Here is a 72,089-nt window from a genome sequence, read left to right as displayed (position 1 = left end):
ATAACACAATCAAAGGTATTCTGAAATCTCAAACACCGTAGCATGTAGGGTAACTGAAATAAAGTAAATGTAAAAGTCAATAAGTAATGAGCTAAAACTAACATGCTCAGCTCCAAAATAAGAACCTACACAAAGCACTGCGGGCTAAAGCAATGGCCAAACATATACACTCACCCGGTATTCAGTAATTCATTATCAAAGGCCGCGTTCAAATCCTCGCGCGGTGCTTCTCAATTCCAAATAAATATATTGAAACCGGCAGCCCGGGGGAGACCATACTTACAGCGTCCACAAGGACGCTCCTCTATTGAAACAGAAAACAGCACTCTACCCCCGCGCCGGCGCCATCTTTAAATAATTTATCGACATCCTAAGCGGATGCGATAAAATTAAAATCACTTAAATAGGTTAGAAATAACCTGTTTTCACAGCTCATGTTAAGAAATCATAATTTGGGTCAAAACAAAATCGGCAGCTAAGGGGGAAATCTAATGATGGCTTCCACTCCGATTCTTCTAACATAGTTGAGACCAATTGACGGATAGCGCGGACGCCATCTTGAAATGTAAACTAACCCAAAATACAATATATAAACTATGATTCATAAAGAGCTGAGCAGAAAATACTGACTGACAATAACCATAATCAAGTCAAAGACATAACTAAGTCTATAATCGCAGGAGAATATACCTGAATAATAATAAAAGAAAACCCATTCAAAAAAAAATATAGCCACATCATAATCAAAAGAAGACATGCAACATTTATGCCATGCACAACTCCTATCCACTTAAGCTAAAACATAGAATCAATGTAAAGTGTACAGGCAAAAGGTTTATACCATATTTACATACCATAAAGCAGGATAAGAATGAGAATAATCAGACAATACAAGAATATGGAACAGCACGGCAAAATGATTCAAGTGAGGAAATAAACATTCATAGATCAAAGTATCATGACACCAAGGGAACAGGGGTTATTAAGATGAAACAGAGTATCTAAATGTGTCACTACAGAACACATAACATATGATTATATCAATCCATAACATCACATATTATACAGTTATTGCTTTAGTCTCCTAAGTAATATTCCATCTCAAAGTTAGTATTGAGACCCTCCTCCACCGCTCTAAGTTTTAGGATCCAGTAACACTCTTTTTTCCTTAGGGCTAGTTCTCTATTGCCCCCTCTGGGATCCTTAACAATACGATCAAATCCAAAGAATTTAAACCCACGCATTGGACCCTGTTTAGGACACTGTCTCATGTGACTCACTATAGGGTATTGTTCATCATCCTGTCTTAAAGCCCTAAAGTGTTCACCTGCCGTTACCCTAAGTGACCTAGTGGTGCTACCTACATAGTAGAGACCACATTCACAAGTAATCATATAGATGACAAAATTACTGTCACATGTGATATTGTGGTTAATGTCAAATTATACACCGGTAGAGCTCCTGAACGTAGAAATACCTGATTTGGCCCATCTGCACATGCCGCAATGTCCACATTTAAAAAAAACTTTGTTGCGACATGTCAGCCAATTTTCCTGATGATGCTGAATGCGATAGCTGGGGCACAACATATTTTTGAGAGTTTTACCTTTCCTAAACGTAAAGACCAGAGCATCTGGGAGCATCTTCTTAAGTGTGGAATCTGCTATTAGTATATGCCAATGTCTGTTCATGCATTTACGAAGTAGAGTAGCTGTTGCAGTGTAGTTAACTATGCAACGGATGTTATTGTCCCTAGGTCTAGATTTATGATTTAGCGTGTCGGTTCTTTTTAGGCACAATACTCTCTTGCGAGCACTATCAATTATTTGAGAAGGATAACCCCGTGATTTGAACCTACTACTCATATTATCAATACATTGAACAAAATCTCTCTCAAGGCTACAATTCCTCCTTGCCCGTACCATTTCGCCATATGGTATTGAATTGATTTGATGTATCGGATGGGCACTCTGTGCATGTAGAAGAGAGTTACATGACGTGCTTTTTCTGAACAACCGGATTTCTACTTTATTGTCTTGAATAAACAGTTCCACATCCAGGAAGGCAATATTGGTCGCACTGTGTTCCGAGGTGAAATAAATATTGAAATCATTGGTGTTTAAATAAGTTATAAAGTCATTGAGTTTTAGTGAATCACCCGTCCAAATCATAATGCAATCATCTATGAATCTACCCCAAAAAAGGATGTCCTAATTCTACTCACTACCCTCCTTACTCCAAATCATTTTTTGTTCAAACAATCCCATAAATAGGTTAGCATAGGCTGGTGAGAATCTAGATCCCATTGCTACGCCCTGCTTCTGGTGGTACCAATCCTTTTTGAATAAGAGGACATTGTTATTCAAAATGAATTTCACCATATTCAGTAACATTTCAGTATGACCATAGAGACTCGCAGGTCTCCTGTGAAGGAAGTGACGCAAGGCATTCATACCTAGTTCATGGTTAATGCTCGTATACAAAGAAGTAACATCTAATGTTACCAGGGTCATCCCTGCTTCCCAAGTGATGTCTGCCAATATGCTTAGGATATGTTTAGTATCTTTTATGTAGGAAGGTAAATTAACCACAAATGGCTGCAAACAAAGGTCCACATATTCCGAAAGTCTCTCTGTAGGACCACTCATACCTGAAACAATAGGCTTGCCTTGTGGAGAACTAGGATTTTTATGTACCTTCGGTAATATATAGATACAAGGGTTCCTAGGTCTAAGGACATGGAGATACATGTATTCATCTTCTCTTAAGATTGCAGCATCTAAGCATTCCTGTAAAAATCTTATTTGCAAGAACAGGAATAGGATCCGTAGAGATCTTCTCATAACATGTGGCATCCTCAAGTTGTCTATAAATCTCCTGATCGTAGTCCAGGGTATTCAAAATCACGATATTACCTCCTTTATCCGCTCCCTGATCGTAATATCAGTCCTTGTACGCAATTGCCTCCTAGTTAGTTAACTCATCCTGGCTTAAATTGTGATGCCTACGGTGTTGTCGAACACCCTTCGTCAGCTCTAATTTGTTTAAATCATGCCAGACTAACTTAAAGAATGTATCAGTACAGTTACCACTCATAAGGGTTGGTGTCCAACTTGATTTTCTCCTCAGACCACTATAGAGTGTATCTGATGGGATATCAAGATCTGATAACATTTGTGATATAGTAGTAGGGTCTTGTTCACAGTCCGTAATCGACAATAGGCTAGCTGTATCGTAAATGTCCTTGATGGACAACGATTGGTAATCAATACTACTATCAGAGAGGATAGCACCCTCTCTGTTGTCATTATGATGAGCAAAATGTTTTCTCAGTTTTAAACGTCTAATGAATTTTAAAAAATCAATCTTTGTCTTCTGAAAATCACTGAAATTCCCTGGACAAAATCCTCGGCCTCTGCTTAGCAATGTAAAGTCATGAGTTGTCAGTACCATATCAGAGAGGTTAATAATACTGATAGAACCATCATTTAAGTTACCTATTTCTCCTTGTTCCATGATCTGGTCTTCATTCCCTTTCTTGCCTCTATGTGCTCCTCCTCTCCTACCGCGCCTTGTTTTCCTGGGTCTACCTTGCGTCGATTCGTTTCCCATTGTCCTTGTCTCATTCTTTGTACCTCCGCTAAAAAACAGGGAGTACCTTGTTGTACCGTCACATCCTGTCTGGATAAGTTAGATATCCCACTTGTATCACTATTGTTAGTAGACACACTATTTAATGAAGATGAAGAGCCCACTTCCTGAGTCTGAATATGTTCGTTCCTTTTGACTAGATGATCATATTTATGGGAAAATGTGAAAATCCTGCCATTCTTATATTCTAACCTATCTCGTCTAAGTTTGCACGTTTTCCTCTGTGTGATATTCTGATGTTGATCAATAATCTCATTCAGAATCTTATAGTTCTTAGTAGTTGGCTCTTCTAAGTTCATATTCTTAATATCTGTCTCTAATTCAGATATTTCTGATTGTAATCTGGTCACCTTCCTTTCAGAGTTCTCAATCAAGATATTCATTAATCTCAATGAGCTAGAAATTAATTCCTGCTCCCAGCTATCTAAAAGATCAGGATCAAGATCATCAAAAGTTGGAAAGATTTGTGATCTTAGCCCCCTCGGTATCCTGTTAAGTTTCACATATTGTTTTAACATGGCTCCATCCCACCATTTGGAGACCTCCTGTTTTTTCAGTTTTTCCAATTTAAGAAATTTATCACGTAAACCCCCTCTGGAATGTTGGGCGCCAGATGTCTGGGGTTTCACTGCGTATCCTGTCCGTTCTAAGTTACCAAAAATATCTGCTGCTAATTTATCCCGGTCCATGATTAGACAACAATTTAATAAAGAAAGAACACTATGTAAACTACACAAATAGCGATGTCTGTAGCAGCCCTCCTATTAATAACCTAAATGACACAACAGAAAACATATGGGAAGACAGTCATAGGACAAAGCGCTCACAGTAAATCATCAAATCAGGAATGAACAAAAAATAAAGCACGGTGCTCCTGGCAAGAGGATCTTCCTCACTCCTCTAATGTTTCCAAAAGGAAACCAAATATCTAGATGACCAGCCCGGCCCATCTGGGACCTCTGGACAGTCGGTTCCCCTCACACTGGCACAGGCTACCACAGAGCCTCCCCCTCAGAAAACACCAACACAGCACCCACCCAGCGGGGCCATACCTCTGTCCCCAGGACACATCAAGCAGCAGTGTGTCCACCACTACAGGGAACCCAGGCTAACCCACCACCCCTAGAACAGCAGGGACCTGGGGAGGTGGTAGTGGGCACACCATTCAGGGGACAGAGGCCCAGGAAAACCGGGGAACTGGGAGGGCTGCTGTGCGACAGGGGGAGGACAGGCCCATGGAACCCACTCTCCACGAGGCTCTCTCCAACATCTTGGGAGCCTACCATCATTCCCAGGAGATGATGGCAACAATACTGGCCAAGTTTCAGGAGACCCAGCGGCTGCAGGAGGAACAGTATTTGGGATTCAGGGAGGAACTCAAATCCATCAATACCACCCTGGGCACCATTGTAGGGGTGCTGAGGAACTCGTGTGCACCAGGAGGGACACTGTGGCATAACAAGTGGCCCCTGACACTAGCCTGGACGGTGAACTGCCCACCACCTCCGCGGGCGCTAGTGGACAGGAGGCACCGCCACAGGACCACAACACCAGCACCTCACCCCCTGCAGATGGAGAACTGCAAGCGGTCCCTGAGATCCAGGACAAAGACAGAGAACAATGCCAAGACCCCCGCCAAGAGATGAGACCACCCTGATTCTCATCCTTCTGTCCCACTTTGTCACCATGTCCATCCATAAACTGCCCCAGCTCCACTTCCTATGTCCCTTTGGACAATGCACCTGTGAGACTAATAGACTAGACTCTGCCATGGAAATTCCTCCACCATCACCCCTGACCATTTTACAACACCCTCCACTATTTACCACTTAAATAAACACCTTTAAATCACAAAACAATCTAGAGTCAGTCTGTGCTTTCACCAATGTGTATTTCCAATAACTGAGGGAAATAGCAATTTACATTCTATTGTCAACATACCTATGTCACACAGCTCTAGTCCATGAGGAAACATAGCAGAGGTAACACAGTGGAATTCATATCTGTGAAATCGAAAGGGAAAGTGGCAAATCAGGGTCCATACACTGGGTGAAAGTGACAGAGAGATGAGAGGTAGAACAAGTGTATCAGATGTAGGAGGCAGTGATGTCTTCTTACCTGTGTCTCACTGGAAGTATTGTTGGATCATGGTGTTCCTGTTGTCTATGTCCTCTTTTTCTGCCTCCTCTTCTTCACTGTCCACAGGCTCCACAGCTGCCACAACACCTCCTTAAGGACCATCCTCCCGCAGAAAAGGCACCTGTTGTCGCAAAGTCAAGTTGTGCAGCATACAGCAGGCCACGATGATCTGGCACACCCTCTTTGGTGAGTAGTATAGGGAACCACCTGTCATATGGCAGTACCTGAACCTGGCCTTCAGGAGGCCGAAGGTCTTCTCTATAATCCTCCTAGTTCACACATGTGCCTCATTGTAGTGTTCCACTGCAGTTGTCCTGGGATTCCTCACTGGGGTCAGTAGCCAGAGTCACCTGCAAATGTCAAGGGACAACTGTTAGACACACACTAACCCTTAGGGACAACCCCAGACCCAGACAACTATTCACACTGTATAGGGTCCATGTCCTCACCTAATAGCCACACACGGTGCCTCTGGAGTTGCCCCATAACATAAGGGATGCTGCTATTTGTCAGAATGTAAGCATCATGCACTGAGCCAGGAAACTTGGCGTTCACATGGGAGATGTACTGGTCGGCCAAACACACCATCTGAACATTCATAGAATGGTAACTCTTCTGGTTTCTGTACACCTGTTCACTCCTGTGGGGGGTACCAAGGCCACATGTGTCCCATCAATGGCACCTATGATGCTGGGGATATATCCCAGAGCATAGAACTCACCTTTCACTGTAGGCAAATCCTCCACCTGAGGGAAAACGATGTAGCTGCGCATGTGTTTCCGCAGGGCAGACAACACTTTGGACAACACGTTTGAGAACATTGGCTGGGACATCCCTGATGCTATGGCCACTGTAGTTTGAAAAGACCCACTTGCCAGGAAATGGAGTACTGACAGGACCTGCACTAGAGGGGGGATACCTGTGGGATGGTGGATAGCTGACATCAGGTCTGGCTCCAACTGGGCACTCAGTTCATGGATTGTGGCACGATCAAGTCTGTAGGTGACTATTACGTGTTGCTCGCTCTTCCATTTTCGACAGGTCCAACAGCGGTTTGTACACCGGAGGATGCCGCCATCTCCTCACCTGCCCCAGCGGACGTGCCCTATGGATGAGAACAGCGAGCAGAGGGTCAGCCAACACTGAGGTACGAAAATACAACATTATTGCACACATTTGTCAATCCCCCATGTGCCTGTCTTAGTGTGTATGCAAGGCCTAGATATGTGTGATGCATTTAAAATTAATGCCATGTGACCTGTAAGGTGGGACAATGGCATATGAGGTAACTGCGCTGGCGTTGTACACCGTCGCGGTTGGCGGTCGAAGACCGCGGCGCAATCCTGCATTGGTTAAGATTGTACCCTATGGGTCCCAGGAGCCAATGACGATGTATGCCGCCGGTGACGGTAAGCACCGCCGCGGACGAGACCGCCATTTTCTGTCTGTTCACTCATTTGATACCTGATCTTCGACAGGAGAGGACCTACACTGCAAGTGCTGCTGTGACCTCAGTCTGGAAGCGACAATGGCTACAGTGTCTGAGGAAAGGGCCCCTGCCTTCACATCGGAGGAGTTGGACAAACTAGTGGATGGGGTCCTCCCCCAGTATACGCTACTCTACGGTCCGCCAGACAAACAGGTGAGTACACTGTGAGCATGCTGTATGGGCAATGCCTGTTTAGAGTGGTGTGGATAGGAGATTGGGGGGGGGGGAATGAGGTGTGCATGAAACGATGGTGAGTGTATGTGCCTCAGGCCATGGGTGGGAACGTGGGCCAATGACTGTGACGGTCCGGATGGTTATATTTTCTCCTTTTCCCATGTACTATTCCTGTAGGTCAGCGCCCACCAGAAGAAGAATATTTGGCATGCCATCGCCAAGGAAGTCCACACCCTGGGGGTCCACCACAGATGGAGCACCCACTGCCGTAAAAGATGGGAAGACATTCGCCGCTGGAGCAAGAAGACGGCGGAGGCTCAGCTGGGGATGGCCTCCCAACGAGGGAGGGGTGCCCGTCGCACCATGACCTCCCTGATGTACCGGATTCTGGCGGTGGCGTATCCGGAATTGGATGGGTGAGTACACTCTCATTCAGCTGATTTAATGCGCATGGGAGGTGTCTGGGTGGGGGAGGTGGGCAGTGGGTTACCCTAGGCCAGGGCTAGTTTTGCAGGCAAGGTCCCTTCGTGAGGCAGGCTATGTTGCACCCCACCCCACCAGTGTCAAGATCCATCTACCCCTAGTCAGGCTCCTGTGACTTCCATGTGTGCAGCAATCGGGCATAGGCCTTGTACCCCATGTCCCTGTGATTAAATAGGGAACTCTAAGTGCATGGCGTAGTGCAGAGGGCTGCTGTGTCTGTAGTGTCCGCCAACGGTAGCGGTATTGCATGCTCTGAACATGTCTTTCTACTTTCTTTCCCCCCCTTTTTGTGGTCTCCCTGTTCTTGTGTGCGTTAGCATCATCACGCGGAGGAGCAGTGCCACCGGAGCAGGAGGGAGCTGTATCCCACATGGCCCTGGAGGGCAAGACTACGGACTCCGAATTCACCAGTCCACGGCGGGGACAGGAGCTGAGACCAGCGACACCGACTCCTCCTCTGACAGGAGCTCCCTTGCAGTGGCGGGCCCCTCTGTGCCCACCACATCTACAGGTAGAGCCGCCACCCCCCCTACCAGCACCGCCCTCCCAGCAGCCCCTCAGCGTGTGTCCCGTGGCCGCTCAGCCCCTGCCCCTGCCCCTGTCAGCTCTGCGGCCCTCAGTGAGGAGGCCATTGACCTCCTCAGATCCCTCACTGTTGGGCAGTCTACCATTCTGAATGGCATCCAGGGTGTAGAGAGGCAGTTGCAACAGACAAATGCATACCCAGAGGGCATTCATTCTGGTCAGCCAGCCCAACAGCGGGCTTTTCAGACTCTGGCCTCAGCACTGATGGCAGCCATTGTCCCTGTGTCCAGCCTCCCCCCTCCAACTTCCTCCACCCAGACCCAATCCCCAGTACCTCAGCCTATCCCAAGCACACCTTCAGACCAGCATGCACAAACCTCAACACACAAGGGTAGCTCTGGCAAACATAAGCACCACACATCCCACAGGCACTCACACAAGCATCACACCCATGCAGACATACCAACAGCCACTGCCTCCACTGTGTCCCCCTCCTCCACGTCTCCCTCTTCCCTCCCTGTCACGTCTCCACTCACACCTGCATGCACTACATCTTCAGCCACTACCTCCATCACCAGCACGCCCATCGCCACACACCACTCACATGCACTCACCACCCCAATACCATTCACACATCCCCTGTGTCCTCTCCCAGTGTGTCTGTGAGCCCACCTCCCAAACTACACAAACGCAGTCACAGAGCCACCCAACAGCCTCCAGCCCATGCACCTTCACCCAAAGACAGCAAACAAACACCTCCTACAACCACTACCTCTTCCTCCACTCCCAAACCCCCTCCATCTACCCGTCCCAATGTTGACCTCTTCCCTACACCTCCCCCACCCCTTCCGTCCCCTATGGTCCGCCTTTCCAGGTCCCAACCCAGCACTTCAGCCACCACATCACAAGGAACAGTGGTGCCAGCAGTAACTGGCTTCTGGAGTGCGCCAAGCAGCAGGGCAGCCAGTGTGCCAAGGAGCCAGGAAAAGGACATTCCCCCACCTCAAAAACTCAAGAAGTTGGCCACAGCCCGGAGGGAGAAGGCCAAAACACCTGCTACCAAGGGCTCTCCCAGGACTGCAGTTGTGAGTGGTAGGACAGCTGCGCCACCATCCAAGGTGGGGAAGGGCCAGAAAAAGAAAGGGAAGTCGCCGCCAACCTGTACGGCGGACAAGACCGCCACATGCACCGCCGCCACCGGCACCGCTGCCCAGGACAACGCCGTCAGTAGCACGCTCACTGAGCCACCCACCAGCACCGCTGCCCAGGACACCGCCGCCAGCAGCACACTCACTGAGCCACCCACCAGCACCTCTGCCCAGGACACCGCCGCCAGCAGCACGCTCACTGAGCCACCCGCCAGCACAGCTGCCCAATGACCGCCGCAAGCACCGCCGCAACTGAGGCCACCGTCAGCACTGCCAGCAGCCACGCCACATCCTGTGCCAGTGGCACCATCGCAGACATGGCTGCCATCCCCAGTGGTCAGTAGTACGTGGCTGGTGGTCAGTTCCAGGGGTCTGGACAGCTTACATGGTGGCCCACAGTCAGTGGAGTATCACATCCACTACCTCAGTCCTTGCCAAGATGAAGTACTCTGGGCACAAAGCCCCCTCCAGAACCAGTGGAGAAAGGCATCCACTACCTCAGTCCTTGGCAGGATGAAGCACTCTGGGCACCAAGCCCCCTCCAGAACCAGTGGAGACTGTTATCCACATGAGAGACTGTGGCTTTGCACTCCCCAGGATACAGCAGTGGGCAAACCACCCACTGGAGTGACTTGTGAGACTGTGGCTTTGCACTCCGCAGTATACAGCAGTGGGCAAACCACCCACTGTAAAGACTTGAGAGACTGGCTTTGCACTCCCCAGGATAAATCAGCGGGCAAACCACCCACTGGAGTGACTTGAGAGATTGTGGCTTTGCACTCCCATAGGATAAAGCAGTGGGCAACCCACCCACTAGAGAGACTTAAGAGACTGTGGCTTTGCACTCCCCAGGATACAGCAGTGGGTAACCCACCCACTGGAGAGACTTGAGAGACTGTGGCTTTACACTCCCCAGTATACCTCAATGGGCATGGATCACCCTCGTGGAGCTGGCGTCGTGCACTCATCTGGCTGAGGTGCCCCCCCTTCCCTTCCCCCTGAGGTGCCTGTTTTATTTTGATCTGATGCCCCTGCAGTGTTCTCTCCGTTTGGGTCGGGTATCTTGTGTGGGTCTCACCCATGCATTTTGGGCTCAGTGGTCCACGGACTATGTAGGTGCAGTAAATGGACTTGAAATCTTGGTGTACATATTTGTTAATAGTGTGTATATATTTTTGACTAATGGATTTTTCCTGATTACAATCGTTCTTCGGGGGGGGGGGAGTAGGCGGGTGTAAATGTAATGTTTCAACATGTGTTTGTGTGTATGTTGTTGTGGGTGAGGGTGGGGATGTGGGTGTTGTGTGTTGCATGTGTGTGTGTCACTCTCTTTTCCCTCCCCCTTCCCTGTGTCAAAGGTGCAGTACTCACCGTGGTGGTTGCTGCCGTCGGTTGTGCTCCTGGTAGAGGAGCAGGAAGAGAATGGCAGGTAGAATTTGGAGTTCCGGCTCCATGGCGTTCTGGTTCCTCATGGGGTGTGTAGAGGTGAGCGTTTTCCCTTCCAAGTCCAGTTTCCGCTGTGTTCTTGTTTGCGTTGAATCTTCCCCGGAAAAGGTGGTGGATTGGCCTCTCATAATGGTGTGGTGGTACATTGTCTTCCGCCATGCCGGTGACCGCCATGCTGTTTGTTTGTACTGCTGTGGCGGTCTGAGTGTTAAAGTGTCTGTCTCTGTTGGCGGTTTCCTCCATGGTCGTGATTCCATTTTGTTTTCACCGGCCTGTTGGCGGTCTTACCGCCGCTTTACCACCGACTGCCAGGGTTGTAATGAGGGCCAAAGTCTATCCGGTGGGAGTACGCACCCGTCCGCTGCTTCAGCTGCAACAAAATCACTTGTTGCTGTTGCATCCAGATGATCTTTCAGACTCTGGCGACATATCGCTGTCTAGCCGTGTCAACGCCCACGTCTTGTTCTTCAGAAATGTTCTCAAGTTTATTGGCATTTTTGACTGACAGTGCTGCCTCTTTTTTCTTATTAAACTGTGGCTTTTGTTGCGAAGTCTTCTCTTCTTTTTTGACTGTAAACTGTGGTGAGTCTTTCTTTTGTTTCACGTATTCTGGACCTCGGTCAGGACAGCCCCCTCTCTTGCTACGCCTATCCACAGCATCCTGAAAGGAACAAGCGGGACGTGAATCAGTATATCTATCAGGAGTTCTAATATTCTCCCTATTTCTGATAGTATATCTCCTTTCGGAGTTCTCCGAATGCAGAAATTCTGCTCTCTACTTCTGTCTGTTCTTAAATTGTTTTGGCTTTTCCCAGCGCTTTTTCGAACCCTCCTGTGTCTGTTTCGTACCTTCCTTTAAGGTTGGTACTCTGTACTTACAATTTCTTCGGCTTGCCTCCCAGACTGTCCGTTCCTATACTAGTATAGGTATCGAAAATAATTTTCGGTAGCTGTCTCTCTTGATCCAAATGTGGAGTTTCTCAGAGGAGCTGGCGTATAGCCAGTGCTACAGCTTTCTCTTTTGTGTTACTGAGTATTATCGAGGATACTGCGTCAAAATTACACATTAATTTCATCCCCAAATCTATGGCAGGTGCTGCCCGTGCTCATTCTGTATTTGTTTTAACACCTCCGGTAAATTGGCAAGTGTCGGGGTACCATGTGTGGTAGTATATATTGCAGCGAAGACTGTACCCCATGTGGCACAGTCATCCACCGAGGGAACCATCCCAAAGGGCAAGCACATTGTTAGAATTCTACGTTTCTCCTGTGGTCCCGTATGAGGAAACACAGCTTCCAGCTGATTTGTTTTCTGGGCTATCAAATAAGGTATTTTCTTCCGCTCTGTGGGTACTTTACGCATAATAGTATGCACTGTTTGTGGATTAATCCCAGTAGCCAATTGGTATCCAGCAGATGCTGGTGGTGCTGGATACACTGGTGAGGTGTTCAAAGTCCGCATTACGAACTGAACAAGCCTTTTATAGTGTTACAATCTCATTATATTAGTTTCGCAGATCTGCTGCTTGCAAATTTTGTATACCCGGGTGAGGTGTATATGTGGCAAACATAGGCCACGTAGGTCTGTCATTCCCTAAAGGACCTAATCTCACGCATTGTATTGCATGTGGTAGGGTGCCTTCAAATCAGTTCTGATGCTCTTGATAGGTGAGTGGTATTTCATGGTACTGGTATGCCTCGTACCATTGAGGTACATTAGCAATTCGATAGGTGTGAAATGTGACTGACCTGCGGTTTTCCTGAGGAAAGGTTGCCCAGCAGTAGAATATTTCTGTTTGGTAAGCCTTATTAGCTTCTACTATAAAAGTGACATCCCCTCCTCTTCTTTTAAGCTGTGTGATACTAGATGTAATGTTAATGCTTGTCTAGCATTCTCAGGAATGTCTATGTCTATAGTTGAAAAAGAAAAATGGGTGAAGTGATGGAACACCAAGTGGGGAGTATGTTCCTCTTTATGAGTTCGAGCTCGAACAACTTACAGCCTAATTAGGTGTTCCCTATTCAGCTGAAGAGGATTGTCCCAAAGACCACAGACGTCTCCGTAAAATGGTACTTAGGGTACCTGATGTCTGTGAGACAGTGATAGTCGGGGTAACCGTAAATTAGTGCCTAAACACCATTGTTGGTGGCGCCATGTTGTAGTTTGGACTCTTGCTCTGGGAAAGACTGCTGGTTTGAGGATGATAGTACTTAAATTTGTAGGTGACTATGCCTATCCTACAAGTCCAAAATGTAGTCCCAACCCTTCCGGCTAACTAGCAGTACCTCATCAAAAACCCAAACAGTTAAAGGTGATTAGTGGCAACCTTTACCCATGGATTCAGAAGTATGACCTCTCAGGGAATGTTGTGGTTAAACCAAGATTACCCCTTTCTCTCAGATATATCACGTCTCAACCAAACACAGGCAATTACAAAGATGCAGTAATGGTTCAATAGTTTTTATTTAATACAATCTGCAATCTGCTGTAAATCGCATGGGCTGCAATGATTAGGATAATAAACAGTGCAAGAAACAGAATTGTAAAGACAAGGATCATGATTATAAAGACCCCCACCATGTTGCAATGGCATAAAGAGACATTGAGTGTGTAATATGTCCTAATACCCTACCATAAGAGGCCTCACCTTCTTCCTAGAAGAGAGCTGGGTATATTAAACCTAATCTGCCAATGCCATGTCCCTGGAAGGAGCCCCCAACCCTTATTACCTTGGAATGAGGTCTCGTGCTCAGACTCCGAAGGAACACGAAAGTCCGGGTTAGTGTCAAGGTGACGTGCAGCATCGATGGCAGCGATGGTATCTGGTCAGAATCCCTCTGATTACCTGTCTAAAGTGTGATGTATTTATACAGATCTACTTGGACCCCTGACGTAGGTTGTTCCAAAACAATAGATAAAACAGCATGCTTGGGAAGGTAATTTCTAATGTGAGCACCTACAGTTTGTTTGTCTTTGTCGCATGAGTTGATGCCTTAGCCCGGTGACACTGATAACATAAATCTAAACAAAATGGCCTAACTATAAAAAAGGCAGCCATCTTAGAAGAATTGACTAACTAAATGGTCTAAGGCAGAGCAAGCTAAGTAGGTTAAAAGTCACTAGGTGACGGGGGCACGAGTCTGCAAGCCAAAAGGCTAAGCTAACTCGTATTATTCCACTAAAACAAACTAGGATTCACTACACTACTGCTAGATATTATAGAGCATTATATGAAACACCACAAAATGATGGCAATCTATGACATAATGTGTCATTGATCTAATTTTGAAAAATGAGAAAAGAAAGTGGTGTGACATGACAACTACGGAAAATAGTTTGTGAACAAGAATTACAAATGGACTTTACAATAATGAAGGACTGTATAAGCACTTATAAACTATGAACACTACAACAATACAAAAAATATTCTTGATACTCATACATGATTAAAATATGTAAACCAGAACACTGCTCATGGAAAAAATATTGGAGTCTACACGGATAGATTGAACCCAACCAGTAGTGTTTACCTGGTACATGTTAATGTTGAAAATATATTGGAATAAAAAAAAAATAAGCAGAGTATGATAACAATATAACAACTATGATACCATAAAGTCCAGAATGCATAAAACAAATAAGAAAAAACGTGACTAGAGAAAAGTTCAGAAAATTGCAGAATCTCTTCGAATAAGAGACAAGAAAGGGAATTGCATGATATCAACAGCTCACACTGTGCTAGAGAAATAGCTGAAAATATCCCAATCTATAATTGGCTCAGGAAAGTGTGTTTTTAAAGGACACTGAGATTGTCAACGTGAAAATATATACACATCTGCCAAGACCAGAATTTGGTCAACATGACAGAATGGAATTGATATCACAAGAGATCACAAATGAAATATAGATCAATTAGGATATGCGTAAACCGCATATCCACAAAAAAGGGTGCTATACAACTTTTGCCAATAATTTATAAAGGATGGCAATTATTTATGTGAAGATGAGATGCAAAATCAGATATAATAACAGGATATAATGACAGAACATAATAACAGGATATATGATAAGAAAGACACTTTGTAAACCGCACCACGAGGTACAGGTACAGTCTTTAGAAAGAACTTCAACTCCCAAAATGCCATCTTTAAGGTGTGATGCGAAGAGTGTAGGTATGGACACAAAAAAATACTTGCCAGCCACAATCAAGACCCAGGATACATTCAAACACTTTGGCGTTTTTATTTCTTTTGACCACCATGTAATATTACTAAAAAGATTTGTTTCAAAGCATAAACTCCGAAAGCGCTGCATCACTAAAATGTAGCAGTTATGGTTATGGATACACACAAAACATCCCATATCTTGTGCCGTTTGCCATGTTGTCTTCATAGCTCTTTTGTTTGCTTCTGTTTTAAGCATGGCAGACAGCATGCTTTATGGAGTGTGTTGAATGGCCATGATTATAGCTGGCATGTAATGACCTATGATTTTGTAGCAGACAATCTTCATGTTAAGGGTTTGCTTGGCCTGTGTGCAATGAAACAGATTGTGGGACACACTGCAATCATAGCTTGATGATTTAAAGGTTTGTTGAGATATTGGTGGGGCTACCTATCCTGTGCCTCTTTGTCGGCCATCCTCATAGCTTCATTAAAGTTGGTTGCTTTATGGTTGGTTTACTATCCAAAGCCAGGTAGCCCTGCTTCAGAGTTACGGTTTGTAGTGCTGTATTGCTTGACATTAAGAGATGCCATTAAACCCCTGTATGTCTCACCTGTGTACTTGTTTGAGGCCTCAAGAGCTTCTCTTCGTCATTTCTTTTTTATGCCCGCACTCTAAGTGGCTGATGGTGAAGACCAATTCAAGAGATTCAGTAATACCACTGGACTGCTACCCAGAAGTCAGTTCCAGTTCCAGTACTGTATAATGGCACTTCTGTTAGAAATAGCACATTTCAAGAGTATTCAGTAGTTTAATTCTCAAATTTCTTCTGCTAGCAGGCTGGGAGGGAGATTAGCAAATTACAAATTCTGACTTTTAACACCTTTTATTTTGCACTGCAGATATGTGATCCCTCACTATCCCACACCCTGGTGGAGGTAGGTTTTGTTTCATTAGAAGTTGTAGAGAAAACAATTTAAGTAGTTTTAGATATTTTTTTAATTAACTTGTTCTTAAATATTTTAATGCAAGTTTACATTTGATAATTATTGATTTAGTTAAGACTGTTTAAATTGGTATTATTTGATGTTAAGTATTGGTCTAGCTCATACATTGGGTCAAAGAATGTGTCATAAAGCTGAACAATGTTCATTTGACAATGAATAGGTCAATGACCAAAACAAAGATACTTAATTGCAGAATGGTGTAATATGTGAGGTCATAAGCAGTGCATTTTAGGGGTGTAAGTTATAGTTAGCTGAGGTAAATATAACTGCTGAATTTCACTGGTTTTGTACGAGTGAAATGTGAGCCTAACTATAACGCCCCTGTAACCGTTGGATTTATCAGTGAATTTCGAAGTTTTTTTCTTAATTTTGTGTCCTAACTATAATGTCCCTGTCACCTTTGTTTTTTAACTGTCATTTCTAAGGTTTTTAAAAAAAATTTATTTCCTAAGTGTAACCACTAACCTCTGACAGTGAGTGTTTGAGTGAGTGCATAAGTGTCACAGTAGGTGTGTGAGTGGATGTGAGAGTAGCTGAGTGGTCCTTTCAGTGGGTGTGTGAGGGTCTGAGTAGGTCTGTGAGTGGGTGCATCAGTGAAAAACTGTGGACTCTTGTTGGAAAAATTGGCAGGTGCGGTTCCAGACATACAGTCTGTGAATGAGTGCGTGAATGTCTAAGTGGGTCTGTGAGTGAGTGTGTGAATGAGTAGGTCTGTGCGTGGGTACATACGTCTGTGAGTGCGTCTGTGAGTGAGTACATGAGTTTCGGAGTAGGAATGTTGAGTGAGTGCATGAGTCTCTGAGTGGGTCTATGAGTGGTGCATGAGCCTGAGTGGTTCTGTGAGTGGGTGCATGAATGTCTAACAGAGTCTGTGAGTGGGTGCCTGAATATCTGAGTGGGTCTGTGAGTGGGTGCATGCATGTCTAACTGAGTCTATGAATAGGTGCATGAGTGTCTGAGTGGGTCTGAGTTTGAGTACATGAGTCTCTGAATAGGTCTGTGAGTGGATGCATGTGTGTCTGTGTGACTGTCTGAGTGTGTCTGTGTGACTGTCTGAGTGTGTCTGTGAGTGGGTGTCTGAGTGTCAGTGTGGGTGTGTCAGTAGCTGCAGTAGTGACTCAGCCACAAAGGAACGGCACTTGCTAATTTATCCAACAACAGTCCGCAGTTTTTCACAAAATGTCTACCCAACTGAAGTACTTTCTACTGGTTAGTTGGTATGTTCTTCCTTGTTGCATACATGTCCAGTGTGTATTCTACACTACAGCTGTGTAATGGACCACGAGGAAATGTCTTCAGCGACCTTGTGTGCGTTTGGCAATGTGATTGTTTGTTGCACATTTTTCTCCAGAATTATGTGATAACATGAATCCTCCTATAGAGAGGCCAATAAGACTACAAAGACGTAAATCTCTACTAAAGCATGTGCCTTCCTCTTAGCTGTTTGACTTAAGTGCTTCTTTGGTTGGTGGGGATATCCTTATATTCCTCTGCATCAAGAATGTGCCACTAAAATACACCGGGGGGGCCTTTGATAAGCTGTCCATCATCCTGGCAAAAAGCAGGAAGACTTTGCATACTACTAAGGTGGACAGGGTGGCGCCAAGTGGGTGTAGCTTTCAGGTGATTTAAAGGGAGAACCATGAACCCTGCTCTCACTAGGAGAGGACAAGAAAGAACTTACTCGTCATAGTCACATACAGATTGCTTTCCAATAGACAGAAGATGCATTCACCTCCACAAAGGATTTCAGACCATTTTTCAATATGGAATCACCGAGTAAACACGGTTTATTGCCAGGCCCAGGAGTTAGGATCATTTGTCCTTTCCAGAAGTGGAGCTTCAACTGGGTGACCTGGTACGTTTATACTTGTAAGTGCTTCCTGTTGGGATTTAATTTCTGTGAAATGAGCCTCATGGTCAGAACTGAAGCTCTCCTGCTCATTTATCCAACAAGACTCCACAGTTTTGCTAAAAGTGTCTACCTAATTGGAGCACTTTCTACTGGTTAGTTAGTAGGAGCTACCTCGCTGGGTAAATGTCCAGCGTCCAGGAGGGGGGCCATGTGGGCCCACTACAGTTTAATGAGGAGGGCCACATGGCCTCCCTAGCTTGACTCATCTTGACCCCTGGTGCCCCATCCCCCGGGGCCCGGCCATCTGTCCTGGGTGCAAAGGGACTGCAGGGGAACCCTGAATGCCCATGCTTCTGAAGGATTTGCTCTTGCACAGAAGAAGTTGCTAAACATGCAGATTCCTGTGTTCAAGAGCAATTGTTTCATTTCTTTCCCTGCCTTCATCTCTGGACAGAAAAAGGTATGGAAATCCGCTGCCAGCGAGCAAGAGCACTTTGACAGCTCTCGCCTACTGGAAGCAGAGTGTTTACTCTGGCTTGGCAGGAGCTGTCAAAGCTCCCACCGAGTCTAAGCAAACAGCCATGTCCCGGGGGAGAGCGGCAACCCGGGACATAGCAGGATCCGGCCCAGGGGGGTGGCGCTCCCCAGGGCCATTACTGGCTCCAGGAGGGGGTCTGCGCAGCGTCCCTCCAATGTTTCACTTTAGCCCTGTGGAGGTGGTGATCCCCAGGCCGTGGGTTCCACGCAGACCTCCTTCATCATTTAATTTAGTAGCCCTCGAGGGGTGGTGGTTCCCCTAGGCCTCGCAGTACCCCCCTTTTATAGTTATACTATTTTGGCCCAGGAAGGGGGTGGTCCGCGGGGTAGTGGGTGCTGCGCATCCACCCGCATACTGTTATCTTTAAACCAAGAGGAGCTGGCGCTCCCCAGGGTACAGGCAGTCCCCAGAACCCCCTTTTACAATTAACCATTTCTTTCCCAGGAAAGTGGTGTCCCTAGGTTGCGGAGCCTGCGAAGCCCTTCGCATACTATTTACTTCAAGCTCCTGGTAGGTGGTGGGCCCCTCAGTTTGTTTAAAAAGCACAGCATGCCCCGGGACCTGGCGCACCCAAGGGCTTAATTAAAAACAAGCAAAGGAGAGTGTGCTTGTTTTATTATTTTTTTTCCTTGAATTTGCAAATATACATCTATATCTACATATCCAGGTAGTACCTCTAGAGCAGACACACAACAAATTAGTGAAAAATCAGAAGCTTCACAATGATATGACAGCCTGAATAAGTAGATTAAATATTGTAGAGCATGGACAAAGTCCCACAGAGGAGATGGGGATTTAAAGGAAAGAAAACACAAACACCATCAGAGAAAGGGGAAAAAGAGACAAAAACAGAGGAAAGGAGATGACAATTGCAATATAATAATACACCACAGCATTGCTAGCTATGGTCCAATTCTTTATCAGGCTTTTAATACCCTCTATAATGTCACCTCACATGAATTTCCTGTTGGAATGACATCCTTCACATTCGTCAATTGGGAAAAATTCAAATGAAAGCACCATCTTGGAATGGGAGCAGTTTGGAAGGAAGTACCTCATCCTCTTTGGCTTCCATATTGGCAGGCTTTGTAATTACAATGCTTTTATTGCAATGGCATGCACTGTGAGGAGAGGAAGACCTACTCTGAGGACTGGATGAGTAGGTTCACAATCATCCACCCAGGAAATTAACAGCCATTTGTGTACATAAATTGATGAAGACTGATACTACTCATGATCTTAGACAAAAGGCCGAGACGCGATACTGCATTTGTTTAACTTCTGCTGTTCCGGAGTTGGTAGGTGAAGCATATTCCATGTAAAATCCTTTGTATTCTTTTGTAACTTGAATGTTATCCCTTCTGTTGCTATAATAATTATATAGACACAGTTTAGACAGTTCTCAAATAATTTTCAAAAGGTTTATATTTTGAAAAGAGAAAAATAGCTCCTTTCACTACTTTTCCTAATTACTTTAAGTGTAAAGGAAATAAATATACAGGTCAAGGCAATAAGATAGCTGCCCAGTGTCAGCCTTAGAAGGTGGTGCAGGTCTCCCGGATATCACCATTATGATGCAGGATCTCAGATCTAATGCTGGCTATCTGAAGGTCACATAGCTGTTGGAAATTGGTTTAACTGACGGACAAAGCCCATGCATGAAAGCCAGTAGCAACTGGTTGCCATAACAGCAGTAAACACAACCTCTCTAAGTTGCAGGAGCTCTACTAGAGAGGTGAGCTCCTCCAATTCACCATCCAACTGATGCACAGGGAAAACAATGACATTTGTCTGTCTATTTATGATCTGACTTGAGAGCGCCGCTATCACCAGACAATTATATGAAAACCGCCATGAGAGGGGCTTTGGCTTCGCCTACATGTTGGGAGTCAGGAGTACATGTTTTGATTAAGCAGATGTGTGCATCCACAAGGAAAGTGCTTGCCCTCCACTCAGCTCTGTTCATTTTGTTTATTTATCCAGATGCTGGAAGTTGAACTTTCAGGGGAACACACATGATCTCTCCACACATACTTGCACATGTCCTTACGTTTGTGAAGGGAACCGCCAAATCAACCACCTCTGTTTTGTAGCCCCAGTTTCTCTGAGCCCTAAACAGTTCAGTGAGCAAAGACGAAGGAAGTTGATAAGAACACAAACATTTTGTTGTGTTTTTGTAACTCTAAAACTGTTCTTTTCTTCTACCCAAGACTGCTTAAATTTATCTCATGGTTTCAATGCAATTTACACCTTTAACACAGCTGTTTTCTTCAACCCGTAACTGTTTACATATTTCTCATAGTTTTCCCCTAAACTGTGCTAATGTGATTACATGCAATTACAAATGGACCATTCCTGGGAAAACTAATAGAAAAAGAAGCATTTTCCCAGATGTTGCAATTCATTGAAGATAATCTCTGACTTCCAAACAGCATTCCATCCAAGAAGAGGCACAGAATCTCCCTGCATCACTATCTTGAATGGCTTTCAAAACACAGCAGACAAGAACGGGGTCACTGCACACTTCTCTTGGACCTTGCAGCTGCCTTCGACACAGTTCATCATGGCTCTTTAATCCAAAGGTCCTATGAAACTGACATAAAAGGGGACTACTCTCATCTGGATCACATCCTACCTTAAAAGTAGAGCAAATGTCAGCCATACTCCACTTTTTATTATACTTACCATACTTCACAAAAGCAGGGGTCCTTCAGGGCTCTATCATCCCACTCATGATTTTCATCATATACATTTAGTAATTACCAGCAGTGATGATTGAATTTCATGTCACATGCTATAACTACTCAGATGACACACAAATGCTTCTTAAAAGTGAAAACATTTGACAGCATCCCTTACCAATCTTTATATATTCTATGTCCCAGAGTATGAGGCTTGCTTGTTCATTCTGTGTGTCTTTAATATTGAATCCACTTTCTCCAGAAGCTTTATGGCTTTTCAACATGCTATTTTGGCCATTTTTGGTCAGAAGCAGCTCCTGCACATTGCTTGCACATGTTATATGCAAAACTGCCTCTTTTAGGCCAACTAGCACCTTTCAGACCCAGAAAGACTTGGCCTGGGTCTGCATGGCTTCCATCCTTAATCTTAGCCTCTGATGTCCTTTTCTGGCCTGAGCATGCCAACTTCGGCACTTTGCTCATCAGGATTGGGGCTGGCACTGGGCATTTGTTCGGTACCTGTGCCTCTGCCAGATTCAATTCTGCACATACTCAAGATTATTGATGGAGAGTACTTCAATCCCCTAAACTCAACAATAGTCTTCTTCCGGACTCTCATTCTGATAGAGACTTCTAGTCGCAGATTCCTTGTCTTTTGAATATTCCAAGACACCAGACTAGATCTGGAAACGTTTACCTTGATGCACCAGTAGGTTGCATCATGTGGCTCTGCACTTATGCCATTCCACTCCACGGATGTAAAGGCACCACCCCTCTGCCCAGTTGTCAGTTCCTTTATTTCCTCACCACCAGCAAATTAATCTAAAGCTCTATTGCATCTTTCAGAGACACATTGTTTAAAAAACATTGTAAACAGCTTACATGGTGCAAGGGAACATTGCCCCAAAAAACAACGTATTTTAAGCCCTGTCGTAAACAAATGTCTATGACAGATCCCCTTCAGCTATCTAGCTCTGGGGATGAGTCATGACTCTAAGGCTTGCAGAGGCTGTGTATGGATGAACCTGAAGACAATGCACGGCAAGATGAAACTCCACATCTCCAAACACAAGGGAAATCTGCAATGAGACCTGTACAAGTGGAATGTTTGGTCCCGGGTTCATTCTTGCTCCAACAGTCAAATGAGCGTCCCAGAGGCTGATCTTCTTCAGGTATCTAAATCCATCAGCAGGTAAGTCAAATAAAACACACGTGGCCCCTTCGCACCGCTCAGCTGAGAAGACATGGGTGTGGCACCATGGCTCCTGATCTTCCTCCAGGAGTCAGTCAACTTCAGATGTGATCCCACAACTCGTCCCAACACAAACTAAGTTTCAGTGCATGTGGAACACTCCAAAACAGATCAAAGAGTTCTGCAAGGCCATGCTTTGACTCTTCTGATCCTTGCTAACTCCCTCTGGTGTGCATTCTGGCCTCAAGGAGCCGAGAGACCTTACATCGGGGTTACTGCTAGCTGGTTTGCCCTTGGTACAAGTTGGTCCCTCCAAACCTGTCACGCTGGTTACTGGGACATCGACACCTGTGCCAAATCCATTGACACCAGATGAGTTGGTACCTATAGCACTCTCCAACTCAGAGTTGGTGCTGGTTTGACCTCAGCCGAGGCCACACCTAATCACTGTTGTGAAGCTGCTACCCCCACTTGATCTTCTACCCCACAAGAGAGAAAACTAATTATACACTCTTTTTCAGCAAGGACTCAGACACCGGTTATGACGCTGGTGATATGTTCGCTAAGCCCTGTCTCAGGGCCAATTGTTATGATGACTACAGGGGGCCAGTGGTATCAAAACCTCCCCTGAAATGGGTCTTCTCCCACCCCGTAGACCACCCATCACAAAATCTGCTTCCTATGCCATGGTAATGCTTAGGTTGCCAACGTCCTTGACCTCCCGACTTTGGAGGTAACAAATGCATTGCCTGAAGTTCCACAGCTGGGATACACATCCTCTGAGCCCCCTCTGCCACCCAATGGGGCACTAACTGATGCCTTGTTGAGGAACTGGGCCAAACCTTGCTCTTGCCCCCAGTCAACAAATTGCCAGATGCCATCACTGCAACCCAGGTGATCCTGTGTTCCCGTCTCAGCAGCTCTCCCCCAAAAGCTTGGTGGTGCAGGCAAGCACCAGCAGATCTAACCGCATTACTTTTTTGACTACTTTCCCCCATAAGGAGTCCAAACTGTTGAGGATGTTTGAGAAGAGTGTTTTCTTTCCCCACAAGTGTGGCTTTCTGTCTCCTGGGACGGAATTCCCACACCGTTTGGGACTCAGTGGCCCATGTCCTGTCTGGTGTTCCTGAAGGTCTCCTGTCTGTCCTTACCCAGGCAATTCAGGATAGTCGCGATGTGGCCAAGTTCACAATTCGTATTTGGCTTGGACACCACCAGTTCCATAAGGTGGGCTAGTGGCAACAGTATTGCTGTTTTCTGCAGTGCGTTGCTGCAATCTCATCTGATGCCCAGTCCTCCTTTATGGACATGCCCTTTGACGGGACTCACCTGTTTGGGGAGAGGCTGATTTCACTTCAGATCGATTCAAAGAGAGCAGTGCCACTGCATGCTCTCTGGGATTATTCTCCTCACCTCTCCAGCTGCACTAACCCTACTGTTCCTTTTGCAGCCTTGGTGGACCAGTCCCATGCTGCCAGCCTGTCAATCCTCAGCACTATTCCCAGCAGTTTTGTAGTCAAGGCAGTGGTTCACACCGTCTCCACTGCCAAGGTCAATAGGCCACCCAATCTACTGCCCCATGTGCTGCTGCTCTAACAAAAGTCATTTAGCGTGCATTTAGTGGAGCACAGCCACCCAATGTGAGACAGGATTCAATGATTATTACAGGACGGCAAGCCAATACATGAGTCAAGTGGATCCTGCAGATAGTTCAAAAGGGGGATTACCCTTCCTCTCCTCTCCATTGCTCCTTCCACCCACCCAGCAATGACTGAGGGGGACCACATGTCCTTTTTGCAGCAGGAAGTACAGACCATCTTGCCCAAGGGGGCTATCAAGAGCATGCATGCACCCGAAGTAGGTTGTGGTTGCTATTCCCTCTGCTTTCTGGTGCCCAGGTAAGATAGGGGACTTCATCCTATTTCAGACATGTGTCCTCTCAAGCTGTCACCCTATCCCAAGTTAAGCAGCTGTTAAGTGGCATTCTCGGACCCCTTGCCAAATACATTTTTGTTAAAAATATTTTTTGTTACCTTCTGGCAGAATCATTCTTGACATCTGTCAGGCAGCTATGTGGGCATCCCTAAATTAATTCACAAGGCACTGCCATTTGGGAAGCCAGATTATGCTGAGAGTGGCATTTTACCTGCCCAGTTCTGAAGGACGTTTTGGTCTGGGCCAATCACAGATCCACCTCCAAATAGGTACTACTTTGGTATCTATTCAAAAAGTGAGGAACCAGCAGTGCAAAGTCTCAGAAGAAGAAGTTACTTACCTTTGGTAATGCTTTTTTTGTTAGAGACTAGTCACACCAGTTTGCTATTTGGCCTCTGCGTCTGGGAAGTGGACAGCCACGAAAAAAATCAGCTGATTTCAGCGCATTGGAGTTCTGTCCATGTGGGTTCCACGTGTCATTTCTGGAGCCGAACGGTGTCAATGCAGAGGTACACGGCACCACCTACAAGCACACAGATGTCCCAATTAAAAAGTTTCCAGATCCATTCTGATGCCTTGTAAGTATTCAAAAAGTGGGAAATCTGCACCTAGAAGAATTGCTGTGTTTGCAAAAACTCAATGTGGGTCAAATGAGCATAGATCCCAAAAGAAAATGCCTACTTTCAGGTAGGCGTTTAACTGTTTACAGAACATCACAGGTACATTTTTTTTTGCTGGTAGCCACCAGCTAATAAATTATGACATTAGACCCTTATATAAAAAAGCCCTGATCACAAAATATCCAAAAGGTAAGTAATCTCCAGCTAGATAGAATATCTACCAGAAAGTACGTTAATGATGAATAAGTAGGTTTTTCTTCAGGTCATGCTTGTGTTGTACTCTAGGTGGTTCTCATTTCTCAAATAGCCACAGTGCCTGTGATAACCCACAGAAATAGGTATGTGCATTAAAAGAATACTGTTTCTTTTTAGGACACTATTTTTTTGCTGGTAGATGTTTAGATCCGTGGCAGAGGTAAGAATACATTTTTCACTTTTACAATCTGGTGCAGTTTTTGAAGCAGTTTCTCTTTAGAGTTTTCAGCAATAGCACACAATGTTTAAAATATGTGATTTTCTCCTTTCCTTCTTCCCTATACCTTTGTTTTTCTGTCAACATTTGTTGCATGTTACCTTGTTCTGCTGTCCTGCATGTTAATGAATATCCCAGGATGGAGAAGAAACGCATATTTTCTGATGACATTGGTTCACCTTCAAATGTGCTTTAATTCAGTTCAGTAGCACCTGGCTAGCTCCCTAAAAAGAACCAGCAGCTTTAACATGGAGAAAACCAATGCTTGAGTCACAAATGTTTGTTGTGTGAGTAGGTGCAGATATCTGCCGATTCGCCAGGAGTTAGCCAAACATACCAGAGAAAAATGTTTGTGTAAATCAAGCCCTGAAACCTGCCCTTATGGATAGCTTAAACAGTTAAGTGAGATACCCTGATCTTGCACTGGTCTGGGAATCAGCCTCAATGCATTAAAGGGGCAGTGTCCTCTTTTCCACTATGTTTCCTTAATTAGTTATTTACCCCCTTCCTTCAGTAGGGGCCTTGGAAAGAGATTCATTTGGCACTGTTTAATCTTTACCCATGTTCTTTGTCTTTCTGTTTTTTAGCAACTTTGTTTAGATTTGGAAAGCCTTAGATAGCTGTTGTGGTTCATGGACAAATCAGTTGACACTTGATTCAACTGATAAGTATCACATTTCTTCATATGTAGAGTTGCAGAAACGTTCATTTTCTTCATACGTATGTGTATATGGGATGCATAAAGTTATCATATAGTAGGCCCTCCTTGTACTATGTTGTGGGAGCATTGGCACCACCATCACTTGAGGAGACATTGCACGTATTTAGAAATGACATACAATGTTGAACATTATAGCAGGACCTCCCCAACACCTCAGTTCTTTCCATACAGATAACAATTGAGAGCCATACTCTTTCAAGCTCATACACCCTTATGTAAATATTAGCTGATACGGTTTCCCCTCGCATAAATAGGACATACTTTTCCACACCATAATTTAGTTAGGGATCTATTGGTTGTTTCCACGTATGAGCCAGGGCTAGTCTGTCTGTCAACAGGAAATGTGACTTTAGACTCCCCTCACTCCCTATCGGGATGGTCAGCGGGTATAGATTGATCTCTTCTTAGTCCCCAATTAGGAGTATTATTGGTTGAAGCAGCAATGACATTCTCGTTATAGACCACATTTCCCACAAACATGTCTGGATGTGAACAGAAGACCAGTGCTTACAGAGCAATGTACCTCGCTCCGCATACACTTTCCAGCAAGTATCAGATCCTCAAACATTGCCTTTAATTATGTGGGGGGTACAGACCACCTGTCAAGAGGTGAGTATATAGCAATTTTCTTAAGCTGTATATATATCGAGGTTATAGCAGACCTTTACCAGTTTGCTGTCCAAGTTTTCTCAGAGACCCCTAAATCTCCCTCATATCTCAATATGTACTTAAGTTTGGGTTGTGGTCTATGCTCCTGTCTATACCGGTATGTCCATGTAATCCCTTTACACCTTGCTCTGTTGAGGAACATGGATTGTAGTTGCCTTTTGTATCTAGCACATGATCCCTGAATTTCTCATTTGCTAGTCCAGTCTCTCACTGCTAAGAGAGAGGATATTCCTCTTGTTGAGTCATTTAGAGATTCTATTTACTTTAAAATATGTAAATCCAGAAAACCATCCCTGTCAATCTTTTTTTTTTAAACATAAATCTCTCCTTTAAAGTCTTCCACAATAATGCACATAAGTGGTGATGATCAAAGTCCATAATGATAAATCAGATTTACAGGTAAATTACTTTTCAGTGTCCTCCGGATCTTCTTCCGATTTGTCCATTTGCTTTCAGTTGTCCATTTTCATAGATCATTTCATACGATGCTTCCAGTTGTCCATGATCATAGACAGTTTGATGTGATTGCTTTCAGTTGTCCATGATCATAGATGGTTTGATGTGGTTGCTTTCAATTGTCCATATTCATAGATGGTTTCATAGGTTTAAGTCCTGGTTATAAGCAGTAACATATTTTGGATAAGATGTGTGGAGGTTTGTTAACGTACCCTTAATAGAAATGTTGGTTCGCTGCACAAACCTCAGTTTTCTTCTGTCTCACCATTCGGATCTTATTCAACACAGTATTTGTCCACGTTTGGTTAAGTTATTTCAGTTGCACTCTATTATTTTTTATTTGAATGATATTAGCTAAACATAAAAACAAAAAACAGAATCTATACAGCTCATCATTAAAAAATGCGTCATCTTAGGGCCAAATCAACACCACACAATTTTCTCTTTCTGAAGTGCCAACTTCAGAAAGTTTAATAAACAAAAAGTTATATAAACAGGCCAAGCCCCAATCAACCTACTTAAATGAATGCTGAAGAACGTTTAGCATTGTGCACTTATGTGTCAGATCATAAGGCAGAAGGCATCCTTTTTTCATTCTTTTATTACCCGAGCCACATAAATAATGGGTACAAACCTACATGGTTTATCTCCCCACTCAAGGTTTGCTGTGGCATAGGTGCAACAACGTGTATCAGATTAAGAACAGTGTCCCATATGATAAATCACTGCTTAAGGAGAAGGGATTTAGGTAAGAGACTAGACTCTTTTCACTTCTCTGTGGCCCTGGCAGCCACAAAGCAAACAAGGAGGGGCAAACAAATACACCCTGCAAAGAGGAATGCCTTTTATCTTATGATATCCATTCCTGCGTACATCTATTTACTCTTGGAAGGTGAGCTAATAAATAGGTCACTTTATGCAATTGTTTATAGGCATGTGAAGACAATAAAGCAGAAACGGATCTGTTGTCATTATTTGCTCCAGTTTCCTTAATGTTAATGAAATGCTATATCTTATTGCAGCAAATCAGAGGTGGAAGATAAAAGATGTAATATATACTGCATGGACTGACACTTTGATTTCTAGAGTCTGTTCCTTGAAGCCCTACATGGAGTTCCTGCAGTAGGAAGTGGAAGTTGGTTTAGCCTCGCTTTATTGTATACTCTGTCTCATTGATTCATAACTATCTCATTATACATTTCTTATTAATCCTTGTTTGAGGTAACCAATGTAATGTATTCTTTTGTAGATTTAATGACCACAGTCTTCTAAGATTGTGTTACAGATTTTCATTTCTTATAACAATAATTTCCTAAGATTGAGGTACTTTCATGATCCACATAAGATTCCTTTAAAATAAACATGAATTCAACTGGAAAAAATACTTTACCCAAGGGATTTTAAAGCTATCACTACCGGATAAACATCTTCACTAGATTAGTAATCTTATCTCTATCACTAAATCCGAAGCCAATATACATAATTCTGTTAGAATCCCCCCTAATAGTTGTAGGTAGAGGTCTAATGGGCAACCAATGCATTTATTTAAGATGACATTCCCAAACCATTGTTACCCATTTGTTCAGTGCAGCATCTAAATGCTGAGTCACCTTCCTACTTATATTTTGGCACCCTGAATGCCCTTTGCACATGTGCTAGCTTGCAAAATCCTTCATGGTTCTTGAAAAGGATGTCTGACCATTTTCTAATAGAAATCCAATCATCTCACTGGTCTAGGCTAAACCAAAGCAGTTTTTACAAAACAGTCTTATGTTTCCGAAAACTTAAGGTCTTAAAAATTATATACCAAGACTCATTATTAATGAGGCATTTCAAGTAGTTTTGGAAACCCTTTTCTCATAGCCGAGAGCAATCATCCTACTTTTTTACACATTTATGGATAAACTTGTCATCTGAGAGATAACTTCAAACTATGTTTTCTGTAGCAATGCGGCATCATCAGCAAAGAGCAGCATTAAAAGTTTCATGCCTTCTACCTTTGGAATGTCTGATTTTATATCAAACATCATTTTACTCAAACTATTGATTCAGAGGATATACAAAGTTGGGATTGTGGCTCTTTGGCAAATTCACCTGTCAAACTTAACACTTGCTGATTTCATGCACCTGTTTTTCAGTCATAAAAAAAGCTGTATTACTTGCTGATAGCAAGAATTATATAATTGTATCCAATTATGGTGGAGAATTCCATTATATATTTGTGTCCTCTTCACATGGGCCATCACTTCCTGATCTAGCTTTCCTACTGGAATTGTTAGTTGTAACAGCAAAGCCCAATCTGTCTTCCTGTATTTCAGGCTAATGTCAAAGTCCCATTTGAAAGCATCCTACAAACATTGTCTCATGCTGGCAGCTCTGATCACACGGCCAAGAGAAGACACAGACTGATCGATTGTCAATCCTCATGGTGGAACTTTACCTTGGCCATCCATGTGATCATTTTCTAATTGTCTATTGTAAACTAAAAACTTGTTCCAGTTCATGTAAGTTTAGATATAAATTTAATGGACATCCTCATGCAATTGTCTTCAGAAAAATCGACATCACGGAGACATGTTCACAGTGATGCTAGTGTTGTTTTGTTTATCTTTTTTTGATGCTGCAGTACACTACGGGGCTCATTTACTAGAAATAGGCCCAACCGCATCGATGCATCAGTTTTCTTGCTCCAGCCCAGACCCCTTAACAACGCCATGGTAGCACTGATACAGCGCTCTATGACGAACGATTCTACAGATGCGCCAGCAATTCCGGCACATCTGTTGGTGCAAAAGTGGTGCAGTGCTGGAGTACCGTCAGTAGGTAATCTAACGCTACTCCAGTAATGCAAGGTGGGTCCAATTTTACAAAGCCCAGCGTCACATTAATGCCTGCTCTAAGCAGGTGTTAACAAAGTGATGTTATGAAGGCGCGGAATGGCACAGTGAAATGTAGTAAATTTTACTGTGCCAGTTGTGCGTGACTTTGGACGTGGGACGCCCACCCTGCAACCATTATACCTGGTGCAGGTAGAAGTGACGCACAAGTTTACAAACTGGGGCAATGGTCCCATTGTGGCAGTTTGTAAACGTGGAGCAGTGTAGAGGACTGCTTGCGCCTCTGCAGCATCACAAAAATGTGATGCTATGATAGTGCCAGGGACTTGTAAATAAGCCCCTGTGTATTTTATAACATGAAATCCTTGACTTGAAAATGTGGGCTGTTGCCGCAAGCCACATGTTGGCTGCTTTTGTTCAATTTTATCTCAACACATTGTTCTATGGTTCTGCTGTGTCTTTGTGAAGCACTTTATCGAAAACAAGATTCTATCCAATAAAATATATTTGTTTCTCCAGTATTGGATCTTTCATAGATTCACATGCTTGAATCATCCCCGTCGTCGAGGTGGGAGCCTCACGGTAAACTTAAATATATAAAAAGCAGTAAGTCAGTAAAAGTAAAACCAGTAGGCCCTAGTAGGCCTCATAGGGTATTTTACAGTCTATCCACTTTGTTTTGTGAAAAGACCCAAACTTGAGTATCAACCAATCAGGATTCAGCCCCTCCCAAACACTCCCAACAGAGGCTGAATTCCCTCAGATTTTCTACCGCACGTCGTGTGAAGGGAGTCTCCCTGAGCTCTGCTCAGTTTTTTTCCTATTTTCTGACTGAAGATTGTTTTTTCTCTCAGGAAACTAGTTACAACTTTACTATGTCTGAAAAGGCAAAGAAGGGTCTGTTCAGAGACTGTGACAACTGTGGGAAGAAGAGACTACATATTGATGACCCCCACAAGAAGTGTATTTACTGCCTTCATCCAGACCATAAGGTGAGAGACTGCAAAATCTGTCGCACCTTTAGTCAAAAAACCCTCAAAGACCGAGAGGGTAGACTTCTCTTATGGCTGCAAAAACAGAAAGCCTTAGAGCATCCTTCATCAGACAGCGAAGAGTCACCACAAACTTCTCGCCCTCAGAAAAGAACAGGTGAGAGAGATAGAGGTGCGGATGAACCACCAAGAAAAATGCACAAAAAGACAAAACAAGTCTTAACTGAAGAGGCAGTTAAACATGGACCAAAAAAGGTTCATTCAGAACCTACTATGCCGTTACACCGGAAAAGCACCTCAAAGAAACCATCCCTGTCTCTGTCACCACAAAAAGAGCCAGAAAAACTCTTTTCGGTGAAAAAACAACCGTCGAAGACCGCCCCGTCGACGACAGTGTCGACGGTAACAGCGACCACGGTATCGTCGACGTTCACAACACCATCCTCACCGATGATTATGACGTCGTCGCCGTTGTCATCGACGACGATTATTACTGCAAAAATCTTCAAAAGAGCTTCGTCGGCAACCACAGCGTCGACAGCGGAGGCCTCCTGGGTTCACAAATCATCCAGGGCACTCCCATCTACGCAATATACGTCGGCGAAGCGACCGTCGTCGGTAAAATACCCGTCGACGAAGGGACCATCGACTAAGGACCCATTGACAAAGACGCAGTCATGGACGGAAGCGTCGACGAGAGACCCGTCGACGACAGTACCGTCGACGACAGTACCGTCGACGAGGGAATCGTCGACGAGGGAATCGTCGACGAGGGAACCGTCGACGATGGAACCGACGATCACCACAGCATTAACAGTTTACAAACCTTTGGACATTTCACCAGATCATTCCTCATACCATCATGAGGACTCCACCAGATTCTTACCCCTTTCCCTTATTAATATAGGGGACAAGCCATCTGACATTTTGCCGATGCATACATCACCAAGTAAAGTGCTGCCATACCTACCGCAACATCTTTTAGACGATGATGATGATGAGGATCAAGGAATGTTTGGGGCAGCTAGTAGCCCGTCCCAACTAAATGTCAAATGTCAAGAGTTTGATGAAGAAGAGGATCAACATTACCAGCATAGTTATGCTTCAACATCTTATCCACAGGCAAACCAACCATCGCCACTAGCTATGCCTAGCACATTAGTGACAGATTTACAACATATGTTGAAGGACTACTATAAAAGGTTCCCACCGTCAACTCAGTCCACGCCACCTAGACCTCAAAGTTACCAGCAAGCTCAAACTACTAATGTTTCCGAAAAGCCACAGGCTAGTAGACCTGTAACTAGCCAAGCTCCGGAAGCTTACCTCTCGTCGGACGACGAAAGGGAAGAAGGCAAGCTAGCAGATTCAGCGGCTAGTGAATGGGACGATTATCTCGTTCCCACACCATCTCCACCTCCAGCAGCTCCAGTGGATTCTCCTCCAGAAGACATAGGAGGTTTCCATAATATCATAGAGAGAGCGGCGAAACGTTTTGGCCTGGCAATTGTTTCCCATGAAACTGAGTGTTTTTTGTATGACTTTAAAGAGCCATCAAAGAGATCTGTAAGAGCCATACCGATTGTGGATTTCTTATGGCAGGAGGGTTTGAAGGCAATGAAAAACCCGGCAACAGTGCCTTCACAAATGCCAAGGCTAGAGAAAAAATACAAGGCCCCAGATGATTCTCCGGCCTGTTTAGTCTCACAGCCGAAACCTGACTCGGTTATATCACAGGCGGCTCAACGACGATCCAAAAACCCCTCTACGCCTATTGCGTCTCCCCCAGACAAAGAGGGAAGGAGACTAGACAATATCGGTAAGAAATTCTCCTCGGTTGCTGCAGTAACGGTCAAGGCGGCCAATTCCCTCGCCATCCTGGGAAGGTACGATCGCCAGATGTGGGCAGACATGTCCACTTTTGTAGATTCACTGCCAGAAGATCTCAAGGTGGAAGCTAAAAAGGTCTTGCAGGAGGGAGAAAGGGTCTCCGCAGAGATAATAGACAGTTCAATAGATATTTCCCTCACTGGCTTTCGACAATTAGCTGGAGCAGCAGTCCTGCGCAGACAAGGGTGGCTTAAAGCTACTTCATTCAGACCAGAAGTCCAGACTCGTGTTCTCGACATGCCCTTCGATGGAGAGAGTTTGTTTGGCAAACATGTCGACGACATGCTGCAGGCTATCAAGACGGATACCGATACAGCAAAATCCCTAGGTACCCTGCAGTATAAAAAACTACCTTTTCGTGGAGCAAGGGGTAGAGGTAATTACTCCTTTCGAGGTGGATACCAACAATACAGGTCACAATATCCATCTTCCTCCACAGGACCAGGACATCAGCACCATCAACAACAGCAGCATTATCGATTACCACCAGCCGCAGCTTACAAACATCCGGCTAGAGGAAGAGGAGCTGCCCGAGGAAGAGATACAGGCAGAAAGCAATGACCAGCGGATAATCTCAACACCTCCCTAATCAATATTGAAGGTCGGAGGTCGCATCAATTCTTATTTCCCCAAGTGGAAGGCTATAACATCGGACAGATGGGTACTAGATGTAGTGACCAGAGGTCATACTCTGGAATTCATGCAAACACCACCGAGTGTCCCTCCATCGGGTACACCGCCTCCGAGGTTGAACCAACTTCTCAGGGAACTAAGAATAATGCTAACAAAAGGAGCAATAGAACCAGTCCCTTTATCTCAAAAGAACAAAGGATTCTACTCCCGTTTTTTCCTTCTAAAGAAACCCTCAGGAGACTGGCGCCCCATCCTGGACTTGAGAGCACTAAACAAGTTTCTAAAGAAACAATCGTTCAGGATGGTAACGTTGCAGGATGTCCTGCGTCTCTTAAACACGGGAGATTGGATGGCATCCCTAGACCTCCAGGATGCTTATTTTCATATCCCCATATATCGCAAACATCGCAATTTTTTAAGGTTCAGGGTAGGAAGTATGCACCTCCAATTCCGGGTTCTACCATTCGGTCTCAAATCAGCCCCCAGAATCTTCACAAAAATGTTAGCTCCAGTAGCAGCACATCTTCGCCAGTCAGGTATCCAGGTCTTCCCTTACCTGGACGACTGGCTTATAAAGGCACCCTCAAAATTCCAAGTAACAAATCATATTTCCTATTGCCTTCAATTGTTACACAGCCTGGGGTTTGTAGTCAACTACCAGAAATCTCAGATATACCCCAAACAAGAATTGAGTTTCTTGGGAGCAATTTTGGACACAGTACGCAGCAAAGCGTACCCATCACACGAGAGGAAACAAAAGTTAACCTCTTTGGCAGACAACCTATCCAGAAAAAAGTTTGTTTCAGTCCGCATCTACAAATCATTGCTCGGAATGATATCATCGTGCATTCCGCTAGTCCCAGATTGCAGGCTCCATATGCGACCCCTGCAAGAACAATTGGACATACAATGGACACAGGTCCACGGCTCCTTCGAAGACAAGATTCGCATAACGCCTCTAATGAAGAACACTATGAGGTGGTGGGCGACTCCAACCAATTTCTCAAAAGGGCTGTCTTTTCTTCTTCAAACACCAAGTTACATAGTAACAACGGATGCCTCTCTCGAAGGATGGGGTGCACACTGCCAGGACCTGCAAATCAGCGGAATCTGGAATCAGCAAGAGAGCCAGCTCCACATCAATTATCTAGAACTCAAAGCAATACACTTAGCTCTAAAAGCTTTCTTGCCAAAGATACAATGTTCAAGCGTCTTAATCCGGACGGACAACATGACCAGCATGTTTTATCTAAACAAGCAAGGAGGCACAAGATCCCTACAACTCTCGCAGCTAGCCCAACAAATTTGGACATGGGCCATCAAACACAATATTTCACTAAAAGCGGAGCATGTGCCAGGACAGATCAATGTTCTAGCAGACACCCTGAGCAGGACAGTAATTCCTTATCACGAGTGGGAGCTAGACCAGAAAACTCTCAATGGCCTGTTTCTATTATGGGGCAAACCAAACTTAGACCTATTTGCCACTCTCGAGAACAAGAAATGCCAGTTCTACGCAAGTTGGCTTCCCCAAAAAGATTCGTGGGGGAATGCGTTTTCGATGAGATGGTCCGGAGTTTATGCCTACTCTTTTCCTCCGATCCCGCTTATTCCGAGAGTCATCAGAAAAATGAAGACGGAGGGGTGTCGACTTCTACTCATAGCTCCCAGATGGCCCAGACAAATATGGTATACGGAGCTCCTCATGCTCTCCGAACGACCACATCTACCACTCAGACAGAGTCCGACTCTTTTAACGATACACCAGGGACAAGTCACACACCCACATCCGTCGTCTCTTCATTTGTCGGCTTGGCTCCTGAACACAATGAATACTTAAATCTCAAAATTTCCCCAGAGTGTAGAGACATCTTAGCAAAAGCTAGAGCTGACACTACCAACAAAACCTATAGACTTAAATGGAAACGGTTTTGTGTTTGGTGTGCAGCGGAAAATATACATCCTTTATCGTCTACTCCAGAACAGATACTTCCATATCTCCTGCTCCTGGCAAAATCAGGACTTGCATATTCTTCCATACGGGTACATCTGGCAGCAATTTCCAGATACCGCAGATCACCAGACAGACTCTCTTTGTGTCCCACAAGAATTGTCAAACAATTTATGAAGGGCCTTTTTCGGGTCTTCCCGCCAATTAGGAAACCTCCGCCTCTATGGTCATTGAATGTTGTGTTGATGCAGCTCATGAAAGCTCCTTTTGAGCCGATCCACAAAGCTGACCTAAAATTCCTCGCATGGAAAACAGCGTTACTGTTAGCTCTTACTTCGGCAAAAAGAGTCAGTGACATTCAGGCGTTCACTATCAAACAGCCGTTCCTCCAGTTTACAAACTCAGGTGTCATCCTGCGGACAAATCCTAAATTCATTCCGAAAGTTCCCTCAACATTTCATTTAAATGAACCAGTCATCTTAAAAACCTTTTTTCCAAATCCGCAAACAGTGGCGGAAAAAACATTACATTCTCTCGATATTAAATGATGTTTAAAGTTTTATCTACAGAAAACTCAGGCCATCCGCCAGTCGGATCAATTATTTGTAGCATTCGGCGGAACAAAAAAGGGACACGCGGTGTCTAAACAGACTTTAGCAAGATGGATTGGCCTGGCGATTCAGTTCTGCCATTCAAAAGCAGGAAAGCCGCTCCACACCAGGGTGAAAGCCCACTCTACAAGATCGGTAGCCACTTCAGCTGCACTCTTTGCAGGTGTACCACTACATAGCATCTGTAGAGCAGCGACATGGTCCAGCCAACACACATTTACAAGACATTACTGTCTAGAGGAGACTAACCAGGTCGATACAGCAGTGGGACAAGCAGTGCTGAGGCATCTATTTCGTTAAGGTGAGCCTCTTACACATCCCACCACCACACTCGAGGTATGGTCATTAATGGTTCATTTTCTTATACTGTGTTAACGTGTCGTATTCTCCATAATAATAGCATAAATTGTGTCAGGATTTCTTGCCACACACCTTTTATTGCTCTTATATTCGGATGTTTATGAATATAAATATAATTATATGTAAGTGCATATTTAAAACTGAACTAATATGAATCACATCACGTATAGAATTACGATGGAATTACAGTCAATGTAATTCAGTAAGTAAGAAAACATTACTGCTCGTTACTCTGATTCAAGCATGTGAATCAATGAAAGATCCAATACTGGAGAAGAAAATGAGTTACTTACCTGTAACTGCAGTTCTCCAGTATTGGTATCTTTCATAGATTCACATGCGACCCACCCTCCTCCCCTCAGAGGCTCCCCTATTATACAGATATTAAACTTCACACTCCTACTAGAAAATCTGAGGGAATTCAGCCTCTGTTGGGAGTGTTTGGGAGGGGCTGAATCCTGATTGGTTGATACTCAAGTTTGGGTCTTTTCACAAAACAAAGTGGATAGACTGTAAAATACCCTATGAGGCCTACTAGGGCCTACTGGTTTTACTTTTACTGACTTACTGCTTTTTATATATTTAAGTTTACCGTGAGGCTCCCACCTCGACGACGGGGATGATTCAAGCATGTGAATCTATGAAAGATACCAATACTGGAGAACTGCAGTTACAGGTAAGTAACTAATTTTCCTTCTGTTATAGTTCCTATATGTTTTTATGAGTATTTATTAACTTTAAACAAAGGTATATCAATATCTGTGAAAGGGTAACCACATATATATGTTCTGGAGTTAACTCCAAGCCCCTGACTTCTCAAGATGAAAAAGCATGCAATAAGAAATTCATCCTAAAACATAAAATGTTTGTAGGGGGAAAGTCATCTACTGTTCTCACATTTAGGAATCAGAGGGTATGCTCTAATATTTTGGTTTATGAATTGACTTCACTTGCACCTGTTTTCCTGCAGGATCACTTCTACATCTTTCCATTTAGGCAGGCTTCCATAGTTTGTGAACCACCCACATCAGTTTTTGCATTCAAGTCTCACATTATCAGAGTTTGATGGGTGGGCGTATAACATAGATTATTGTGCAAACAGACTCAAACAAATCAAGCAAGCATCACTCTCCTCTTGTGATGAATTATAAAGGGATGGATAAGGCCCAAACTGAAGCCAGAAACTGTATGCAATTATCATCTCAGATGTTCTCCTTATCAGAGACCTGAAACTGCTTGTTTGAAGATGATCGAAGTAGAGATGCCTGGTAAATAACAAAGCCATTCACCCCTTAAAAGTATCTGTCCAGCATTCAAGATGTTAATATAAGTTTTAAAGCTTATAAATACCATCCTCCTGGAGAGCTCTACTACATCTGGTGCTGATGTGGTATCTTGGGAGAACTTGCCTTAGACTGGTCTTGTCAGCTTTGACAAGAATGGCACTTAGCCATTTTAAACAATCTGAAACATTAGGGTCAAGTATATACTGGAGTCCTGGTGAGAGTGGAGACCCTTGCATGCCCCCACAGACCAGGACTATGCCTTTGGATAGTTAAGGACGTAGCGAAATTGTTGGATATTGATAATTCTGGAAAAAGTGCAGCTATTTAAGCAAGGCTTCCTTATCACCCACCACGATGGTCAGCATCCGTAGCAGGATGGTACATAATGATGAATGCTATTGAGAGGCCAAACAAAAGCAAGCACCTTTGGCACCTGGTGGATCATGAGTGGTAGTTTGACCTAGGGGTCGCACAAGGTCCTTTTATGAGTGAGGCAAGCCTTAGCTCGATCTGTTTGCCACTGCTGAGAACGCTCAATGCCAGCACTTTGCCACACTAGAGTTTGCAAGGTGACACACGCTTAGAGATGCATTTTCCACTAGAACAATACTGCTCCTGCTGTGAGTTCTCAAGAAGATCAGGAATGATTGAGCAAAACTAGTGGCTCCGGACTGGGCACAGACAGTGTAGAATTCAAAATTACTGGGCTTGGGTCTCTGTCGCTGATCAGACTGGCACTCAGGAGGATTCGCTGTTGCAGCAGCTGGGTTGGGTACTTCACCCTGGCCTGCTTAATCTCCACCTTTATACATGGAGATTGCGCGGCAGAAGCTGAATGCCTTAGACCTTCCTCCGGAGGTAGTTGATATCATCTTGGCAGCCAGGAGTCCATCAACAAAGGCTGTATGAATGTTCTTTTGGTGTATGGGCACACAGTATCTGGCTTCCCCTGTGGCTAAACTGATCAGTCTTTATTACAATCATATTTGCACACCTATCTCTGATATGCTTTCTCCTATCACACCTTGCCAGGCATTGCGTCCCATAACACAAAACCCCATCTCGGTATTTATCATGCACTACATGAAAACACTTCTCACATAGGCTAAAATAAAAAGCACCCTTCCAACCACACAATCCCACATGATGTAGGTTGCTATATTAAGCTATCCATGTGGGTAAGCGCTTCAGCACCATACATAGGTGTACTAAGCACTAGACAAGAGCTACAGTACAATACAGTGCAATTTTGTTTTCTTAAAAGCTGACCACTGAGATGGACATTCATTTATTGAGCATGTTGTCAGATTAATTGACTTCTGAGTCTCTCCTCTGCACACTTCCTGCAGGAGATGCCTTGCACTGCTTGCTCCTAGTAAACTCTAAGTAATGTGAGGTGGGGTTATTCCCCCAATCTGCATAGGTGCGCAACCATCAGGGTTTCTGGGATGTGCTTCCTTCTTTTCTTGATGCACAAAAATTACCCTGTGTAAACCTCTGGGCCTTTCTGCTTTTCTTTTTCTTGCACAGTTTAACTATCACGTCAATAAACTCTGTGCACGATTCTGTGAGACCAACAATTTGCGATAGTGTGTTCTATAGCTCATTGTGCTGTGATGAATGAAAGAGGATGTATCTTTTATCTTCCGGGCTATTGGCCTCCGATACTACTCTATTCAAATTTTTAAGTCTTGGTTTCTTTGCTTCAAATTTGATAGCTTGCTGTCACTAGCCTGCATGAATATATGTCAGGCGAACGATTTCTGCATGCTTTCCTAAAGTTTGTAAAATCAAATAGTTAGGAGTCATTTTTTTCAATCAATAACATCTACCATGTTGCAGCTACATCAATTAAATAGGAAGGACAGAGGTGTCCCTGGAGGCATTGTCAGGGAAAGCCGCAGGTTCATAAACCAACTGTCGTATGTAAGGAAATGCCTCTTTATGCATCATCACCCCCAAGTTTTGGGACTGGTGAAGATGGCTTTTCAACTCTGAAGGTGCACTGAGTCCTGCCAGGCAGGCCTCAGTGGCAGTGCTCTGATCCTTTAAAAAAGTATGTTCATCGGCATAAGTTAACTTACTTACAAGACCCTTGTACATGATACTGAGGGTACCCTGGGCCTCTAACTTAAAATATCTCTCTTGGACTCCAGCATTTATTGTGCGACCACAATCGAGACAAAGCAAAGGATGACTCTCAGTCTGCCATTGCTGGTTGCAGAGGAATTTTTGACTGCTAACTCAGTTTTGCCACTTAAAGTATTAGCAAAGATCAGACCTTCCTTTGTAATACTTATAAGTCACCCTTAAGACAGGCCTACTGAAATTTAGTGGCAGAGTGCATTATATTAAAATGTTGGACGCGTTTCTTAACTTAACTGTGGAAAGGCTAGTAGCTCCATTGACAAGCATAGGGTTACACGCTGAGCACTCAGCAGTGCTAACTTCTGAATGGGATTACTATATATAATGCTCCAAGACAACAAAGGTATCTCTGCATTAAACCTGACTCGATCGTCAACTCGGATTTAAAGTAACTTATGCAGAAGTGCCAACTTTAGTGAGTAGCTACCCTGATGCCCAAAATTTTCCAGTAACCTTTTACAGTTGCTGGCCACAAGACAACCTTCTGCCCTCTTGGGGAAGCTCTGAACAACGCTCCAGAAGAAAAACAAAGAGCCTTCTGATGGAAGAGGTGCAACCTCTCCTTGACAGTAAGGCTAAAGAGGATGTGAGACCAAAAGGCGAGCTTCAAAGGGAAGCAGTCTTTGAAGCGCAAATGGTGGACATGCATGATAGAAGCTGCTCTTTTTCTCATGCAGCCAGGTTGGTGTTGAGGACAGAGAAGGGGAAGCCACTGCCAATGCACACCTATGGAATGGCCTAGGGAGTTGCACACCCCAAGAGAATGGTTCTGACATCCGGTGAGTGGGCAGAATGGTGCCTTCTGGGCTAGCTAGATTCCACACTTCACACTAAGGGGCATATTTACAAGAAATTGGTGCAATGGTCCCGATGCACCACTTTTCTTGTATCGCCCCTGCCGCACCTAACGACACCAAGTCAGCGCCATATTTACTATACGTCGCACCATGGACAATAGTGTCAACATTTTTTATGCTGATGTGGTGCTTTGCTGTACTAGCATCAAAAATGTTCATGCTAGTTCAGCAAAGCACAGGGAGGCCCATTGTTTAAAATTGGTGCGTCATTTTAACACCTGCTCTGAGCAGGCGTTAAAATTGACAGAAAAAATTGCTCAGTGAAATATTGGAAATTTCACCATGCCATTTTTTTGGCCTCCCTGAGTTGGAACACCCCCGTTGCATACATTATGCCTAATGCAGGCATAATGTGGTGCAGGGGGTTGCAAAGTGGCTCAATGCAAGCATTGCGCCACTTTGTAAATATGACGCAGTTGTAAAAACCACCTTAGAGCTGCCTTATCGTAAGAAATAATGACGCTATGGTGGCTCGCGGTGGAGCTAGGGGCTTGTAAGTATGCCTCTAAGTTGTCACTACGTGGGAGGGGACCTGGTGGCCCACTGGTTAGTGGTGGCCACATCCCCAAGAGAACAAACTTGGAATACAAGTGCTCTGGAAGCCTCCGGTGGCTTTTTGTCGTTGAGATATCTAATGAAGGATGAAAACACAACCTATTTTTATAAATTGTTGTCAGATTTTTGTAGAGTCTTGATTCTTTCTTATTCATTTGTTTTGGGGCTTCTTAATGCTTTACCTTGTTCCTTTGATAAAGCCTGTCTGTTTAGAACCACAGCTACCCAGGATGAGCTAAGGCTTTTCACATGAATCTGACTGGACCCAGTACAGGTAGTAGATTTATTACACCGTGAGGTCTCACAACCACACCATACAATAAACCTCTTTCCTCATATGACAGAATCAAAAAGATATGATACTTAGTTGAATCTCTCAGGACTGTCAGCAGAACAGGAGAGTGTATCAAGACCTTCCGTAAAACCCCGGGAGCTTTTTGGGGTTTGTGCTTAACTAATTCAGATCTTGGGACTTGATTTTCCTGAGGTGGATTCTGTAATGCAGCCTCTACTGATTTCAGAACCTGTGCCATCTCTGCTATGACCGTGAGACCTTGGGGGTCCCACCACGAGTTGCTCCTATGAGTCCATGTCGCCAAGCCTGAGAACTCTTCATAGGATCGGCTTTCTGTTCAGGACTGCCTACATTTGCAGAATCAATTCAGAGTCAGTCCACCACACTTTCTGAGAACCAGACTCAAACTCCTATATTGAAATCTGGGCTTGAAAGTGACTCCCTGGGGATATGGGGTTGATTTCACACATGTTGTTTTCTTGAATGTTGGGATTTGCTGACAAGGAAGGTAGTTGCATGTGTTGCTGTAGGAGGAATCAGTTGATATTTGGGCTTCTGGCTAACTTCCTAATTCACCAAATGATGGCTATTTTGGTCTTTTTCCACTAACACTGTGCACTACAAGGGATTCAGTCTACACAGAAATATTTTTTTCCAAGCTATCATTAATCTGTCTTTCACCACTAAATTAGATTTTAGTTCTATATTCTACTATGGTTTCAACTGCTAAATCTCTTTGTCTCATTCTTGAAAATGTCTTATTATGTCATAAGATTTTTCCTTCGAAAGAATATTTCCTTTTCTTAAACTGGGCCCTTTGAATAGGTCTCTTCAATCCTTATTTTATTGTTCTTCGAATCCTTTTTGAAAATTGATTCTTTCTTTTTTTGTTGTTGCTCTTAATGTTTGTTTCCTTAACAGTGCACTATCTCCAGGAGAAAGTATATAGCGATTGCAACATTGTCATCCAGATCGTTTCCTTAGCTCTCAACAAAACTGACATTGTTTCCTACACAGTCATAATATACCATGAGGAAAAGAAGTTTGAGGTTCCAAAAATGTGCGCAAATAAAAATCCTGAAATTAGTTCTGTGCTTTAACTTCAAAGTTGCATGATTGTGTCTTTTCATTCTTATTTGTAAAAAAATTTCGCTCACTTTCGTCTTTTTCTTAACAGTCCTGAGCTGGAATAGACCTTGTTGATGATTGGAGTTCCATGTCTGAAATGAGGTAAGTGACACTTAGGCATGTCTTATTTCACGAGAAAGGAAGAAAGACAGTTTGTGCTTGCCCAAGCTTGTGCCTCCATGTGTGACCTGGAAGAAATTCCAGGTCCCTACTGAAACATGCTCTTGACATATTATGTCTCTTCTGCAAAAATGGAGGGCATTTATATTTTCTCATGGATACCTGGCTATGTGACTAGTCTGTGCCGAAGAATGCCTGAGCTCTTCCTAATAGTGCCTCTGTATTACATTTCGACCAGCCGAAACCAGCTGGTGAGGAAGTGGCTATGATCTTTCGATCCTATCTCTGGTGCAGAAGCTAAGCTTGGTGGCTTGCAAGAGGGAGCAGGCTTGACCTTTTTTCATCACAGTCACAGCCAATTATTACCGTTTATGCCATACTCCAAAAACTCTGCAAATTTGGAAGTAAGCTCAAAAGAAATATGAGCAAGCTTTATAGCCCCATACACATCCAGTATTCTAACTTCGTTTGTCTGGGAGATTTTAAAGTTCACATAGAAGAGCCCCGCTGTAAGATAGCAGGTTGGTTAAGAGAAGCCTTATCTGATTTACATTATCCACAATACATATGAGTCCCCAATCATAAGGCTGGCCATACACTGGATCTAATATTTTTGTATTTTCCTACAGTTCAGCCAGGCATCCCAGAATGCTTGATTAAGTCTGACCTGATGTTTTTTCTTCTTGAGTCAGTATTAACACCCCTCATTTGATAGCTCAATCAAGCTGTTCCGAATCTGGCATAGAATATCAGAGATTAATCCCCCACTTTTCTCCTCCTGGTCGGTAAGGCGGATGTTACCTCCTTTAATATCTGCCTTCTTTAGGTCACTAATCAAATTGCACCTTAAATATGCCCCTTCTGAAAGAGCTGCACCACCCTAATTATAGTTCTCCCTTGAACTTCAAAGCAGTCAAACATCACTGCAAACAGCTGGAAAGGAAATGGTGAGATTCTGAAAAAAAGTCTGTGCCTTAACACCAAAGTTATGTGATCTTTCCTTGTTTTTATTGGAAAAACGATATTCACTCATCTTTGTCTTTGTCCTTGCAGGTGCTAAGCTGGGATTCAAAGTGAAAGACCTCATTGAAGCTTGGGACTTCCATGTCAGAAACAAGGTCTTGGGAAGAACACCAGCCAGTAAAACAGGTAAAGATATTCATCTCATGCTCATGCCACAGCTTTTCGGTACCAGAAAAATCACCTCTTTTTTTAAGGAGTTAAGGAATGAACGTGTATTGGGCAGAAAGGCAGTGCAAGGATGACTGGATGAAGGGAGGATCCATGAGCAGGATTTCCATCATGAATGCCCCCATCCAATGAGGTTGCCAGGGAGTTTAGTTCACATACTGTATTGAGCAGGCCATGATAAAGAGAAGCATGTACATCCATGCCTATGGATGCTGGGTCTTAGCTAAGGTGAGGAGATGGTGCATAGGGCAGGACTGGATATCCAGGGGCAGATTCCCAGTCATAAGCTCACTCAGGGGGAGTAAAACCAGACCCACTCTTCGGGGGTGGATGCCGGAACAGGCAGATTTGTTTCTGTGTCACTGTCAGAGGGCAATGGTATGTTGTCTGATGTAGGCCAGTGCTTAGCTAGAGGCAAGATAGGGATCCCAGAATTGCAGATAAATCTTGAGACATGAGTTCTCAGCTCCCTTTTGTTATCTCTTTCATATGACCTGCGATTTTGGAGAGGTACGAATCGGAAATGTTGGAGTGATTGGTCTCTATTGAAGTGGGTCATCTTTCAGACAAACTCTCACAAACATTATTTTCGTCTACAAACAAATTTGAGCCAATGTAGTCCCGCAGAGGAAAACCACAATTAATTTGTTAATTCTACAATAGAAAATAGCCTCAATGAGATGTCAGAGGTTAACAACCTGGCAAATGGCATTAATGACCAACTGTGGAGATACATCAAATATCTGGGGGATAAGAAAAACCTAGAGTCCCCGTAGCTATCAGGTTGGAACAATAGGAGAGATTGAACCCCAAACCTATACAAGGATTGGGAAAAGCTGGCCTGGTTTGTAGTGGATACGTTGGGTACTTACACCTTATACCAGGTGCAGTTATCCCTTATTAGTGAAATGTTGTAGTGTTCTAGCAGCTTAGGCTGGTAGAAGTAGCTATAGCAGAGCAGCTTAGGCTGAACTAAGCTCATGCAATACCACTTATAGTTACACAGTACTTATACACAAGCAAAGACAATACTCAGTGTTACCAAAAATAAAGGTATTTATTTTGGTGACACAGTACCAAAAATATCTTAGAGACACTGCTCCTTCTGGAGGTAAGTATTATACACAATATATACAATAGACACCAAAATTAGACAAGTAAATAGTCATAGAACAATGCAAACAATAGGAAATGCTATAGAATGCAACGGTAGAAATGGGTCTAGGGTGGCATGCGAATCACAAATTCCCCCCTAGACAAGTATAGTGTGTCCCCAGAGCCCAGAAAACCAGGAGCAAAGTACTGCAAATTTCCTTAGGACACACTACAGCTCGTGATTGGGATTTTGCAGCAACCAACCAAGTCTACAAAGAACAACTGCTGGATTCTTGGACCTGAAGACCTGCAAAGGAAGGGGACCAAGTCCAGAAGTCGAAAGAAGTTCCAGGAAGGGCAGGAGCCCCTTCCAGCCCAGAAGAGGGTGCAATAGAAGAGTCCCTGCTTAGTCGAAGACTGCAGTAATGCACCCTAAGAAGATGCCAGTGGATTCCTACATGATGCAAAAGATGTCCCACGGCGTGAAGATTGTTGCAGATGAGATTTGGTGTTGGAAGTCGCCAACAAGCCTTTGGCTAAGACAAAAGTGCATTTTGTATCAAAATGGCGCTGGATGGACCCAGGAGGGAACTGGGGGCCTCAGCTTTGTAAGAGGAGGAAGAGGGGGCTCTCAGCACTTTAGAGAGCCCTCAGGATGCCAGCCAGCACTCCCAGAGGTCCCAGGATATGGGGACAAAGGAGGTGCAAAATGTGGTAGATGCAGCACAACAAAGGAAGGTCCCACGCTGCCGGAGAACAACTAAGCGAGTTGAGCATCACAGGATGGAGTGCTGGGGACCTGGGCCAGGCTATGCACGCAGGAATTGTACAAATACTGCACAGAGGCCTAAGGAGGTGAAAAAGATGCAGAACACAGGGGTACCGTCGCTCTCGGGGAAGGCAAGGTCTTACCTCTTCCAAGTTGCATCAGCAGGACCTCAGGACAGTCTATGTCGATGATGTCCACCCTCTGTGTCCTTAGGAGCACGCTCATCGCAGTGAGAGGAGTCCAAGGGTACCGGTCGTCGTCTTGGAAGGTGCCTGCGTGGGTCAGGGGAGTGACTCTGTCTCTTCACAGGAGATTTCTTCGGCCCTTCTGGTGCAGGATGAAGACAGGGAGTATCCGGAGCATGCACACCATGGAAACTGTTGCAGTTGTTGACCTGCAGCTGAGGTTGCTGGAGTAAAGTATATCTTGTAGACACTTTGTAGCAGTTACAGTGTTTCTTGGAGAAGGCTGCGGTTGATCTGAGGTCAGAGGAGTCTGAAGTTGCTGCAGAGGATCCCTGAAGGAAACTTGCAAGCAGAATCTGAAGAGTACTCACCGGAGAAAACCTAAATAGCCCTGAGAGGGGGATTGGCTACCTTATCAGGTATGGATCTATCAGGAGGGGTCTCTGACGTCACCTGCTGGCACTGGCCACTCAGAGCCCTCCAAAGTGCCCCTACACCTTACAAGCAAGATGGCTGAAGTCTGGAACACACTGGAGGAGCTCTGGGCACCACCCCTGGGTGGTGATGGACGGGGGAGAGGTCACTCCCCTTTCCTTTGTCCAGATTCGCACCAGAGCAGGGACTGGGGGTCTGTGCACCGGTGTAGATTGGATTATGCAAGGAGGGCACCATCTGTGCAAGCATTTCCAGAGGCTTGGGAGGCTAACCCTCCCAAGTCTGTAAGACCTATTGTAACACCCCTCCCCCAAACGGAATTCTTTGTTCTACCTTCCTGGGCTTGAGCTGCTCAAGCAACAGGTGGGCAGAAACCTGTCTGAGAGGTGGCAGCAGCTGGGGCTGCCTGGGAAACCTCAGAAGTATGAAATGGCAATACTGGGGGTCCTCTAAGGAGCCTCCAAAGTGCCTAGAATCATACAACCAATGTGTGCAAAAGCATTGGGTTATGATTCCAACATGTTTGATATTAAACATGCTTATGTTCAGAGTTACCATTATGTAGCTGGACATAGGCAGTGATTTATGTTCAGTACAATCGTAAAATGGCGTCCCTGCACTCACGAAGTCCAGGAAAATGGTCCTGAAGGTCGTGGGGGCACCTCTGCTAGTGCAGGGGTGCCCTCATACACAGGTACTCTGCACCTTGCCCTTAGGACTGAAGGGCCTGCTATAGGGGTGACTTATAAGTGACCTGGGGCCAGATGTAGCATGCAATGTCAGAGCCCTCCCCTGATAGGTGTTTACCTGTTTAGCTGACCAATTCCCCTTTCAGGGCTATTTAGGGTCTCTCTCTTGGGTGGGTCTTCAGATTCAGATTGCAAGACTCCAGCAGGAATCCTCTGCATCCTTTACTTCTCCTTCTTACCGAAGAAACTGGATCTGGACCCTCCAGGAACTCTACAAACTGCAACAAAGATGCAAAGACGACTTCTGCAACATTGTATCTTCAGCTCCTGCCAGCAACTGCAACTGTTTCCCGATCGTGCATCCTCAGAGGACGACCTGTCTTCAGCCAGTACCAGAAGAATGAAGGAATCTCCCTTATAGAGGAGTGACTTCCCTGCTTCAGCAGGCACCTCTCTGCCACGATGACCAGTTATGTGGGACCCCTGTCCTGACAAGTTGTGCTGATCCTGCATCATGAGTGAAGGACTGAAGTGGTCCCGATGGTCCTGACGTCGAACATCCAACTTTGGGACCCTTTGTTGTAGTGCTGCGTGAGTCTCCTTTTGCACCTGCTTTGTCCCCATGCTGTGGGACTCCTGTGCACACTGCTTGGTCTTCTGAGGGCTCTCTGAATTGCTGAAAGCCCCCTCTGACTTTCCCTCCTGGGTAGAGTCCACCAGGTCCGTCCCGGTCCGGGCAGCATCATTTTCCGCTACCCATGAGCTTTGTGTCTGCCAAGGCTTGTTGGCAGAATCCAGTGACGCAAACGAGACTGCAATTATCCATCCGGCGTGGGACATCTTCTGCATCAACCAGGAACCTGCATCCATCTTCTTGGGAGCAGTACTGACTGTTGTTCTTCACTGGTGGTTCTTCTTTTTCACCTTCAACCATGTCAGCAGGGGCCCATGTTCTCCCCGGACTCTTCTGTGCTTCTTGGACTTGGTCCCCTTCTTCCACAGGTATTCAGGTTCAGGAATCCATTGCTGGTGTCTTGCAGTCTCTTCTGGTTCTTGCAATATCTTCTATCTCATGTTCTTGTGTGTTCTCGGAAAGTTACTGTGATTTACTCCTGCTTTCCTGGGCTCTGGGGTGGGTTAAATTAATTACCTTTGGTGTTTTCTTACACTCCAAGCACCCCTCTACACAATACACTTGCCTAGGTGGGAAACCGTCTTTCGCATTCCACGTTCTTAGTATATGGTTTGAGTTCCCCCTACGCCAAATTCTAACTATTGTGATTTTCACTATTTGCAGTTTTCTAACTGTTTTTCCAGCTATTTTTGCACACTAGTTTATATAATTTGTGTATTACTTACCTCCTCAGGGAGTATAGTCTCTATGGTATTTTCGGCATTTGTGTCACCAAAATAAAGTCCCTATATTTTTGTAACACTGAGTATTTTCTTTCATGTGTCTAAGTTCTGTGTGACTACAGTGGTATTGCATGAGTTTTGCATGTCTCCTAGTTAGGCCTTGGCTGCTCATCCACACTACCCCTAGAGAGCCTGGCTTCTAGACTCTGCCTACATTTCACTAATAAGGGATAAATGGACCTGGTATAAGGTGTAAGTACCTTAGGTACGCACTATAAATCAGGCAAGCCTCCTACCTATCCCCACAATGGAGAAACTCTTGCACCATGGTGCAAGGGTGCCTGCATTGGTACTATCAGTAATTTGTTTGCCAACGCAGAGGGAGAGGACAGAAATACACTGTATCTTCTAGATACAGCACATTTCTGCCCTTTCCTGGTGGTGCAGGGTGGCAAAGCAAGGCACTTGTTGCAGCGCCCTGTGCCACCAGCCTCATAAATGAGGCCCTAAGTTCTGTTAGTGTTTGTGTTATTGATTAGCAATCCACTTGTTATTGAATGAACTGTGTAGTCACCACTTCTGCTATTGATTAGGAAATAGTTTATGATTCAGCTTGATTTATTTGAATCCTTAAAACCAAAGCAAGAAAATAAGTTTAGAATAAATAACTTGTTAAAATATTATAAAAACATCTCAATACATGTAACATTCTGTGGCCTCATTTACAGAAAACTAGCACATCGGAATCGATGCACCAGTTTTCTTGTGCCAGCTCTGGAGCCCTTAACGACACCATGATAGGCCTTTACTTATGATATAGCACTCCATGGTGAATGTTTTCACAGATGAATAAGAAATTCTATGGTGTAAACGGACGCATTGCTGGACTAGCGTAAAAAAATGGCACTACTCCAGCAATGAGTGGAAGGCTTCCATGTTAAGAAGGCCGTGCGTCAGTTTAACGCCTGCTCTGAGCAGGTATTTTTTGACACTGGGAAGTCGCACAACAATGCAGTGGAATGTAGTATATTTCAGTACGCCAGTTCTGCGTGGCTTTTTACGTGGGAACGTCCACCCTGCATACATTATACCTTTGCACAGGTATAATGTGGCGCAGGGCTTTACAAACAGGCACAATGGCCCTATTGTGCCAGTTTGTAAATGTGGAGCAGTGTAGGGGACTTCTTGCACCGCCGCTGCGTCAAAACAAAGTGACGCTAATGTGGCGCAAGGGGCCTATGTTTCATTACAAACCAAAGTATCTGTGCTCCCCTAACCACACCTAATGTCCAAGACATGTTGGACCTTAATAAGAAATTTGATGAAACAGAAGGTCAATAAAGGGTCCTCTGGATTTAAGTAGGCAGACATATCCTGCCCACTAGTTCCGATGCCTGTAGAATTAAATGCTTGTTTCAATAAGTCTTGTTTAGCGTTCTTTAGACATAGGGAGATACTGACCAGGTGGAGTAAGTCTTCCTCAGGTGCGCTGCCAAGAAGATACGCATTGCCCTGTTTCACTAGCCAGCATGGTTTCTCTGCCAGAGAAGGGAAGGAGCCATTCCTGTAGATCAAACAATCCCATTTTATTAATACAAAATGTGTGGAGCTCAAATTAGGTGCTGGTTAACTACTGACTAGCATCCAAGCATGTGATAATTTTGACAGATTTTACCTTTGTCCATTTGTTTAAAATCCTTTTAAAAGTCTCATATGGTAGCTGCTGGCCCCATAATGCTTTCACTTGCATTGATACTATTGCACTTTCAAAGAAGGTGTTGATGGACAAATGTGGGAACTGCTATTATCTTTACTCATGGTGCTTTCACTTGAATGCTCTCATTTAAAACAACAGCTTATAAAGACACTCTGTCAGTGTAGGAAAGTACAATCTTGCCTGGCATGTTACCCCCATGTTTACATGTTTGTCAGTTTGTTTTTGCCTGTCTCACTGGGATCCTGCTAGCCAGGGCCCCAGTGCTCATAGTTTGTGGCCTGAATGTGTATACCTGTGTACCGACTAATTGTGTCACTGAGGCTCTGCTAATTAGAACCTCAGTGCTTATGCTTCCTCTGCCTTTAAATTTGCCACTATAGGCTAGTGACCACTTTTAACAGTTTCAATTGGCATACTGGAACACCCTTATAATTCCCTAGTATACGGTACCTAGGTACCCATGGTATTGTGGTCTAAGGGAGATCCCTATGGGCAGCAGCATTTCTTTTGCCACCCATAGGGTGCTCAGACAAACCTTTACACAAGACTGCCATTGCAGGGGGGCGTGGTCTGGCCACGAACGGAGATGGCTGTCTAGGAGCTGAGCTCTGCTAGGCGGCGGGCGGCGGGCCGGGGGTGGCGGTGCCGTGGGGGCACCGAGAGCCCCCCAAACCATCAATAATATTGAGCGCTGGGGGACGAATGGACTACGCGCCGACTGCGGAGGGGGCACGCCCTCCCCCTCCGTGCGCACAAGGAGCGAGGAAGATGGCGCTGAGGTCTGCGGCGGAGTGCTGAGCCGCAGCCACATGTAGTTGGCTGACCCCGGCCGGGGACCACGCCTCCCCCCTCTGCTCACCAGAGGAGGTGGGAGCCTGGAGGCTTCCACCGCTCGCCTCGCTCCTCTCGCCCCTCCCCTCTCCTGAGGATGAGGGCCCCCCGCGGGCACGTCGGATACCTGGGTGGCCCGTAGAGAGAGAGAACGACAGCAACATTGCACGACCCTCCCCCCCCCCCACTGCAGACCCTGGGACCCGGGGAGTCCCTTTCTCTCCTCTACCATCAATGACTGTAATCCCAGGGCTGCTGCTGCTTCTGAGAGAGTGGGGGGCATCGCGAGTGGCACCCCGCTTGCTCCCCACTCCACCAACTGCGCAAAGACAGTGGCCTCAACGAGGGCGGGGCGGACCGGAAATAAGGTGGGGGAGGGACGGAAGAGGAAAGAGGGGAAAAGGAACAATAAAAAAGAAGAAGGAGCATTAGTAACGAAACACATCTGGCCCTGCAGCAAAAAGTGAACAGAAAGGAGAACTCTCTCTTTTCTTCCCCACACCTAACTACGCCAAATGCACGCCGGACCCCCTGACTGACAGGGGGCAGGAAGCGCAACCCCCCTCCACAGACAGGCGAACGGTGATGGGTGGAGAGCACTGCACAGGCCCCACAACGGCATGGAGCACCACAGGAGCCATCCTACTGAGACACTTGTTTACTCGGCTACACCCCCAACCGCCATTGGGACCAGAGACGAGAGGGCCAGCCGCGGCCTCACGCATCCAGAAGCGCGGACACCTCATAATTTTCTTTATGGTCTTACGTGCCCCCCTCACTTGGCGCGTCGTAGTGGACCCCTCTCTTGACGGCCACAGAGCTGGCGCCTGGACGGCATAGGGGGAACAGAGACAGCACTGGGGACCCCCCTCTCTCCCTCTCCCAGCCGGGAACACAGGACCACGGGGCTTCTGCCCCTCCCCCGGTGACCACGTATCCTCCGGGTGAGCGGGAAGACCACCGGTGCCTACGCGGAGAATCCATATGACCCCCACACTTACAACCAACGCCCACCCGGACCTACCGCTGCATCGACCCCCTCCCTCCATACGTCGGACAAGTGGGGGAATACCAGGGTCTGTACCTGTGCCTGGATCTGCACGCTGCCCGGACGCCCAGAGGTTCGACTCTTGAGACTTTGTCCCAAGCACCAACCGCGTAACGGTCCGACACCCTTTGGCTCCCTACCTGAACGGGGGAACCCGCAATGTCCAGGGGCAAAACGACGAGCAAAGTAACGGGTAAACCAGCCCGCCAACTACTATTCTCTGAAGCCCTTCGACAGCAGAAACATCCCTCAGTAGAGGACTCTCTACCCCTTCCTCGCGCCAACATGGCGGATGAAACACAAGGTGCGACAATGGACCGTATATTGCAGGAGATATTGGCGGTGAGCCGTAAGCTGGAGAGCATGGACAACGCCATGGTGGCGCTGACAGCGGAGACGAGATCTATGCGGCTGGACATAGCCGGTTTTCAATCGCAGATGTCTGGACTCAATCAACGAGTGACAAAGGTGGAAACTCAAGTAGCCTCCTGGACCAACAGAGACCTAGAACTCTCACACCTTCGTAGCAAGCTGACGGACTTGGAGGACAGGAGTTGCAGGAACAATGTTCGCCTCCTTGGATTCCCGGATGGCGTGGAGGGCGCAGACATATTCTCCTACTTGCGGGACATATTACCCAAGCTAACAGATATAACATTTGATCCCCCTTTAGAGTTCCAGAGGACACACAGGTTGGGCCCCAAGAGACAGGATGGAAATGGCCGCCCCGCCCAATTATAGTCTGCATGCTGCGACACTTGCAGGCCCGCCAACTACTACAGACGGCTCGCACACACGGGTCGTTTCGATCCGGTAACCTGGAGATCCGGATGTCAGCTGACTTTTCCAAGGAGACCGCTGATCGGAGGAAAGCCTTCCTGTCCTCCGTCGCCTAGAAGTGAAATTTGGTCTATTTGAGCCGGCCAGGATGTGGATCACCAAAAATGGAGAATCTCAGAACTTCTACGACCCGGAGGACTTGGGAACATTCTTAGAAGGACTGCAAGATCAAACCCAGTCCATGGAAATGGAGCCCACTCCAGAGTACTAGCCACCCAATACCCGCACCTGAACCTGAAATGCGCCCTATCACAGATCCCCAAAGCAGGGGAAGAGACTTTGAGAGACTTGCGAAAAGCTAAGACGACAGGGGCCAAGTACTCCAAGCAGTGGTGATGCATACACAACTATCAGAAAGAGACAAATCCCGCTCCCCCCTGAAGCCCACGATGGACCCCCCCGAGGACAAAAAGAACAGTAGACCCCTCAGGACCCTCCCTACAACCAATTAAGAGCCTGCACGACCGCATCGATGAGCCCTGGCTGCAGAGAAGACAAAAAGGAGTGATGAGTACCTGTTTTTTTTTGTGAACCCATAGACATATAGTCATAAGGGGCTAAAGCCTCTGCTTGTTCTAGATAGTGTTTGAATACTCTTGCTTATTACTACATGCTTTAGCGTATCCTCCTTTGTTCTCCCTCTTTTTAGAGACCTGGTAAAATGTCCTCTTTCAATAGCATAACCCCTGTTTATCGTTCAAATAGATTTTGAACATTTCCTCAGAACTGTTACGCTGTTTTCATCCATTAATAATTTGTTTTAATTTATATTACCTTCAATAAGGGTTGCTAAGTGTTTACTAAGATGGACAAAGCCTCATTGTGTTTGTGTTGAGTGATTTACAACAGTAGCGTGGCACCCCTCTTTTCCACAACAACAACCCAACCGTACCTCTACCCCCACGCCTCCCCCCGCTCTGACAAAACTCAGAAAAACCTACAAAATTGGCTCATGCTTCCCGGCTGCTCCCTTCCCCTGGATGCAAACAAGGTACAGACACTGCCTCCCAAAACTGCCACGGACCCATACAGCGCTGGCCCCCCCGTCCCCCGCACCCCACATAACACATTGCGGAAACGACACGCATCCCACACACGGCCCTTCCCCCCCCCCCTGCTCCCTGCCCCCCTTCCCACCCCACCCTTCACCCCTATACGCCACCAGGATCTACGGGTAGATGGGAGAGCCAGATTATGGGGGTGAGGCGCTGCGCGTGCGCTGCCTCCCCCAGTTCGGGGCCCGCCGGTAGGGCAACGAAGCTCGATAGTCCTGGGTACTAGACCCGCAGGTTACAGTCTTAGATCGTCGGGACTTGTGTCCCGTTTTCTCTTTCCTTTCTTATTCTTTCTTAATTCTCCTTCTCTCTTTCAGCTCCGTTTACCTGTCTTATCCTTTAGAAGTGAATCCCTTTCCTCCTCCCTCTCCCACTTCCCACTTCCCACTTCCCACTTGTTTCCCGTCCTCTACCCCGCACCCCCATCACTCATCCTCCCCAGCTTTAGAGTCTCCGTCAAGTCCCTTCCCCTTCTCTACCCAACCCTCCTACAGCACCTCCTCTCTGCCCTGTTCCAAGTGCTCCTACACCCGGGTAGACCACAATAAGGCGCAAGGATATCCGACACAAGCAGAGGACCAGCACCACCATACCTTGGAACGTAAATGGCCCTACCCACTTCATAAAGCGGAAGAAGGTTCTATCCTATTTCAATTCCAAACGGACTGACATTGCCCTCTTACAAGAGACACACCTAGATGGTCTGGAATCCGATAAATTGAGATGCGACTTGGTGGGCACCGCCCTGTTTAGTTGTACCCCTCCTCCCCCAGCACAGAGACCACACCAAGAAAATGCGGCGTGGCGTTACTAAAACGCAAAACCCTCCCGCATACCGTTCTTAAGTCATGGACCGACCCCGAGGTCCGTTACGTGTTTGCCACATTAAAGATGGGTGACTCCTCTCTGTGCGTGGGTTCGATCTATGCACCAATGGGCCCGAAACGCCTCTTTTTCTAACAAATCAATCGACTCTTGACCGAGATAGGGGCATCCCGCTACGTAATAGGAGGGGATTGGAACATAGCCAGAGACCCAATACTCGACAGAACGGGCCCCATAGATGTTAGTAACAATGCAGATAGAGCCCTACAGACCGATATATTATCTGACAATGGCCTAGTGGACCACTAGAGGCTGACCCACCCCACAGAGCGAGAATTCACTTTCATCTCACCGGTACATGGCACCCAATCCCGACTCGACTACTTTCTCCTGTCCCACAACCTCGTGGCCCGCACCCATGATACTTGCATATTGGAGGGCGGCCTCTCGGACCACTCCCCGATTTGCAAAGCCATCCACCTGGGCCTTGTATCTCCGGGCCGTAAACCTTGCAGATTCGCGGTCCACCGCTACCGTTCGCCCCAGGGTAAACTGCAGTTACAGGACCATGCTACCTCCTTCGCTCAAAATAACTTAGGCTCCCTGGATTCTAGCTGAAATATGTGGGCTGCAGCCAAGGTCTCGGTCCGGGGGCAACTTATGCGAGACGCAGCACTGGCAAATAGAGACAGAAGAAAGAAACAGCTCTGCAACTTGACATACGCCGGTTCACTAGACAATACACCGCACACCCCTCCCTCCCGGGGCGCCGAAACTTAGAGCGTGCCCAAATGGCCCTCAACGAGCTGTATACCTCTCAGGCAGAGTATGCTCTACAGAGATTACAAGGAAGAAAATACAAACAGGGAGAGAAGGCAGGCCGCCTGCTGGCAGCCCAGCTTATGCAGAGGACAGCTGCCCTTGCCATCCCAGTCATCCGCGCCTCCTCTGGAGAAATACTAACGCACCCACAAGCCATCGCTAACGAATTTGCGTCCTTCTACAAACATCTTTATACATCGGAGAATACATCCAGCCCAGCGCAGTGTACAGCTTTCCTGGCGGGCATTGACCTAACATCCTTGTCTGAGGAGGGACGCAACCTCCTAGAAGGGGAAGTAAGCAGGCAGGAAGTAGAAAAAGTCATCTCCGATCTCCCTTACCACAAATCACCAGGGGAGAATGGATTCCCGGCGGAGTTTTATAAATGGATAGGCAGGGACGCACTTGACATACTACACAAGGCCCTAAAAGAAGCTTGCTCAACACAGACCCTGAGGGTCATATCCAACAACCCCATGATAGCCGTCATACCAAAACCCGGGAGAGACCCCCTGCTGTGTGGCAGCTATCAACCCTTATCTCTTTTAAACAGTGACATCAAAATCCTAGCGAGTATCCTGGCCAATAGATTATGCTGGGTTGGGTTGGGTAACTGGAAATGAAGTGCATGACTATGTTGGGCTTTATAATTTGTTTATGAAAGAACACATTTTGCATCACTATCTGGTAGACCTAGGTCCAATTTCTCCCCAAGAATTGGGAAACAAGGCAGACCACTGGGTCAAGACTAGGGTAACCAAAACTTCCACTGGGGGTGACCAAAAGAAAGGGGTTACAAAGACTTCCCAGGAGAAAGGGGGTGACACTAGAAACAAAGAAAAAGAGTCCTCTGTAGACTCCCAAAAACCAGACCAGGTGGGTGGGCCCCAAGACACAACCCAAAACAAAGGTGGGTACCAGGGTAAGAACTGGGATGCCACTAAGGCATGGTGCCATAACTGTAGACAGACAGGGCACCACACCAAGGACACTTCTTGTCCCAAAAACAAACCCCCTAGCAAAATCCCAGGGGTGACCAGTGTAGCCATTGGGGATGACTCCTCAGATGAGGAAGTCTTCATAGCCTTCAACTGGAAAAAGGGCCAAACAGGTGAGTTGGAGATTCCAGAGGAAAGTAGACACTTCCACCACCTACTGGTGAATGGAATCCCAGCCACTGCCCTGAGAGACACGTGTGCCAGTCACACTATTGTGCATGACAGGCTGGTGTTCTCAAACCAGTACATCCCAGGTGAGGCTGCCAGAGTAAGAGTTAGCCCAGACCGGGTCACTGATAGGCCTGTGGCTTTTGTACCCATAGAAGTAGGTGGGACTTTTAGCTGGAGAAGGGTGGTAGTCAGAGCCCAAGAGAGGAACTGGTCCAGTGCCAGTCCTCTCCCAAGGATTGTGGAGGTCCTGTCCCTGCAGTAACTGCAAGCAGGCCCCAGAAGAAAAGGAAAAGAAAACAGTGTAAGAAGGGTGGACAACCGTTAGCCAAGGTTCCAGCAAGCCAAGGAGATTCTGCTCCAGTAGGGGAGAACTCCAAAAGTGGCACTGGTAACGTCCAATCTGACCCACAAGAAGTCCTGGCTAGTCAGGCAACTGTTAAGCCTGAGTGGGTGGCTCCTCAGCTAACAGAAGAAAGAGTGGAAGAAGGGTGTTTACTACAAGATGTGGTAACCCCCCACTCTGATACAGCAGACAGGCACCCTGAACCCAAAGAAGCCTGTAACGTTGCTCCTTCCCTTGCAGGTGAAGAGCTAAAGGTGTGGTTCTGGGCACTGACAGCTGTCAGTGGTCTCTGCTTGGTGTTAGCCTTTATGGCTGCACTATCCTTGGCATGGTGGTCTGATCCCATGCCAAATAGCAAGTTAGGCCCCCTGACCCTGTTGGTCATGGTGGCGTTACTCCAGCTCTGGGTAACCTCTTTGGGCAAGCTAGGGGTGACCCTGGCTAAGATAAGATTAGCAGAGGTGGATACCTCTAACCCCAAAATAGAGAGAATGGGTGGAGACATTAAAGACACAGACAAGAGGCAATTCAGACTAGGTCCTGTCACTGTAGAAGTGGGTCAGTTCCCCAGAGGGAATGACCTGAACAGGAGGGTGTAAGGCAAAGTAGGCCCTGCAACAAACCAGCCTATTTCCTCTACTCTTCCTCACCTGACAGACTAGGAAGATTCTCCCAGCTTTGGCTGAGTCTCCTGGCATGTGGGCTCTGGGGGGGGGGGCTTGTGTAAGGAAATGGCTCCCTGCTGCAGTTACCCCCCACCTTTTGCCTGATACTGATGCTGACATGACTGAGAAGTGTGCTGGGACCCTGCTAACCAGGCCCCAGCAACAGTGTTCTTCCTCCTAAAATGTACCGTTGTCTCCACAATTGGCACAACCCTGGCACCCAGGTAAGTCCCTTGTAACTGGTACCCCTGGTACCAAGGGCCCTGATGCCAGGGAAGGTCTCTAAGGGCCGCAGCATGTCTTATGCCACCCTAGGGACCCCTCACTCAGCACAGACACACTGATTCCCATCTTGTGTGTGCTGGTGGGGAGAAAACGACTAAGTCGACATGGCACTCCCCTCAGGGTGCCATGCCAACCTCACACTGCCTATGGCACAGGTAAGTCACCCCTCTAGCAGGCCTTACAGCCCTAAGGCAGGGTGCACTATACCACAGGTGAGGGCATAGGTGCATGAGCACTATGCCCCTACAGTGTCTAAGCAAAACCTTAGACATTGTAAGTGCTGGGTAGCCATAAGAGTATATGGTCTGAGAGTGTGTCAAAAACGAACTCCACAGCTCCATAATGGCTACACTGAATACTGGGAAGTTTGGTATCAAACTTCTCAGAATAATAAACCCACACTGATGCCAATGTTGGATTTATTAAAAAATGCACACAGGGGGCATCTTAGAGATGCCCCCTGTATTTTACCCAATTGTTCAGTACAGGACTGACTTGTCTGTGCCAGCCTGGTGCTGAGAGACGAGTTTATGACCCCATGTGGTAAGGGCCTTTGTGCTCTCTGAGGACAGAAACAAAAGCCTGCTCTGGGTGGAGGTGCTTCACACCTCCCCCTGCAGGAACTGTAACACCTAGCATTGAGCCTCAAAGGCTCAGGCTTTGTGTTACAATGCCCCAGGGCACTCCAGCTAGTGGAGATGCCCGCCCCCTGGACACAGCCCCCACTTTTGGTTGCAAGTCCAGGAGAGATAATGAGAAAAACAAGGAGGAGTCACTGGCCAGTCAGGAGAGCCCCTAAGGTGTCCTGAGCTGAGGTGGCTCTGACTTTTAGAAATCCTCCATCTTGCAGATGGAGGATTCCCCCAACAGGATTAGGGATGTGCCCCCCTCCCCTCAGAGAGGAGGCACAAAGAGGGTGTAGCCACCCTCAGGGCTAGTAGCCATTGGCTATTAATCCCCAGACCTAAACACACCTTTAAATTTAGTATTTAAGGGCTCCCCAGAACCTAGGAAACTAGATTCCTGCAACCTAAGAAGAAGAGGACTGCTGAACTGAAAAACCTGCAGAGAAGACGGAGACACCAACTGCTTTGGCCCGAGCTCTACCGGCCTGCCTCCCCACTTCTAAAGACACTGCTCCAGCGATGCGATCCCAGGGTCCAGCAACCTCTAAAGCCTCAAAGGACTACCCTGCATCTAGAAGGACCAAGAACTCCCGAGGACAGCGGCTCTGTTCACCAAAGACTGCAACTTTGCAACAAAGAAGCAACTTTGAAACAACACACGCTTCCCGCCGGAAGCGTGAGACTTAGCACTCTGCATCCGACGTCCCCGGCTCGACTTGTGGAGAACAAACACCACAGGGAGCACTCCCCGGCGACTACGAGACCGTGAGTAGCCAGAGTTGACCCCCCCTGAGCCCCCAAAGCGACGCCTGCAGAGGGAATTCCGAGGCTTCCCCCTGACCGCGACTGCCTGCTTCAAAGACCCGACGCCTGGTAAAGACACTGCACCCGCAGCCCCCAGGACCTGAAGGATCCGACTTCCAGTGCAGGAGCGACCCCCAGGTGGCCCTCTCCCTTGCCTAGGTAGTGGCTACCCCGAGGAGCCCCCCCCCCCCTTGCCTGCCTGCATCGCTGAAGAGATCCCTTGGTCTCCAATTGAAACCTATTGCGAACCCGATGCTTGTTTGCCCACCGCCCCCGTGCCGCTGAGGGTGTACTTTTTGTGCTGACTTGTGTGTCCCCCGGTGCCCTACAAAACCCCCCTGGTCTGCCCTGCGAAGACACGGGTACTTACCTGCTGGCAGACTGGAACCAGGCCACCCCCTTCTCCATTGAAGCCTATGCGTTTTGGGCACCACTTTGACCTCTGCACCTGACCGGCCCTGAGCTGCTGGTGTGGTAACTTTGGGGTTGCCCTGAACCCCCAAGGTGGGCTACCTTGGACCCAACTTTTAACCCCGTAGGTGGTTTACTTATCTGCAAAACTAACAAACACTTACCTCCCCCAGGAACTGTTGAAAATTGCACTGTCTAGTTTTAAAATAGCTGCATGCCATTTGTGTGACAACTGTATATGCTATTTTGCTACTTCAAAGTTCCTAAGTGAAGTACCTTTCATTTAAAGTATTGTCTGTAAATCTTGAACCTGTGGTTCTTAAAATAAACTAAGAAAATATATTTTTCTATACAAAAACCTATTGGCCTGGAATTGTCTCTGAGTGTGTGTTCCTCATTTATTGCCTGTGTGTGTACAACAAATGCTTAACACTGCCCTCTGATAAGCCTACTGTTCGACCACACTACCACAAAATAGAGCATTAGAATTATCTCTTTTTGCCAGTATCTTACCTGTAAGGGGAACCCTTGGACTCTATGTATACTATTCCTTACTTTGAAATAGTGCATACAGAGCCAACTTCCTACATTGGTGAATCAGTGGTGGGGTGTATTTGCTGGACTACTCAGCCAATACCTGATCACACGACTAAATTCCAAAAATTGTCATTAGAAACTGATTTTTGAAATTTGAGCTATTTTTCGAAATTTTTCAAAGTCCGGCTAGGACCTTGTGTTAGTAGTCCCTGTTAGCATTTCTCTTAGAGTTTAAAAGTTTTGTAAAAGTTTGAATTAAGTTCTAGAAATAGTTTTAGATTCTTAAAAAGTATTCCAACTTTTAGAAACATAATGTCTACAGCAGAAGAGACAGTGGTGGAGCTCAACCTCACACCTTACCTGCGTCTTAGGATGTCAGAGTTAAGGACTCTCTGCAGAATCATAAAAATAAAAACTGGATCAAACCCTACCAAAGAACAGCTCCAGGACCTCTTGGCAGAGTTTGCTAAAAACAACCCCTCTGATGATGCCCTCTCAGAGGGGGAAGCTAGTGATGTGGAGGAGAATTTACCCCCTCCAGTCCTAGTTAGGGAGAACAGGGTCCCTCAAACCCTGTTTCCACAAGTGATAGTCAGAGATGCTGCTTCTCTCACAGGAGAGTCCAGCAACTCTGGAAACATTGAGGACAGCCTCAATGAAGAGGACCTCCTGCTAGCCAGGATGGCCAAAAGATTGTCTTTAGAGAGACAGCTCCTAGCCTTAGAAAGGGAAAGACAAGAGATGGGTTTTGGTCCCATCAATGGTGGCAGCAACATAAATAGGGTCAGAGATTCTCCTGACATGTTGAAAATCCCAAAAGGGATTGTAACTAAATATGAAGATGGTGATGACATCACCAAATGGTTCACAGCTTTTGAGAGGGCTTGTGCAACCAGAAAAGTAGACAGATCTCACTGGGGTGCTCTCCTTTGGGAAATGTTCACTGGAAAGTGTAGGGATAGACTCCTCACACTCTCTGGTAAAGATGCAGAATCATATGACCTCGTGAAAGCTACCCTGATTTAGGGCTTTGGATTCTCCACTGAGGAGTACAGGATTAGGTTCAGGGGGGCTCAAAAATCCGCGAGCCAGACCTGGGTTGATTTTGTAGACTACTCAGTGAAAACACTGGATGGTTGGGTAACTGGAAATGAAGTGCATGACTATGTTGGGCTTTATACTTTGTTTATGAAAGAACACATTTTTAGTAACTGCTTCAATAAAAAGTTGCATCAGTATCTGGTAGACCTAGGTCTAATTTCTCCCCAAGAATTGGGAAAGAAGGCAGACCACTGGGTCAAGTCTAGGGTAACCAGAACTTCCACTGGGGGTGACCAAAAGAAAGGGGTTACAAAGCCTCCCCAGGAGAAAGGGGGTGACACTAGAAACAAAGAAAAAGAGTCCTCTGTAGGCCCCCAAAAACCAGACCAGGTGGGTGGGCCCCAAGACACAACCCAAAACAAAGGTGGGTACCAAGGTAAGAACTGGGATGCCACCAAGGCAGTGTTCCCCAAAGTGTGGGCCGTGGCTCCCTGGTGCGCCATCAGAACTCACCAGGGGCGCCGCACACTTCTAGGGAACACTGAAATGCTTTCATTTTCAAACTACCGTATGGCCTCATTCTAAAAATACATCACATTTAGAATGGAGCTTTGCAGCAGTATGAAAACGAAAGAATCACAGTGGAAATAAATCGAACTTGTTAGGGTTTTGCATTGTTATGTTGTAAGTTGTAAAACCCATCAAGTTTGACTTGTTTCCACTGTGAGTCTCTCGGTACAACAAACAAAGCTGCATGGTAGTATGACAGAGAAAGACGTGCAGTGGAAACAAACCAAAGTTGATGGATTTTACAATAGAAATTGTGACATTGCAAAAACCTAACAAGTTTGATTTATCTGCACTGCAATTCTTTCTGTTTCATACTACTGTACGGCTCCATTTCTAAAGACAAGTTACGTTTAGAATGGAGCCCAACAGTAGTATGAAAAAGAAAGAATCACAGTGGAAATAAATCAAACTTGTTAGGGTTTTGCAGTGTTACATAGTAAATTGTAAAACCCATCAAGTTTGATTTGTTTCCACTCAATGTTTAATTATTTATAAATAAAAACATACCTGAAAGCTATCCTCTGAAACACGTGGCTGCTGCAGTTAAATATGCATGCACAGAACATTGAGGCAGCTTTAATCCTAAAGCCATTTTGGGCCTCTTCAATCCATTTACAGCTTCTCCCTGCCCCTTCAGTTCACTCTTGCATCTTTCTCCCAATGTGGAGCTTTTCCGTCCTTCTCTTCCTTCATCTTTCCCATATGTGCCTTTGCTCAGAGTAAATGCCTGATCCAGAAAACTAAGGCCCATATTTATGAAACGTATGTGCCACATTTGTGTCATTTTTATATGCAAAAGCAGCGCAAACTCACAAAATATAATAATATTTTGTAAGTTTGCGCTGCTTTTGCGTCACAAAATAATGCAAATGTGGCACAGACTTTTCATAAATACGGCCTTAAGTGCCAGTCCTTAAAAATAAGTGCCGTGCCCCCCCACTGGAAACCCAGTGCTTAATTTGTAGATAAAAATGTGATGGAGCTCAAAGCTCTCTTTTGAAACAGGCGGATGCTGCATTTAAATGCGCAATCCATCTCGGGCCTCTTTAATCCACTTACAGCCACTCCCTACTCCTTCAGCTCACTCATGCAGCTTTCTACTTTCTCCCTTTGTGATGCTTTTTAGTTTTTCTCTTCCTCCACGTTTCCCATATGTATCTTTTGCTCTTACTAAATGTCTGATGCAGAAAACCGGAAACCAACTGCTCAAATTAAGCCCTGCGGAAAGCGCTAACTCAAATTAAGCACTGTTAGCACTGCGATTCTTTCTCTTTCATACTACCATACGGCTCCATTCTAAAGATGTTATGTTTGGAATAGAGCCGTACGGTAGTATGAAAAAGAAAGAATCACAGTGCAAAATTCAAACTTATTAGGGTTTTGTAATGCGCATTTGCAGCCCTGAGTAACCCATGTGGGAATGCCATGTGGGGATGTTATGGAAGCCACAGCGGTCAGCGTCTGGAGTGGTTTGGACCAGCACATGACGTCTTGCCTAATAAATAAAGAGCATTTCCATTTAGGCAGGGTCAGGCCCAATCAGGACAATGATAGAGTGTTTCTTCTGTCCATGTTCTGCAGCTACTCAAGAAAAGAGGGTAATCATGAAATTACAAAAATGTTAACATTTAAGAGGAAAGCGGGAGATTAAAAAAAAAAGAATCTGGAGAATATATTTCTCCCCTTGAGGCCTGAAACAGGTCTATTGTCATATATGGGACTTCTAAGTGTGGTGCTGGAGGATCTGAGATCAAAAATGCTAAAGCGCTTTTTTTTTTTTTTTAAATTGCCAGGAACAAGGAGAAAGCGTTATGGCAGGCAGAAAGAGTGGGACAAAAATGTTGTGCACTGGCCTGCAGCAGCAGATTACTGGCAGTGCATACTCCAAGTCACTAAAGACAAGTCCCTATTGCAGAAGCCCTTTATCAGCTTCAGCCCAATTATTTTTTAGGAAGAAAAATTGAAGTGCTCCTGAATCCTGGCATACATCCCCCCACCCGTCAAAAGTGACATGACAGGGAGCCACAGCCAATGGCCAATCGGTCAAGGGAGCCACGGGTCAGAAAAGTTTGGGAACCACTGCACTAAGGCATGGTGCCATAACTGTAGACAGACAGGGCACCACACCAAGGACACTTCTTGTCCCAAAAACAAACCCACTAGGAAAATCCCAGGGGTGACCAGTGTAGCCATTGGGGATGACTCCTCAGATGAGGAAGTCTTCATAGCCTTCAACTGGAAAAAGGGCCCAACAGGTGAGTTGGAGATTCCAGAGGGAAGTAGACACTTCCACCACCTACTGGTGAATGGAATCCCAGCCACTCTCCTGAGAGACACTTGTGCCAGTCACACTATTGTGCATGACAGGCTGGTGTTCTCAAACCAGTACATCCCAGGTGAGACTGCCAGAGTAAGAGTTAGCCCAGACAGGGTCACTGATGGGCCTGTGGCTTTTGTACCCATAGAAGTGGGTGGGACTTTTAGCTGGAGAAGGGTGGTAGTCAGAGCCCAAGAGAGGAACTGGTCCAGTGCCAGTCCTCTCCCAAGGTTTCTGAAGGTCCTGTCCCTGCAGTAAATGCAAGCAGGCCCCAGAAGAAAAAGAAAAGAAAACAGTGTAGGAAGGGTGGACAACCTTTAGCCAAGGTTTCAGCAAGCCAAGGAGATTCTGCTCCAGTACGGGAGAACTCCACAAGTGGCACTGGTAACGTCCAACCTGACCCACAAGAAGTCCTTGCTAGTCAGGCAGCTGTTAAGCCTGAGTGGGTGGGTCCTCAGCTAACAGAAGAAAGAGTGGAAGAAGGGTGTTTACTACAAGATGTGGTAACCCCCCACTCTAATACAGCAGACAGGCACCCTGAACCCAAAGAAGCCTGTAACTTAGCTCGTTCCCTTGCAGGTGAAGAGCTAAAGGTGTGGTTCTGGGCACTGACAGCTGTCAGTGGCCTCTGCTCGGTGTTAGCCTTTATGGCTGCACTATCCTTGGCATGGTGGTCTGATCCCATGCCAAATAGCAAGTTAGGCCCCCTGACCCTGTTGGTCATGGTGGGGTTACTCCAGCTCTGGGTAACCTCTTTGGGCAAGCTAGGAGTGACCCTGGCTAAGATAAGATTAGCAGAGGTGGATACCTCTAACCCCAAAAATAGAGACAATGGGTGGAGACATTAAAGACACAGACAAGAGGCAATTCAGACTAGGTCCTATCACTGTGGAAGCGGGTCAGTTCCCCAGAGGGAATGACCTGAACAGGAGGATGTAAGGCAAAGTAGGCCCTGCAACAAACCAGCCTATTTCTTCTACTCTTCCTCACCTGACAGACTAGGAAGACTCTCCCAGCTTTGGCTGAGTCTCCTGGCCTGTGGGCTGGGGGGGGGGGGCTGGGCTTGTGTAAGGAAATGGCTCCCTGTTGCAGTTACCCCCCAACTTTTGTCTGATACTGATGCTGACATGACTGAGAAGTGTGCTGGGACCCTGCTAACCAGGCACCAGCACCAGTGTTCTTCCACCTAAAATGTACCATTGTCTCCACAATTGGCACAACCCTGGCACCCAGGTAAGTCCCTTGTAACTGGTACCCCTGGTACCAAGGGCCCTGATGCCAGGGAAGGTCTCTAAGGGCTGCAGCATGTCGTATGCCACCCTAGGGACCCCTCACTCAACACAGACACACTGCTTGCCAGCTTGTGTGTGCTGGTGGGGAGAAAACGACTAAGTCGACATGGCACTCCCCTCAGGGTGCCATGCCAACCTCACACTGCCTATGGTACAGGTAAGTCACCCCTCTAGCAGGCCTTACAGCCCTAAGGCAGGGTGCACTATACCATAGGTGAGGGTACCAGTGCATGAGCACTGTGCCCCTACAGTGTCTAAGCAAAACCTTAGACATTGTAAGTGCAGGGTAGCCATAAAAGTATATGGTCTGGGAGTGTGTCAAAAACGAACTCCACAGCTCCATAATGGCTACACTGAATACTGGGAAGTTTGGTATCAAACTTCTCAGAATAATAAACCCACACTGATGCCAATGTTGGATGTATTAAAAAATGCACACAGGGGGCATCTTAGAGATGCCCCCTGTATTTTACCCAATTGTTCAGTACAGGACTGACTGGCCTGTGCCAGCCTGCTGCTGAGAGACGAGTTTCTGACCCCATGTGATGAGGGCCTTTGTGCTCTCTGAGGACAGAAACAAAAGCCTGCTCTGGGTGGAGGTGCTTCACACCTCCCCCCTGCAGGAACTGTAACACCTAGCATTGAGCCTCAAAGGCTCAGGCTTCGTGTTACAATGCCCCAGGGCACTCCAACTAGTGGAGATGCCCGCCCCCTGGACACAGCCCCCACTTTTGGTTGCAAGTCCAGGAGAGATAATGAGAAAAACAAGGAGGAGTCACTGGCCAGTCAGGACAGCCCCTAAGGTGTCCTGAGCTGAGGTGGCTCTGACTTTTAAAAATCCTCCATCTTGCAGATGGAGGATTCCCACAATAGGATTAGGGATGTGCCCCCCTCCCCTCAGAGAGGAGGCACAAAGAGGGTGTAGCCACCCTCAGGGCTAGTAGCCATTGGCTACTAATCCCCAGACCTAAACACACCCTTAAATTTAGTATTTAAGGGCTCCCCAGAACCTAGGAAACTAGATTCCTGCAACCTAAGAAGAAGAGGACTGCTGAACTGAAAAACCTGCAGAGAAGACGGAGACACCAACTGCTTTGGCCCCAGCTCTACCGGCCTGCCTCCCCACTTCTAAAGACACTGCTCCAGCGATGCGTTCCCAGGGTCCAGCAACCTCTGAAGCCTCAGAGGACTACCCTGCATCTAGAAGGACCAAGAACTCCCGAGGACAGCAGCTCTGTTCACCAAAGACTGCAACTTTGGAACAAAGAAGCAACTTTGAAACAACACACGTTTCCCGCCGGAAGCATGAGACTTAGCACTCTGCACCCGATGCCCCCGGCTCGACTTGTGGAGAACAAACACCACAGGGAGGACTCTCCGGCGACTATGAGACCGTGAGTAGCCAGAGTTGACCCCCCTGAGCCCCCACAGCGACGCCTGCAGAGGGAATCCCGATGCTCCCCCCTGACCGCGACTGCCTGCTTCAAAGACCCGACGCCTGGTAAAGACACTGCATCCGCAGCCCCCAGGACCTGAAGGATCCGACTTCCAGTGCAGGAGCGACCCCCAGGTGGCCCTCTCCCTTGCCCAGGTGGTGGCTACCCCGAGGAGCCCCCCCCCTTGCCTGCCTGCATCGCTGAAGAGACCCCTTGGTCTCCCATTGAAACCTATTGCGAACCCGATGCTTGTTTGCCCACTGCACCCGGCCGCCCCCGTGCCGCTGAGGGTGTACTTTTTGTGCTGACTTGTGTGTCCCCCGGTGCCCTACAAAACCCCCCTGGTCTGCCCTGCGAAGACACGGGTACTTACCTGCTGGCAGACTGGAACCAGGGCACCCCCTTCTCCATTGAAGCCTATGCGTGCAAAGAAGCTTCTACTGGACAGAAGAAGCTGAGGTTTCTGCAGGAACGAAAAGGGCTAGAGACTTCCCCTTTGGTGGACGGATCCCTCTCGCCGTGGAGAGTCGTGCAGAAGTGTTTTCCCGCCGAAAGAACGCCAACAAGCCTTGCTAGCTGCAAATCGTGCGGTTAGCGTTTTTGGACGCTGCTGAGGCCCAGGAGGGACCAGGAGGTCGCAAATTGGACCAGCAGAGAGAGGGGACGTCGAGCAAGACAAGGAGCCCTCTCTGAAGCAGGTAGCACCCGCAGAAGTGCCAGAAACAGGCACTACTAGGATGAGTGAAACGGTGCTCGCCGAAGTTGCACAAAGGAATCCCACGTCGCCGGAGACCAACTTAGAAAGTCGTGCAATGCAGGTTAGAGTGCCGTGGACCCAGGCTTGGCTGTGCACAAAGGATTTCCGCCGGAAGTGCACAGGGGCCGGAGTAGCTGCAAAAGTCGCGGTTCCCAGCAATGCAGCCCAGCGAGGTGAGGCAAGGACTTACCTCCACCAAACTTGGACTGAAGAGTCACTGGACTGTGGGGGTCACTTGGACAGAGTCGCTGGATTCGAGGGACCTCGCTCGTCGTGCTGAGAGGAGACCCAAGGGACCGGTAATGCAGCTTTTTGGTGCCTGCGGTTGCAGGGGGAAGATTCCGTCGACCCACAGGAGATTTCTTCGGAGCTTCTGGTGCAGAGAGGAGGCAGACTACCCCCACAGCATGCACAAGCAGGAAAACAGTCGAGAAGGCGGCAGGATCAGCGTTACAGAGTTGCAGTAGTCGTCTTTGCTACTATGTTGCAGGTTTGCAGGCTTCCAGCGCGGTCAGCAGTCGATTCCTTATCAGAAGGTGAAGAGAGAGATGCAGAGGAACTCGGATGAGCTCTTGCATTCGTTATCTAAAGTTTCCCCAGAGACAGAGACCCTAAATAGCCAGAAAAGAGGGTTTGGCTACCTAGGAGAGAGGATAGGCTAGCAACACCTGAAGGAGCCTATCACAAGGAGTCTCTGACGTCACCTGGTGGCACTGGCCACTCAGAGCAGTCCAGTGTGCCAGCAGCACCTCTGTTTCCAAGATGGCAGAAGTCTGGAGCACACTGGAGGAGCTCTGGACACCTCCCAGGGGAGGTGCAGGTCAGGGGAGTGGTCACTCCCCTTTCCTTTGTCCAGTTTCGCGCCAGAGCAGGGCTAAGGGGTCCCTGAACCGGTGTAGACTGGCTTATGCAGAATTGGGCACATCTGTGCCCAACAAAGCATTTCCAGAGGCTGGGGGAGGCTACTCCTCCCCTGCCTTCACACCATTTTCCAAAGGGAGAGGGTGTCACACCCTCTCTCAGAGGAAGTTCTTTGTTCTGCCATCCTGGGCCAGGCCTGGCTGGACCCCAGGAGGGCAGATGCCTGTCTGAGGGGTTGGCAGCAGCAGCAGCTGCAGTGAAACCCCAGGAAGGGCAGTTTGGCAGTACCAGGGTCTGTGCTACAGACCACTGGGATCATGGAATTGTACCAACAATGCCAGGATGGCATAGAGGGGGCAATTCCATGATCATAGACATGTTACATGGCCATATTCGGAGTTACCATTGTGAAGCTACATATAGGTAGTGACCTATATGTAGTGCACGTGTGTAATGGTGTCCCCGCACTCACAAAGTTCAGGGAATTGGCTCTGAACAATGTGGGGGCACCTTGGCTAGTGCCAGGGTGCCCTCACACTAAGTAACTTTGCACCTAACCTTTACCAGGTAAAGGTTAGACATATAGGTGACTTATAAGTTACTTAAGTGCAGTGTAAAATGGCTGTGAAATAACGTGGACGTTATTTCACTCAGGCTGCAGTGGCAGGCCTGTGTAAGAATTGTCAGAGCTCCCTATGGGTGGCAAAAGAAATGCTGCAGCCCATAGGGATCTCCTGGAACCCCAATACCCTGGGTACCTCAGTACCATATACTAGGGAATTATAAGGGTGTTCCAGTAAGCCAATGTAAATTGGTAAAAATGGTCACTAGCCTGTTAGTGACAATTTGTAAAGAGAGAGCATAACCACTGAGGTTCTGGTTAGCAGAGCCTCAGTGAGACAGTTAGGCACCACACAGGGAACACATACATATAGGCCACAAACTTATGAGCACTGGGGTCCTGACTAGCAGGGTCCCAGTGACACATAACAAACATACTGAAAACATAGGGTTTTCACTATGAGCACTGGGCCCTGGCTAGCAGGATCCCAGTGAGACAGTGAAAACACCCTGACATACACTCACAAACAGGCCAAAAGTGGGGGTAACAAGGCTAGAAAGAGGCTACTTTCTCACAGCACCACTTTGACCTCTGCACCTGACCGGCCCTGAGCTGCTGGTGTGGTAACTTTGGGGTTACCCTGAACCCCCAACGGTGGGCTACCTTGGACCCAACTTTGAACCCCGTAGGTGGTTTATTTACCTGCAAAACTAACAAACATTTACCTCCCCCAGGAACTGTTGAAAATTGCACTGTCTAGTTTTAAAATAGCTATATGCCATTTGTGTGACAACTGTATATGCTATTTTGCTACTTCAAAGTTCCTAAGTGAAGTACCTTTCATTTAAAGTACTGTTTGTAAATCTTGAACCTGTGGTTCTTAAAATAAACTAAGAAAATATATTTTTCTATACAAAAACCTATTGGCCTGGAATTGTCTCTGAGTGTGTGTTCCTCACTTATTGCCTGTGTGTGTACAACAAATGCTTAACACTGCCCACTGATAAGCCTACTGCTCGACCACACTACCACAAAATAGAGCATTAGAATTATTTCTTTTTGCCACTATCTTACCTGTAAGGGGAACCCTTGGACTCTGTGCATACTATTCCTTACTTTGAAATAGTGCATACAGAGCCAACTTCCTACATTGGTGGATCAGTGGTGGGGTGCATTTGCTGGACTACTCAGCCAATACCTGATCACACGACTAAATTCCAAAAATTGTCATTAGAAACTGATTTTTTACATTTGAGCTATTTTTCAAAATTTTTAAAAGTCCTGCTAGGACCTTGTGTTAGTCCCTGTTAGCATTTCTTTCAGAGTTTAAAAATTTTGTAAAAGTTTGAATTAAGTTCTAGAAATAGTTTTAGATTCTTAAAAAGTATTCCAACTTTTAGAAACATAATGTCTACTGCAGAAGAGACAGTGGTGGAGCTCAACCTCACACCTTACCTGCGTCTTAGGATGTCAGAGTTAAGGACTCTCTGCAGAATCATAAAAATAAAAACTAGATCAAACCCTACCAAAGAACAGCTCCAGGACCTCTTGGCAGAGTTTGCTAAAAACAACCCCTCTGATGATGCCCTCTCAGAGGGGGAAGCTAGTGATGTGGAGGAGAATTTACCCCCTCCAGTCCTAGTTAGGGAGAACAGGGTCCCTCAAACCCTGTTTCCACAAGTGATAGTCAGAGATGCTGCTTCTCTCACAGGAGAGTCCAGCAACTCTGGAAACATTGAGGACATCCTCAATGAAGAGAACCTCCTGCCAGCCAGGATGGCCAAAAGATTGGCTTTAGAGAGACAGCTCCTAGCCTTAGAAAGGGAAAGACAAGAGATGGGTTTTGGTCCCATCAATGGTGGCAGCAACATAAATAGGGTCAGAGATTCTCCTGACATGTTGAAAATCCCAAAAGGGATTGTAACTAAATATGAAGATGGTGATGACATCACCAAATGGTTCACAGATTTTGAGAGGGCTTGTGCAACCAGAAAAGTAGACAGATCTCACTGGGGTGCTCTCCTTTGGGAAATGTTCACTGGAAAGTGTAGGGACAGACTCCTCACACACTCTGGTAAAGATGCAGAATCATATGACCTCATGAAAGCTACCCTGATTTAGGGCTTTGGATTCTCCACTGAGGAGTACAGGATTAGGTTCAGGGGGGCTCAAAAATCCGCGAGCCAGACCTGGGTTGATTTTGTAGACTACTCAGTGAAAACACTGGATGGTTGGGTAACTGGAAATGAAGTGCATGACTATGTTGGGCTTTATACTTTGTTTATGAAAGAACACATTTTTAGTAACTGCTTCAATAAAAAGTTGCATCAGTATCTGGTAGACCTAGGTCTAATTTCTCCCCAAGAATTGGGAAAAAGGCAGACCACTGGGTCAAGTCTAGGGTAACCAAAACTTCCACTGGGGGTGACCAAAAGAAAGGGGTTACAAAGCCTCCCCAGGAGAAAGGGGGTGACACTAGAAACAAAGAAAAAGAGTCCTCTGTAGGCCCCCAGGACCTGAAGGATC

Source organism: Pleurodeles waltl, chromosome 8, assembly GCF_031143425.1.
Source record: "Pleurodeles waltl isolate 20211129_DDA chromosome 8, aPleWal1.hap1.20221129, whole genome shotgun sequence".
Taxonomy (NCBI): Eukaryota; Metazoa; Chordata; class Amphibia; order Caudata; family Salamandridae; genus Pleurodeles; species Pleurodeles waltl.
Note: the sequence above shows the minus strand (reverse complement) of the source record.